Source organism: Vanessa tameamea, chromosome 23, assembly GCF_037043105.1.
Source record: "Vanessa tameamea isolate UH-Manoa-2023 chromosome 23, ilVanTame1 primary haplotype, whole genome shotgun sequence".
Lineage (NCBI taxonomy): Eukaryota > Metazoa > Arthropoda > Insecta > Lepidoptera > Nymphalidae > Vanessa > Vanessa tameamea.
In genome coordinates this window covers 3341380-3413468 of record NC_087331.1, presented here as the reverse complement: position 1 = coordinate 3413468, position 72089 = coordinate 3341380, and the positions used below count along the sequence as shown (strand labels likewise).

At 32.6% G+C, this 72089-nt stretch overlaps 4 non-coding genes across 4 annotated transcripts; 2 read left to right on the top strand and 2 right to left on the bottom strand.

The window, feature by feature from the left end:
- Positions 1-16117: 16117 nt before the first annotated feature.
- Trnal-caa (transfer RNA leucine (anticodon CAA)) lies at positions 16118-16231 on the bottom strand. The gene is made up of 2 exons: positions 16194-16231; positions 16118-16162 (listed from the first exon to the last, which is right to left on the bottom strand). It is a non-coding gene; the product is annotated as a tRNA-Leu (tRNA).
- Positions 16232-37117: 20886 nt separating this feature from the next.
- Trnal-caa (transfer RNA leucine (anticodon CAA)) lies at positions 37118-37231 on the top strand. The gene is made up of 2 exons: positions 37118-37155; positions 37187-37231. It is a non-coding gene; the product is annotated as a tRNA-Leu (tRNA).
- A 2292-nt stretch (positions 37232-39523) lies between these two features.
- Trnal-caa (transfer RNA leucine (anticodon CAA)) lies at positions 39524-39637 on the bottom strand. The gene is made up of 2 exons: positions 39600-39637; positions 39524-39568 (listed from the first exon to the last, which is right to left on the bottom strand). It is a non-coding gene; the product is annotated as a tRNA-Leu (tRNA).
- A 3637-nt stretch (positions 39638-43274) lies between these two features.
- Trnal-caa (transfer RNA leucine (anticodon CAA)) lies at positions 43275-43388 on the top strand. Its single transcript has 2 exons — positions 43275-43312; positions 43344-43388. It is a non-coding gene; the product is annotated as a tRNA-Leu (tRNA).
- The last annotated feature ends 28701 nt before the right edge of the window (positions 43389-72089 follow it).

Below are 72089 nucleotides of genomic sequence, written 5' to 3'. Positions count from 1 at the left end.
CTTGGAGGTACGAGTCATCATCTATTCAACCACCAAACAAAAATAATCAGTGTTATTGTGTTCCGGTTTAAAGGGTGAGTCAGACAGTGTGAGGACAGGCACAAGGACGAATTGTTACGAATGTTTGTGCCGCATTGGTGTTGCTAATAATCCTTACGGTGTCCAATGTCTATGGTGACTTTCTGGTGGTCCATTTGCTTGTCCACCTACCTATTTTATATTTAAAAATAATAACAATTATTCCGGTTATGATTACATATCAAACAAATATTTTAATATCGAAAGCAAGTTTTTACGCTATCATGTGCTATTCATTTAATCATCACGAAATTTTGCAAACGCCTTTTCAATGGTACATAAAATACGGCAGATGTAGACGCGGACGGAAGCTAGTTAAATTTTAAATGTTGTTAGGAAGATAATTAGTAAAACATTGCTGTCTTCTTCTTTTATAAGTCAAATCATTATGACAGAAAGAGAGAAGAGAGTTTATATAAACATAGAAGTCCGTCCGAAACACACAAGTAAGGCCGTTTTTGTTCAGAACTATATGTACATTACACTATTATCCACTTCAATTTGATGTTCAGAAATGTATAATAGTATACAAATGATATATGAGCCGAGATGGCCCAGTGGTTAGAACGGCGCATCTTAACTGGTGATTGCGGGTTCAAACCAAGCACCACTGTGTAATGTGTTTAACTTGTGTTTATAATTCATCTCATACTCAGCGATCAAAGAAAACATCGTGAAGAAACCCACATATATCTAATTTCAATGAAATTCTGCCATATGTATATCCACCAACAAGCATTGCAGATTGGTGAAGTAGGCTCTATATATTCTCCTCAAAAGGGAGAGGCGTTAGCCAAGCTGTGGGGTATAACAGGCTGTTGCTTTACTTTATTTATATGATATACAGACCTAATTTTAATAGTAGTTTAAAAATCATGACCGAATGAAATGGTATGGTCGGTAACAGCCCAGTTGAGTTGCAAGTTTTATTCGTTTGTGCAAACAATGAAGAAACTCTTCCCTAGACTTGAATTCCTTCAATATTACTCTGAAATTTTACATAATGTTATAGTATAAATTAAATGTCTTCATTGAAATGAAGAAGTTGCAGGAAGTAAATACTTTTTGTCTTGTTAAATAAAATAAATAAATAATATATCCGGCAGATGTGAAACATTGATTTTTGAAATATTTTTTATTCGATAAATCCGGTGTTTATGCAATGACATTTTGCAATCAATTCTTTGCTCGGTTACTTCATAAAACGACTAACAAATAACAAACAAACACACTTTCTCATTTATAATATTAGTAAGGATTTTAAACGCAGAAAACCTTGTAAACTTGAGATACAACAATTAAACTTTACGACAGTATTATAAAGGCGAGATTTTGATTAAAACGCAAAGTGAAACGAGAATAAACACAAAAACCACACACAAAGTTTACACCATTATTACAATAAAGGAATTCCGTAAGTCGTAAAACAACACGCTTTGGAGAGGCTTAAATTTTAAAGAAACAATGCAGAAATAAAATTCCAAGCAACGGTTCAGAGCGATGGCGAAATAAATAGACTTTTTGTTGGCAGTCCAACGGCGAGTGGCCGAATACGAAATTTTGTTAGCCCAATGACAGCTGCATACTAACTCGAATGACCTCTACCATGAGTTTCAATCCTCACTCACCTTAATTTGTAACATATTGACACTCTAAAACTAGACGATTACAGAGACTATTACCACGTAATGGTGTACAATTTGTCACACTGTGATTTATCGGAGTGTCTATCGAGTTTGTGGACTCGTGGTAGAGACGTCGAACAAGCGATGTATTTAATGACGCAAACTGCAACGTTTCAGCGTTTTGAAACTACCATACAGATTTTAAAATGCAAGACACAATATCGGTTGAAATGTTTTAACGTTCAACTATCAATCAACTTACAATAAATGCGTAAGATACAATATAATTACAACGATTAGTAATATTGTAATCAGTAATTTGGTCTCTTAACTATGCTGTGACGCACTGGACGCGATTCATTTGGAGACGATAAATCTCCTAAAATGTCTTTGCAAGAAATACTAAGCAAAAAACACAAGAGTAGACGACCAATTCACATGTTTCCTTTTTTAAATCCTTTGACTGGTTGGCCATGCCTAGCTTATAAGACTTCTAACTGGGCTAGAACTTTAACACATTTGTAGTCTAAAAATCTGCCAAATTACGTCCTTTATATTTTTAGACTTATTATCTAAAAACTATTTCAATATATTCACTGTAAAAACTTATTCTATTTTCAAATATATAAAGTTATTCTCAAGATTGCACGCTCCAATAAATTCTTTTACATGGTATTAATAATTTCATAAAACTCATAATCTTTGAACTCCGTCATTATTTGTGACCTACCTTACCGACCTCCTTTATTTTGCATTTAAAACAATAAAACTTTCACTACTCCTTTAAAAATTAGTAAGCACTGCAGTTTTTTAATACCTAATATTTTTTTACTATATGTAATTTGAAGTTGTATATTATGTTGTAATTAAAAGGTACCCTAGTAAGTAAAGGTACTTTACTATATGTTGAACACCACCACCTTACCTTAAAGAACGCTTTAGTTTTTTTGGATGTGACAGCATATACAACCTGCGTTCTAGTGAGGATAACAAATTTGTAACACCTGTAACCAGACACAAACCTGTAGTATAAAACCCGCGCCACCTAGATGTCTTAAAATCCACAACAGCGCGATTTTTAAGACATTTTCTGCCTCGCACAACCACTCTGTGGAACCACCTTTCGCCGGCGGTTTTTCCGAACCGATACGACTTGGAAACCTTCAAAAAAAGAACGTACTCATTCCTTAAAGGCCGGCACCGCACCTGTAAGCTCCCTGCGGTTGAAGATATCCATGGGCGGTGGTAATCACTTTCCATCAGGTGAGCCTCCTGCTCGTTTGCCCCATATAACATTAAAAAAAATTAGTAAGTCTTTTACGGTAAAAACCGTCAAACGTTGGAATGCGTTACCCACCGACTACTAATATCTACTAATACTACTAATGGCAACTATTATCTATCCATCTCAATTATTTAAGTATAAAGTTGTCTAAGCTATGATGTCTTTTAGAAAAAAAAAAAGTATATTTAAAGCAAGTCATTTTATTATAATATGGTTTTTATTAGAGACAGCTAAACTGTCAAACTTTTGTACTTATATTTTAACAATAACTAAAGAGGATGGCTATTTATAGTAAAGGTTTTATATAATTTAACAGCTACCATACATTTCCGACATAGAGTTAATCAACGACTAAATATAGAAAATTATAAATCAATACTCATTCGAAGTAAAATTATCGCATCCATGTAAAATACCAGATTTGCCAGCAAGATTCATAAGCAAAAGTTTTATCGAATTACCAACCGAACTAAAATAATTTCTCGACATTTTAAACTCTCTTATTATAAGGATATCATAATATTAATTTTGATGTATCATTCTAAATTCATCTTGAAAAATCAATAAAACCGACTGAGAGTTTATTTTTGTCTACAAAATAATTTTTCTTTAGCTGACTTACAAAGGCTCTTTGCTGCACTTCTTTGATGGCTGGTAGAAAATGCATTTAGCATCAAGCCCGCCTTTCGTACAATAAATATTTTGTATTGTGCCACAAAATATAAAATAAATATATAATAACTAAGTTAAAGTAAAAGTTGTTTTCATAAAACTTGTATTTTTAAAGAGCTGAGACGACCAAGTTTATAGAACTTGTAGATTTATAAGGAAATACGCCAACAACATTTAATGTTCTTAAAAATCTTATAATGCATACATTATATGACATATCACATACGTGAATTTGCGACTAATGTTCCAATTGTAACCGTTACGGGAATGAAAAAGGAACGCATATCTTAAATAGCCAAAGCATTTCGGCAAAGAATGAAGAAAATGATAGAATAAGACAAAAACTAAATCATAATTTCAACCCGTACCACAGTGAGGGTGAAATAAATACACTTTTTGTTCGCAACAGACGGCTGGTGGCTGAATACGAACGTTGTTAGCGGAATGACAATTGCATACTAACTTGTAGACCGGAGAGCCGCGATGAATTTCATTACCTAATTCCTGTACTATTCGCAATGTGTAAACTCGATTAAGGAAAACTTCTTTAGATGCGATGAAAGCAAATTTTCAAGGTCAACGGACAACATTTGACTCCAAATCGTTTTAATTGTGCAATTGGAGTTGCAAGTGCCTTCATCTTTTTTATTTAAAGTAGATTTTTTTTCTGTGTTTAAATAATAATTAATAAATCTATATATAAAAGTAACCATCTGTAAATGATCCATTCCTGAACTCAGCGTTCCTCTCTTTTAAAGTAAAGGTTTTGATTTTCTGCACCTGTGAAAATTGTTTGACGATACTCGCAGAATTTCATCCGACAAATGCAAGTATTCGCACGGTATTTGCCTTCATCAGCAAGGCCGAATTATAAAAAAAAAATTTAGCACCTGGAAAATTAGTTTATAATCTAGTCTTTACACTGACGAGGAAATTAATGCAGTCTATTTAATCTACTGTTAATTATTTTAATAAATCCTTATATTATAAACGCGAATGTGTTTGTTTGTTATGCTTTAAATTTTTAATTACTTTACCAATCATCATAATGTTCATAGTTTCATAAACGTAATAAATCGCTGACAAAGTGATAGTATACCGCATCCCCCCCCCCCTTCCTTCTCCACGGAAGCAAGTTATTTAAATAAATTCATCTTTCATATCGAGTCGAGGAAGCACACTCATTACATCACTAGAATGACGTCACTTTATACTGGACGATTTTACTAGCACTGGACGTAATGAGTTCACCGCTATACCATCGAAATACCGCAGACTCGTTTGAAGCAGAATACATCATCTTTATCATGAGTAAAGCCAATTATTAAACTTTTCCAATTAATATTTGCAGGGTATTTGGTCTGAAATGGATTGACGCCCACGTCTTCGGACAACATAGTGTAGGAGTGCGTGATTATTGTGAAAATGAGACAGCGTCAAATCAAAATAAGTCACTACATTGAGCGTTGAAAAACGAAGCAGTTTTAGGCAGGTACTGTCGCGGTCAACAGTCACTAAGCAATTGAACTGAAAGCAGGCTGACCACTCGCCACCCAGACTATATAAAGCACCACCTGGTGGCACTAATATTTTGCTTCCACTGGTAAAATATAGAAGACGCCTTTTATTGTCCGTATTAATGACAATACCACATAACATATACCGAACCGGTAGGCAGACCAAAAATCTCGATAGAATCTACATTCCGAAACAATGTTAGATCTACATTTAATATAATTTCGGAAAGTGATTCAGAAGTGCTCGTAAGAGCTTGCTAGGACAATGTATATTTTAATTTTGAAATAAATTCACTTCCAGTACTAATTCGATCTTACCGATGAATTACAGTCACTAAATATTCTACTAACAAACATCAATATTTATTTTTGTGAATCAGATTTAAGAGTGGGTTAGCCAATGTAATAAACAAGGGATAGGATCACAGATTAATTTGTTGGTAGAACTTTGTATAAGGGTACCACCTAGTCATCGTATATTCTACCCCAAGAAGTAATACTTCATAAGTACAGGCACAAGGGACATCTTAGTACTAAGGTCGGCGGTGCATTGGCGTTGTAAGATGATTAATTTTTACTACGCCAATAAATATGGGCAGATTATGGGTGACCAGTGATCACTTATGGTGGCCCATACCTTAGACACCTTTTTTCACTTCATTTCATTACACTGCCAATGTGTGGCAATAGCATTTGATAATAAAAAAAAAACAAACATGTTTTCCACATGACTTGAAAGAATACATAAGATTGTCTATTCAACTGAACAAAGTCTTGAGAATAAAAAATATTAATGATTATTATAACATTATATAAGACCTAGGAAAGATCGTTTTATTTCTAAGTTAAGACCAAGTTCCCACAAACTAAAAAAAAATTATGTGTGACGAGAAAAATAGATTATAAGCCTGAATAAGGCTGTTAAAAAACATAAAAAATGACATTTTAACAAGTGGTTGACCAAATTAAATACAACTCTCAAATGATATGAAAATGTTATGACGATGTTTTAATTAGATTCGTGTTGAATGAACAATGTTCCATCTCTCTTTCTCGTATCATAAAATGCTTTACATGAAAGAGATGAGCGTTTAGCATGACTCATTTAAGGCCTTAAATTATAATTCATTGGCTTAATTAATTTGAATTTTAAATGCAAAAGATTAATTCAAAGGAAGATCCTTTACGAGCCAGCGTGGAATTAAAATTTTATGTGAAATTTAAGGGTCAATGACTTTTGCGATATTTTGATATTACAAAATATTAAAATAAACTTTATGATGGTAGGTTTTCACTGCACAAGATGTTAACTTAACCCATACCAAACGAAAGCAATCGGGTAGATGTAAGTTCTGGAACATTCTGGAGCACCAACAAGGGGTTCAGTTGTAACTTTTGATATTATTATTACTTTTGTTACTATTGTTGAGTGGTATATTGACGTGTGTCCAAAAAGTATTTATGTTAATTTAAATCAATTAAATAAAAAGCGGCACTTATCGTACAGTTTGTTTAATTTTTGTTCAAACATAAAAAAAAAAAAATAGAGAATTTCGTAGATATTTTAGAGACTACAATGATGTTACATATAAACATAATATATATTATATTTTGGTCCTGATAGTAAAACCTATTATATTATGAAAGTATATTATATCTCTATAATATGATGTTCATATTAAGAGTCGAATCAACTCAACTCCGTCGAAACGTCGAGATATATAACAAAGGTATGATCGCGGTTAATCCCCGAGTATACTATATATATATATATATATATATATATGTGTGTGTATATCAGCGTAACAGTTGCGTCAATACATAATTCCATCACGAATATATATATTCTTATTTATTAAGATTCAAACGAAATTACTAAAGACTACGAAAGTAATGTTGTAAAGTAATATGTGCCGACGGATTGTGATTAACAGCAAAAAGTATACAATCGACGCAACAGTCGCACCGTCGCATAAAATGGACATTAATTAGACACTTGGAATCACTACATTTTTTTTTCAACCATTTTCAAAAAAAGAAAGTGCAATTATTTTTCCCGCCTGTACTTTTTGTATATATTAAAATGATACAAATCGGCATATTCTATGAATTTCTTTGAAATCACCTTACCTTTCATGGTGAGAAAAATTTACACACATTAGGAATTCCTTAAAATAGGAGAACGTGCAGAGCTTATACCGACACGCCACTACAATGCACGTCAGTGGTTCAGATGCGTCAGACTTACATGCGATATAGACAGAAATCCTCAAGAGTAAATTAAATTAATGGTAACTTCATATCCTCTAGCCGCTCATAAATCTCGGCTTCATAATAACTAGGAAGAAAATTAATCTACAAATTCAACACAGTTAAAAAAGTACGCGTCTAAATATTTCTACACTATTAGCATTCCTTGCACGAGAAAACTTTGGCTTCTCCGACAATCTCGTTCCTATTTTCGCGCTAGTTTCCCCTACTTTTCTAATACCTTCAGGCTCTAACAATTCCGACTTACTCACAACGCCAGTTTTAACTTACATATGTACAAATTGTATTCCGCCTTCTTTAACGTTCCTCTTGAACTTTATATGAGACGTTTAATATTTTTAATTTACTATTAAGTTTTGAATATTTGAAATTTTTATAACTACTTGAGTTAATTATTTAGTTACCTAAATTATCAAAACACGTCGATTGCAAGCGTGCAATAATTGGAACAATAGAATTATTTATTAAGACTGTCAATCTCAAGTGACAGTGTTTACTTTAAGGTCCGCGTTCAGACTTTCTTCATACCAAATTTCATCAAATTCGGTTCTGTGGTTTGGCGGTGAAAGAGTAACAGACAGACAGGGTTACTTTCACATTTATAGTATTAGTATAGATAAAGATAAAAAGTATAAATCAGGCTAGAGTTTTTTATCCACTAGAACGTGAACTCCATAGCTGTAATGTTTTGTATGTATTTCAACATAAATCACTAATTAAAAATGATTCCAAAATGCGACGCGACGTCTTGTTTTAGAAAACATTCGTATTTTAGGCCGAACCATGACAATGAGAGGAATGGCCACGAACTTTGGGCCGATTAGTAGTTTTATATTTTTACCATTACTAATGACTTCAACCATATACAAACATAACTACCCCAACTTCTGAAGTTGAAAGACATGATGACAAAACGGTATATTACAATGATATAGTTCGTCTTTGTAGTAGTAAAAAAGGTAGTTCTGGAGATGGTACTAGTGAATGATGGGAATGTACGCTACTCTGACGCGAGATTGTGTGTGTGAATATACACACATATAGTAGATTTTCATCCGACACATGTAGATTTTAACACGATGTTTTACTAGAATGAGATGAATGATAAACACAAACGAAGCACATGAAAATTCAGTGGTGCTTGTCTGTGTTTTCTTATCACTGGGCCACGTCCCCCCATTTTTACCTCTGAGAGGAAAATAATACAAACATTGATTTTGGATTATAAATTTATTGAGACTTACGCTTGAATAAGGTATTAGAAATTTAATATTTTATATTAATTTTTCTTGACTCCTTGTCATTTTAAAAGATAGATCCGATATTAATACAAGGGCCGTACCTGAAAATCGGATGAAAGAAAATATTAATAAATTATATATATAATATTAAGAAATTAGTCCAATATTCCTCAAAAGGTCATAGGTTCTGGTTAGGGATTGCAATCCGGCGTAATTTTCAGTCCGGCTGGATCCGCACGGATTCTCGTCGATCCACTCTCATCCGGCCATGAATACATCCGATAGAGTAGGTAACTAGTAAAATTTTAGCGATGTCATTATTATTTGATATCTTATTAGTTTAATCAACTTCGGTAAATAATTATTTTAAGTGAGATTTTAACGGCAATCCAAAATAAGGCGTAATTCTTTACCTGTTTCTTCTGTCACATACTTTTGCTGATACATATCGTTTTTAGTAGACAAACTTTTGAAAAGCATCACAACTTTTCGTACTTTTCGAAGAATATCATTGTATCTAAGAATTACTTCTGCCTTAGAAAGATAAGGATGACGAGGTTACCGTAAATGTAACTCATTGATCTTGATCATCATCATTCGTTGCGTCTTCGTCATCTATACCTGATTCATTTGATATTGTTGGTGTTGTTGCTAGGCGGTCATTTGCCTTCTCTTCATTACATTAGCAGTCTGTTAATTTCCAACTGCCGGGCTAAGGCCTCCTCTCCCTCTGAGGAGAAGGTTTTGGAGCATATTCCACCACGCTGCTCCAATACGAGTTGGTGGAATACACATGTTTTCCTTCACCGCCAAACACGAGATGAATTATAAACATAAATTAAGCACATGAAAATTCAATGGTTCTTGGCTAGGTTTGAACCCGAAATCATCGGTTAAGATGCACGTATAGCCACTGGGTCATCTCGACTTTGTCTTCATTATTTTTATATAAAATATCGATCATAGCTAATCATAGCCCATGTGCATAACAATTCATGAGCTTACCTTGACCATGAGTCTTGCTCATGCCAAGAGTATTAGTTCAGTATCAAAACCGAAGCTTTTTTAAGCGGTGTTTGACTGAAAGTGTTCCGCAGTATATTAACGATGTGATTTAATCAAGCCTAGATTAAAGAGTTTTTAAATATTAAGCACATTTAAAGTATCTACTCATGCAACAGCTCTATTACTTTGTTAAAAATTGCTAGCACCGAATCCGGTATATTGGTACGGGATCCGGTAAACGTATAATGATGCCGGATCCGCTGGATTACCGGATTGCAATCCCTAGTTCTGCGCTCTATGTAATAGAGTATAAGCTGAGGACATGTCATAAAAATATTTGTTTATATTGTATTATAATAATGAGTCGAGCAGATTTTAACAAATAGTAATTACTCATAATTATATTTTGTATTTCAATGTAAGTTGGTGATGTAGTGTATATCATGACGGCCATTTTAAAGGGAGGCCAACTAAATACGCAGGACATATTAAAGTACACTAGCGCAAGCACCGGTGCACTCTCCCGTCTCTCCGGCTCATAACCCGATGGGAAGACCAATCAGACACGACCGGAAAACGTTCAGGCGAACAAACAACGGTTTTACATGCTTTAGTTGTTACTGACAAGTTTTCGAAAAAACAATTTTTATCGGCCCGATCTGGGTTTTAAAACCAGAACCTTGGGATCTGTGACTTTATATCTAGACCAACGAGGCAGTCTTGATACGTAAAGGATATACATATATAAACTAGGCAACAATAGCATACCTTTTTATGAAAACCCAGTCTTTTCTTTTACGATTTAAATTAAGGCAATTCAGTTTACATGCGTTCACATAAGTCTTGTTGTCGGTCCCACACAGGGGTACATAAACTCTCAGGCAGTTTTTGCAGCCAAGATGTTCCAGCACAGGAAAAGTATCTTTCACAGAAAACAATAGTGTTTCGCCAAGAAGCATAGACACTAGTATGTATATGACTAAAATAAAATAAAAATATGTACGACAATTCAAATTAATACAGATTGTGTTTTTTTATATGTAGCAGCACCAAGATACTTTTATAATTAATCTTATAAAAAAAAAAATACTACAACTTTTAAATTATATACATATATTTGAAAGATTATTTAATTATATTTGAAAGTTGACAATTTTTAACGCAAAATTTGTCAAAAGTTGGGCACAAAATTAAACTCATAATTTGAAAATGTACATAGCTTTGCCATCTCTATAATATGTGTACGATTAAAAAGAGATAGCAAGTCTTCAAGTAGTGTAAAATCAAGTAAATGACAAATTTGATTGATATCTATTCTAAATATAGGTACTTTATTCAAGAATGCTATTATAAAGCCTGTCTGGGTAGGTACCACCCACTCATAAGATATTCTACCGCCAGAAATACTTAGTATTGTTGTATTCCGGTTTGTAGGGTGAGTAAGCCAGTGTAACTACAGGCACAAGGGACATAACATCTTAGCTCCCAAGGTTGGTGGCGCATTGGTGTAATGTAAGGAATGGTTATTATTTCTTACATCGTCAAAATCTATCGGCGGTGGTGACCACTTACCATCAGGTGGCCCATTTGCCCGTCCTAACCTAAGCTATTCCATAAAAAAAACCTAGCTGCTACGCGCAATGTTATTCGCATTAAAATTTACTGCCCCGCCCTCGCGGGTCGTATGAGAAGGTATATACTCTAAAACCTTTCACAATAAATGGCTCATCTAATGGAAAAGAAATTTTCAAATCGGACAGGTAGATGTCGCGTTCAAACAAAACAATAAAATAAAACACTTCAGTTTCATACATTGAACCATTACCATATCAAAATTAATTAAAATATTTAAAAGGAAAATTGTGTGAGTCTTATATATTAATAAAGTAAGGCGAATTTTGTCCCAGTGATTATGGGACGATGGCTGCATATAAAAAATTGGTTATAGGCTCATTTGAAGATATCCAGCCGTAGATGCAGAAAATTAAAGAAGTCTCTTGATTGCAATTTACTAAATTGATAGAGGAAAAAAATTACTGGCCGGCTAGAGAGCGGTACTCAAAAAAAATGAAAAACGTAAACAAAATTAAAGTAAATAGTTTTCGACATACTCCAATTCTAACTGAAGTAAAATATACTATTTGATATTAAAAATTTCATTTAACAGAGGTTTCATCATTTTGGCGCCAAATGTAACTGAGTGACTGGCAGTTTACAATGAAACGAATACAAAACCTGTCATAGGTTTTGAAATTCCTAAAAAATCTTTTGAATAAACGCGAAGTTTCGCGGGAGACATATATAAAACTATAAAGGAACTTTTCGTTTCAAACTTCACTAATATGTGGTCTTAAGAGCGTAGTTTTTAAGCGTGGGAATTTATTTTAGAACACACACATAGGTACTTTCCAATAATACAGTTGCATTTAGCAGTGTATCGTACGCATCCCCGGAGACAATTAGTTGCTTGTTTTCGGTGCAACGAATAAATTAAATTTTCATTGCGCGGTCATAACGTAGGATTTATAAAAATACGTTTAATTACGAGTAATGTATTAGCTATAAGGTTGTCACTCGCAAACATAATTATAAATTATTTGTTAGCATAGGGTGCGGTCAGAGTGTATTAAGATGCCTCATAGACATTATGATTTTTATTGATTCTACTGCTCTCCTCTAACTAAATAATTATTATTTTCTGGATATTTTAAGGTTGGTAGGTATACCGAATTAGGGCTTTAAGACACATTAAATAATCACATACTTAAATTTTATAAATAAGAATAATGTAGGTAAGTATTAATCAATTTTTTTTTAATTAACTAAAAACTAAAGACATAAATCTTCTTGGTTAAACAAGTCAATTAAAATTATTTTATATTACACAAAAATCAGGGGGGCGGCCCGTTGACGGTATCTGGTCATGAAAGGTACTAACTAAGTATAGCATCAATACAAAATGGAATGTATATCAACCGTTTTTGCTTAGCACTATGCATTATTTTAATTAAGCATTTAAATAATTAGGAATTAAGCAGACGAACTAAACGAAATGAGTAATGGTATGAGTTGGCGTTTGTTTTAAATTTCTTATTAAGAGAAAAAATAAGCAGGATAGTGCAAAAATTACATTAAATTCAGGTACAATCAGTGTAAGAAAACCTTCGTCAGTTTTCGAATTCATTCCTTTATCAAGTCGTAAACTCTTAGTACCATTTGAATCTAAAGCACTAAACAGACAACTGCATATAAAATTAAACTTACATAGTATGATAACTTGATTCAAAATAGTGTAACATCTTTGGACTACGTCTAGTCTCATTACAAGATTTAAATTAGATATCTTCTACTGAATTGTCAGTCTGTCATTGTCATATATTTGCTTGCAATATCTTGCAATCTTAGAATAAAAACGCTTGTAATATTATTTGGCCGTTATTAAAAATTAACATTTGCATTCCTCGACACTCGCACCCCATCCTTATTCTAACTTGTCTATGTGTGCGTAGACGATTCGCGAAATTATAAGACTCGGCTCGAAATAAAAACTGACGTGCTCCCACCTTGGGCTCTGGGGAGGGACTAAAAATGTATTGACAGTGATGTCGAATAATAAGTCAAAACCGTAAAATTATTTTCTCCATATTAAATAGTATGGACGACGAATACCAAAAAGTAAGCAATATTTAAATAAAAATAATAATAATAGAAATGGAACACGATTGTGTCCCCATTTAACCAAAAATACATGTATAAACTGGCAGCTAAATAGCTTAAAAAATGTTAATAGAAAAGGTCGATTTCAGTGTTTGGAGTGATGTTGACGATGAATTTACTAGGTTATTGATACAAATTTTATAAATATCATGCGGTGAAACTTGAGATGTATCTATTAAGATACTGAATGTTTTTTTTCATTCATAATCAATGCTCCAGTTTTAAGATATTTTTAAAATAGTAAGCGCTATTTACGCGTTCCGCAAAGACTGTCCTCTTAAAATCCTTGATTAATACTTTTATTATTTTCACTAACAAGAATTTTACGAACGAGATTCAATAATAATTGAACACAGATTAAAATATAAATCACAACAGGAATATTAAAGCGAGTTTAATCTTCTCGAAAAATTCAAAGCTTAATGTATTTTGTTGTCCTTGAATAGTTTACTTTATCGCAAGATGAAATACTTTCATATTTTTATGGACTTTGAAATTTTATATAACAATTCAGTATATTATTGATAAATTACTCACCAATCATTGTCATCTAAATTACGTAGTAATTTTGCGACTGATTAATTGAATAGCTTTAATTGAAGTGTATTTCAATAAATGTTATAGTAGTAATTAGCCGCATCATTAACTTTTAATGCTGTGATTTAATGCTGTTAATTTAATGAAAAATTAAATTAATTTTTAAGATTAATTAATTAAATCAAAAAAGTCTATTATTTGTCTTTAACATTTTAGTTTATAGTTTTGTTAATGTTTATCAATTGTCCACTCGGAACTAAGGCTTTGTGCAAGTTCGTCTGAGTGGCTACTATATCAGACATTCTGCCTGAGGAGTAGGACCACACTCTAACTACAGGCACAAGGGACATAGCATCTTAGTTCCTTAGGTTGGTAATGTCTATAGATAATTTATATGGCTGTAGGTATCAGGAGCTTACCAACTAAACCTATCTCATGTTAAAGAAGGTGTACGGATGGTCAGGCTAATAAATGTTTTTGAGTTTGTCCATGGAATTAACAGTAGCAGCGTTCAGTTGAGTTAATGGTTAAGTTATCATTCATATCAATATATCACTTTGTACACACTATAAACAGTTTACGAGATGTTATTTATATTTTTACTTTTTCGTTTAAAACTTTTAAATTTATATTAAAGTAAATCACTCCTAAGTAAATATTATAAAATCCTTCAAGAAAAAGAGAGCTAAAAATGATCCCGAAATTATATAAATTCTTGGCATCTGACGCTGATCCTCAAAAGAACCAGAAAATTAAATAAACACCTCTCGAAGTTTAAAGGGCGCACCTAAACAGAGTAAATGCGATTGTAGATAAGCGACAATGCCGTTTTAGAAACATTGTTAAAATACTAAAGCTATGTTGAATTTCATTTAAACTAAAATTCTTTTTTTTTAAGTTGTTGCTAGTCGTTGCTCTGTATAAAAAATATGTCGGGAACATGTCAGACTCGCGCTCTGAGAGTTCCGGCCACCACGATGATGTAATAATTTCTTGGTTTTCGGATTATTTCCTATACTTGTGCTACAAGATATAGCGAGTAGCCAAATTTTATTATTCTAGGTCAACGGGATGTACCGTATAGTTTTTATTCCCTTTGACAGTGTATCGGAAATGCCATATAACGGCGACATATTTTGAGGTTATACTTAGAGGTTTGTTTTTTTTAAAGATCCAAGGGACCGTAAGTCTGAATATTTAAACAAAAAGAGTCTTGAAGGACAGACAGACATACATATTTACAGACGGCCAACGAAGTGATATGGGTTCCTATTTTTTCCTTTAAAGGTACGGAACCCTACAAATGATTATATTTAACTTTATTTTGTTATTTTCTTTTTTTAGAAACATATAAGTATACTCGATCCGTGTTTGTATCTTTAGTGGAGGTTTTATCAGTGATCTTAGGCTGAGTGTGACAGTAAATTAAATTATTAAATATTTACAAATAGGACAAATATGTGTGCCTTATTCCAAGTCATGTTATGTTATGCCGTTGAAACACTTGACCTTGGAGTAGTAGTGCAAAAAGCTACATTAAAAGTATACCACCTCGCATCATTCCTACTGGTGATAGGAGGGGTGGTTAATTTTTTGCCCAGAGGATTGGAATTGCGTTTCGACCATTCCACGCTGACTTATTCAGTAACCACTTTAATACATATGTAAAAAAAAATATAATCCTTAATTCTAAAATAGTACCTGTGCTATTTAATTATAAATTAATTAGCAACTTCAAGACTAATTCGTTATTTTTATAATAACGAATTATATAATAATTGTTGTGGTAAGCATTGTAAATCAATAGCGTGTAAAGTTTGTAGCGCCATCTATTGTCAACTAGGAAGATATCGCTGATTTTGTTTTCTTCTCACTAATATGGCAATAGATGGCGTTAGTTGTACTTATTTTTAATTTATCTTTTAAAAAAAACAAAAATTAAAATAGTATTTAATTTGACTAAAATTTGTATAGGTACGATATTACTTATGCATTATATGATAATTAAAAAAAAAACTTTTATAATACTTTACTTTTATAATATTTCTTCACACAATTCCGACTAAAATAAACTGAAAAATTTTTAATTCCAAAAAAATACTCATTACTAAGATAATTTTCTACATTTTTATACAACTCAACAAAAAAAATGTAAAAGGAAAAAATATTTGTCAGAAGTGGGATTCGAACCCACGCCCTCATAGAGGACCAGAACAGCTCACACCCGCTTAGCGGGCAAGGAAACCTTGAGTCTGGCGCCTTAGACCGCTCGGCCATCCTGACTGATGACAACATTGACGAATTTATTCACCACATATAATGTATATATATTTTTAACAAAAAAATGTTACAATTTAAAATTGGAACAAATATCAATACATTCTGAGCGTCCTTATCAAATGAACTAAATATAAATAACATACCAATAATATAATTCTCTAATCATGATTTGCATCGCGGAGTTGGATAAAAAGCATTTCAATATGTGGCATTTGATAGTTTATTTCGGTTGAAGTACCCGTTCTTATCAAATAAGGCTAAAAATAAGAAAAAAATACTCATTATGGACAATCATATATCATTTTTAAAATTAAAATAACTGTTAAAATATGGTCAAAAATGGCTACAGCGATCTATCTATTACGAGTATATACTATAACGTCTAAAGTATTATATACGCCGCTGAGTTTCCTTCGCTGTTTCTTCTCAGGTCAGGGTTTTTTCATTGCTGCTGTTAATGCTTCAATTGACAATCAATAAGTGTAATGTTTCGATGTTGAATAAAGGAATTCGATTTGATTTGATTTATATTTATATTTTAAATTTATGACACAGCATTTATCCTTATCAAACTAACTTATATCTAAATATTATATTTCAGCAAAATCTGTTAGACAAACTGGCTGAAATATTTGTTACATTTTAATAACGATTTGACCTACCAATTTTTTTTAACTTATTAAAATATCTTGTCACCATTTTTTTTATAATTTTTTTCAATTTTCTAATCATAAAATGCAACTGAATTTTCAGCCAGTTTGTCTAACCGATTGTAGTGAAATATTTCGAGCTACACTTGGTGCTGGCGAAATTATAATATAGAATATTAAAATGCTATGTCAAGGTAGCCTGCAAAGGAGATCCCGTGGTACTGAGTGATCCGAGGGTACCGCTGGTATTCAGTGGATGTTCCAATGTACTATGGCGCGCTAGGTGACCTAGGCACCGCTGAGTACCATATACGCTCCCACTTCATGAGAAAACGCGTAGCGCGTTAATCCAGCGAGTAAGTTTTAAAAATAATTTAATAAAATAAATACATAATTTTATATGTATCACCTTATTTATGAAACCATAGCGAACACTTAAAAAAGTTGTTCTTCACAATGTTATTTTTCCATATCAATTAAAGAAAGATACTCGTTTGATAGACTAAATAAAAAGCTGACCATTAAGCGCGTGTCAGATTAAGTAAGAAATAAATAAATAATTAGACAATTACAAACAAGGCTTACACTATGTATTGTATGTTTTAATCAATTCTGTAATAATAATAATTTAATTTAAGTTATTTTTGAATTGTTGATAACATTAATATTAAATAAGAGGGTACTTTGACTTTTCTGATCAATATTGTGTCACGTGATTTGTAGTGAGGCTTATATAAGTGATGGAAGCTCTGTACAGAGCACTTTACGTTTACTTTTCACTTTGATCCTGGACCAGCAAGCTGCTGCTAACATTTAAGGTACGATATAATTTGGTGATATAGTATAATTGTTATTGCTTGTTAAATTATTGATGAATATATGAATTGTGTTTTTGCAATTATCAATATACAAAGTTAGTATTATATATACAAAGTTAGTATAATTGTATTTAACTTATTGGATATTGAAAAAGAGTAACTACTGAGTTTCTTGCCGGTTCTTCTCGGTAGAATCTACATTCCGAACCGGTGGTAGCTTTACTTTAAATAATTGGTTAAATGACGATTCAAAAGTGCTTGTAAAAGCCTACTTGAATAAAGTATATTTTGATTAAGGTAATTGGTTTTATTGCAATTATTAATTGATACAATATTACGTTTACTACAGCTGTTATAATGGCAAAATAAATATTTGTGTTTCATAAAAAAAAATCTAACACGGGCGTATTTCGAAAAATTACAGTCACATATTCTACCAACCTCCATTGAACTCCACACCTTCCTCTTAAGATTAACTAAAAGCTTTTCTAACATATCTAATAATTCCCAATATAGCTAAGAATTATAGTCAAAATTAATGTTCAACAAACTCTACACAGGCATTAAGGCTTATCCAAACATACATCAATGTGCTCAATCTTATTCAGTAAGCAACCAAGCTGAGCATAAAATCAGTAACGAATTTCTACACCATTAGACTTCTAAGAACCAAGAGGAATGGTTAGTATTAAATTAATGGTATTTGCACGGATGGATGGCACGAAAGCCTGCGGGAATAATAGTGTTGTGACCCGTCCCGATTTATGTAGGATCCTTTTAGGATTCATGCTGCGAGCGGGACGATGGTATACCTTAATTTAATTCTACATATTTTATAGTTACAGGTTACAAAACATTATCTTGCCATAAAATAATATTATATAATAACAATTAATAATTACTACACGACCTATACCGGTTTTTTTTTTAATTATATAGGTAGGCGGACGAAGAAATGTGTGATTTGGATAGTAACTGATAGCACCTGATAGTAGAGCTACCATGGGAACTAAGATGTTATGTCCATTGTGCCCGGAGCTACACTGGCTCACTCACCCTTCAAACTGAAACACAACAACACTGAGTACTTATGTGTGGCGGTAGAATATATGACAGGTGGGTGATACCTACCCAGACGGGCTTGCACAAAGCTCTAAAAAATCTTGTATCCTTCAGTCTAATTATTCGCGGTGTCTACTCTGGGGCTCATGAGGTCCAACGGCCATCATTCCCTGAACATAAATAGCCATTTCTTCTACTTATTTTGCAAGCTATGTAAGCCATTAAAGAGGTTAGGTTCGTAATAGTACAAATTAATTTACTTTTATTATACGTCCCGATTTAGTCTCGCAAATAATAATTAATAGTCTTTAAATATACTTGACAACACTATTGCTGAAGATTTACTTATTCCACGTATAGTCTTTAAGTAAATAGGTAAAGATCAAAGCCTTCCTTTAATATAGATGAGTGACTAATCCAAGTACCGGACTAATTCAATTATGTATTACTGGTTGACATTAAAAAACCTTTTTGAAAAAAAATAATAGAGACGCCTCTATCTAGAGAATTTACCTACAAATTATGAGGCCTCTCTTTTGGAATGCCTAACGGAAAAAAAATACCAAAGAATTTTTAGTTGTCAATAGCATTAGTATATATGCAAATGGACCACTTGATGGTAAGAGATCACCACCGCCTATATGATGAGTACCCACTATAATATTATAATAAATAAATAAAAACTCTTTAACTAATTAAATTTTAATAATAAATAATTTGTAAAAACGATTTTTTAAAATGAATTCATTTCGTTTTCCGCTGTACTTTAAATCCATTCGAACTTTTGTAAAATTCATGCGACAAGCATTCAATCGAAATGATAGTTTTAATTTGTTCTTTAATTATTACTTTGGTATTTAAATGGTCATAATTTACAGTATTTTTAATAGTTATAATTAATGTAACTTCTGGTACCATGTCAATTTTATTTACTTGGTGGTAGGGCTTTCTGAAAGCCCGTCTGGGTAGCTAGCACATACTCATCATACATTGGCGACGACCTCCGTGGTCGAGTAGTGTGTACACCGGTTTTCATGGGTACGCCACTTCGAGGTCCCGGGTTCGATTCCCGGCCGAGTCGATATAGAAAAAGTTCATTAGTTTTCAATGTTGTCTTGGGTCTCGGTGTTTGTGGTACCGTCGTTACTTCTGATTTTCCATAACACAAGCGCTTTAGCTACTTACATTGGGATCAGAGTAATGTATGTGACGTTGTCCAATATTTATTTATTTATTCTACCACCGTAGCACATACTCATCATACATTCTACCACCGAGCAGAAATACTTCATATTATTGTGTTCCGGTTTGAAGGGCGAGTGATTCAGTGTAACAAGGAACATGATAACTTAGTTCCCAAGGTTGGTGGCTTAATGGAGATGTAAGGAATGACTATCTAACGACGTCAATGTTTATGGGCGGCGGTGACCCCTTACCATCAGATGAGCCATTTGCCCGGCCACTGGTAATAAACAGGTCTTTGTGCAAATACATACGGGTAGGAATCGACCAGTCACGAACTCTACCACCAAAGAGCTATGGCTGTATTTTGTGCCGTTGAAACTGGAACTGTGGATATCACTGGCCGTTGCTGGTGTAACTTATCCATACTTCCAAAAGCACCAGAATATGTTGGCGAATTTATTTAGCATCATAAACCGATTTGCTCGTTCGTCTTCCTGAATTAAGATCATAAATGTCAAACCGATTATTAAGTCTAAGTTCATTTTCTAAGTAGCTTCACAACATTTTGGTCTATTAGATCGGTGTTTGTACTTACTTAGGCGGCACAACTTAATAACATTAGGCATCTTAGACGCGACGTATGTAGGTCACAGCCTAATGTATGAGATGAGATTAACGCCTGCTCCGGCGAATGGGCGAACAGATTTGTCGGGGAAAATATCAAAATCAGCCTTTTTGTTATGAAATAAAAAAGCCGTCTCGGTACGCTGAGATACAAAACAACGAAATTTATTGTTTTTGAAATAATTTATTGAGTTAAATAATATATATTATAGCACTTCTTTTTTATTACTCCTGTTATGTTATTATGTGAGAGGAGAGCAGAAGCAGAAGAGAGCGGAGAGGCATGACGGTATAAGAAAGCACGATATACGAAACGGTCCTAACCCCAAAAGGCACCATTGGTTACGTCACATTAAAATGATTAAGATAAATTAACAGATCACCTGGAACGTGGTCACTGTAAGAACTCAGAATCACTGTACTAGCATTCGTCATTGTCAATGCGTCACCAATCTTGCAGTCTAAGACTTTATTTCCTGTGTTCTGCCAATAACAATGGCTAACTCATCCTACACACCGGAATACCAAGTGTGCAGCTGGGATTGTATAAAGCCTTTAACCTATAAAACATATTGTCACTACAGGGCTGACTCATTTGTCACAACCGAACTGCGATTCAACGTAGTAGTTCAGTTATTACTTTAACAATATCATGAAATTTCTAGTAGTAAATTACTCGTTCGAAGTCAGCAAGCCAGTGATGTAATAAAATGAAAATATATTATTGTATGATAAAAAAAAAAACTTGTACCAAACAAACAATTTGCAGTTCAACATTTTTCATTTTAATGTTTGAAGATGTTAGGAAAAATAAAACCTCTTTGAAAACAACAATAACCGAGGAAAAGATAAAGAAATATTTTTCTATTGTAGAATAAAATCATATAATAAAATCTTAGTAGAAAAGTCTTAACTGTAAGATGACACAAATACTCTATAACTTAAAGGCTTAGTATCTCGGCTGTTTTGTCGAAAGAGATGCAATATAGTCCAAAATACGATACTTCCAGTGGTTAAAAAGAGACAGAGTATCATGGTTCAAGTCGTAAAGATTCGATAGAGATACGAAAGCTTTTAAAATCAAGTAATTGAAGGGATGTGTTATATTAAAGCTTTTAATACACTTGTTTTAATGTACCTATTTGGAAGTCATGACAAATTTTCCACGAAAGTATTAAGGCCCCCAAGTAGGAGGTAGGAGATAACACATTCATATATACTTTGAGATAACATTTTACTTGACAGTTTGGATTTCTACAAGTCTATCTGTGTGGGTACAATCCACTCATCACTTCATGTATTGTCGACAAGCAGTAACACTTCGTATCGGGCACATTGGCGATGTAAATGATTATTATTTTTAGAGACAGTGTTTACTGATGGTAAGGTGTTACAAAATTTGAAATGCGACATTGACATTTTCTGCCTCGCACAAACACTCTGTGGAACCAGCTTTCGCCGGCGGTTTTTCCGAACCTATACGACTTGGGAACCTTCAAGAAAAGAGCGTACTCATTCCTTAAATGCCGGCAACGCACCTGCAAGCCCCCCGGTGTTGCAGGTGTCCATGGGCGGTGGTAATCACTTTCCATCAGGTGAGCCTCCTGCTCGTTTGCCCCCTATAAAATAAAAAAAATACTATAATCATTAAAAAAATTATACGACACACGTATCAAAATGGCATATCACCGTAAGTCGATAGCCGACATTTCGAGCGAGATTCGCCAGTTTGTAAAACAATTAAAAATACAATAAAAATTCACATCAATAGACTTTCTTTTTCTTGTATATCTATGCTTGTATGATTGCATGTGTACAATATATTTATAACAACAACAACAAATTTAATTCAATTTTACATTTAAATACCCATCGCCTTCTTCGAAACTAAACATGTTGGATATTAGTAAAACCAAATCATTTACATAACAACGTATGACAATCTTCCATTAAGAGGTATTAACAAATATATCAAACTAATCTTCTAATATAATAAGCTGGTGGTTACATTCCGATTTCTTATAAAAACAAATAAAAATGGCTCCCTCGCTACCACAGGCGCGATACTGCGCTAGAAAGCCAAACAAGATACACACAGACGGCCTTGCACAAAGCCTAGTGGGATATAGAAGCATTATACTTACTTGTTGATTATAAAATTAAAAACGATCACATTAAAATTAAAACATGAACATCGATATATATGCCTCCGTTATAAATAAAACACTAACGTTGCTGTGTTTTCCGATGAGACATCCCATTAGTAGACTATTCCGTAAAGAAAGCTTCAATTTCACCGCAAAACACAAGCTTTAAATGTCAGAATGTAATATACAACATTACATTAACACTAAGAGCCTGTAAATTTCCCACTGCTGAGCTAAGCCCTCCTCTCCCTTTTGAGAAGGTTTGGAGCATATTCGACCACGCTGCTCCAATGCGGGTTGTGAGATACACATGTGGCAGAATTTCGTTGAAATTAGACACATGCAGGTTTCCTCACGATGTTTTCCTTCACCGCCGAGCACGAGGTGAATTATAAACACAAATTAAGCATATGAAAATTCAGTGGTGCTTGCCTGGGTTTGAAACTGAAATCATCGGTTAAGATGAGTCACTGTCACTGGGCCATCTCGGCTCTCGGAATCTTCGGCATTGATTAAAATAATTATAAAAATCTATGGGGCGTATTATTTTGATATGTATACGTATCACTGTAAGTCGGCTGTCAATATTTCACGAGTGAATTCTTACAGAATTCTCGCCACAGCTTCACGCCGTAGTTTATAATATAAATGTGTTTTGTCATTATATTGGAAGACAGCAGAGCTATTGACAATAAAATTGTTTCTGAACATCGCCGCGATTATAGTTTCCATTATAAAAACTCATTCAACGTTTTCGAGCGCTTAAGAAACTTTGCCTTCAATATTACTGTGCAAAGATTTAAAGAATAATATTAATAAGTAACGCTACGAAATACAATTTTTGTACAAATTTTTTTCTCATACGTTCATTTTGCCAAGGAAAATTTTGAGACCCTATCCAACAAATATTATTAAAAAGTGTTTTTATAAATATTACTTACGTATATACTTATAAAATTGTTTAACTATAAGCGCACAATCTGAATTAATAAAGCTGAAAATTGTAACATAGATTTATTTTGTTACGTAACCGAAAATTTTTACAAATCTTGCTATATTGCAAATCCAAGTTCCGTCGTTATATTCAAATCAAATCTACAACTTTAATAGACACCTATTTCCTCTAATATCTGAAACGTGTCGTTGTTGCATATGCACGGAATGCTACAGTGTGCATACTAATTTGTCTCTCTATTGCGACAGTCGTAAGACGCGTGACTTTTAAAAAAAGTCTTGCTGATTCTCCGTAGAATTTATAGTCTGAACTGTTATAGGTTGAAATTAAACTCAATCTTGTAACGTGACTATTAAAAACGCCAACTTGAATACTAAATATCCTCTCTCCTGATTAATTATTTGAAAGGGAAATTCAAATTTCTGTGTGATAAAATCACAATCGTCAACTAAGTTCTAAGGATTCTTACCTTCTTTCTGTTCCTAGTGATACTTCCGGTTTCGTCTCTAATTCCTACTCCGTTCAAGCTGTCCGATTATGGAACAAAGTACGCGGACTTATTATAAAAACTACTTCTAAATATACTTTTAATACTCGTCTACGTGAGCACATATTGTCAGAAAGCCCCTAGTTCTCATGACTTCTATTAGGCAGTATTATTAAATGTTTTTAATATAGATAGTATGGTTAAAAAAATATTTTGTAGATACTATATGTGTATGTATATTTATGTTTTTTTTTTATAGTTTTATATATAAGTATGTATATTGTTATATATTGTCAATTATTAATTACTTTGTGGTGGTCAATAAAGTATTTAAATTAATTAATTAATTAATATATATATATATATATATAAATTCCAAAACTTATCAAAACTATTATATATATATATATATTAACTAGGATATTGCATTGTGTGGCAAAATTTATAAAAATGTAATAATTAAATTTAAAAAAAAAATTAAATAAAAAAGTATATTTTCACAAAAGTATTGTTTCGTGCCATTAATTTATATTCCTATTACTTTGACTGATTATAATAATTCAAGATGGCCGCCATTTATTTTTTTCCAGACAGAATCACAATTTTAAGATTTTTAGCGTTTCAGTTTATTTATATGTGTAATATTCCTGTTTATATATTTACTTTATTCGTGTACACTTTTGAGAGAAAGACAATGAAATGATTGCTGCAACAAAAAGCCATTAAATCGTTCGAAAGAAGAAACTTAAGTCTTTCATATCAATTAAAATATCAAGTAATTTTCATATTTAAATTATCAATTGGACTAATTTATCAAAGAGAAACTAAATTAAATTAAATGTCAGTCAAATTGGCAAAACGAACATTAAAATGTCCTTTACATGCTAATTTCATATGAAATCTTTATTGATCTTAATAATACCAATTTTGAAAAAATTGCTTTTACAATGCTCTGATTTGGACGATTAAATACAACTAACTACATGATTTTAATTACAAGTGTGTTTAATGATTAGCTATTATTGTTTTTGTCGTTGATAACGTGACCGCTAATAACCGGCATAACGATACATTTGCTTTCAATTGATGTTTTGCGGTTACAGAAACATCGAGTGAATGAAAAAAGTTAAAACATCCCAAAAGTGTTTGTTTTTAAATACAATTTTAATGAATTTGTTCTCTGATATTAGTACTTTTTACTTAAAACCTAAATTAAATACAGATGGAAAAGAATGTTTAATAGTTCATTTTACTACATCGGATAAATGTTTCTATTCTCATCCTTATAATGGCAATGCGTGGCAAATATAATTTTAATGGATTGAGAATAAGTTGATTCACTCCGGTTAAGATTTTCATGTTCTATCTCCTTTTTTTAAGCAACGGAAACCTTCGGTAAGGTACTTGGGCTCCTGGAGGGAAACCCCGCTTATGTGGGATTCCACGCCACGGGATCGCTTGGCCATACAACCGTGACGATGTTATCTCTCTTTTTTTTTTTACGAGGAGGACATGCATTTACGCATGCCGCCCGGTCCGGGACCGGGACGGGACTATGTGGGCCTCAACCGGGGCCTAATACCCCGTGCCAGGGCACGCTAATGCCGTGTCTTACCCACTAAAACCATCCTCGGGTTTCCATCATACCGCCGAGTGGTGAAGCAACGGTATCGCCAATGGCATGCAACCGCGGCCCCACCAGCGACAGCCGCCGTAAGGCGTCTGAATACATGGAACGCGCCCCTAGTGCGCGCATTTCCCCTCATCCTCCATGTCGGAATGTGATGAACTCCCCCGAGTCCGCCACTGGAGCATGGGCGTCAACGAAGCTGACGCCTTGCGGCGGATAAGATGGTTGGCTCCGCCGCTGACCGCCGGTGTAAAACACCTGGGAGACTCGAGTAGCGAGCATTCCCACTCCCTCCTAACCAACGATGCCACTCACATGGTCCGCCCTGCGCTACCAGAGACGTACCAGGAGCGGCCCCGCGGCATCCCTCCGCGCCAGTCTTAGCCGTGGCCGACGACCGAGCTCAAGCCGGCCCCCTTGCCCAGAGTACACCACGAGGATTGACATGTATCCCGATGTTATCTCTCCTAGCCCAACGTAGCACAAGACAGTAGTATTATAGTCTACAACAGTCGGCTGTCGCAACAGTGAAACCAAATCGAATACGAAATGATATTACGAACTAGACAATGCTTTTCCAATAGTGTTGTGCACACAAGTTCTCTAAGCATCGATTGATCGTATCGTTAATTTTATAGTTATGTACGTGTACACAAAGATTTACATGAATATGAAATTGTCAATTTGTGGCCAATGTTTAATGCATACTAAATCTTATGCCTGACAAAGGCGCTTCCGTAAAGAAAGTAATTTTACAATGTACCTACATAATTATATATTTATGAAGTACTCGTGCATGGATGGAATATGTCTGTTCTTTCTATATTATTCATTAATCGAATGCTTTTTCACAAATTCAGATATATTGTGATTTATTTCATTGAATAGTTACTGTAGCGTTTTATTTAGTCAAGTGTATTTAAGTAAAAAACTTTAATTCATTAGAATTGGTTGTTTTCGTAACGACATAATTTGTTAAAATTAAAACCACATTAAGTCTGTTTAATTTTTTCTTCATATGGATCGTAAGTACTTAGATAGCTCTGTTGATCTAGTAGTTATAAAGTCATATATCCATATAAGTATTAAAACCCCATGTCGGGCTATTTAAAAGTTATAGAAGGTTTATCGGTCGATAAATTGTCAGACAACTTGCCAGTACTTATAACCCAGGAAGGCACGTAAAGCTAGTTCGGTCCAGTCATGTTGGATTGCCGTCCCATAAGATTATGAGAGTGATCAGGGTTATACTTGTGCACAACAATATCATATCCTACACAAATGGCTAGTCTCACTTGAGAACTTAGTCGACGCATTTGATGATAACTCCTTGAATGGTTTTACATTCAAGGAGTTATCATCAAATGTGTAAAATATTACTTATACAGGCTTCACTTATAATTTCGACGCGTGATCATCTTTATTATAACGTTCTTTAATTAAAATCTTAAGTGACACATAAATATATCCAGAAAGAATAACTTTATTCAAAATAGCTTTTAAGGTACAAATTCAGTAAACTAGGATTTATTTATAGTTTATTTTATTGTATGAAAAAGAAAAGCAAGAAACAGGGCGATCTTATGATATAATACTCTCATATACTGTCATATAAACCAACTATGTTTTGTTATATATTACAACGCTTGACAAATGCGTGCTCTGCCTTCGGGCAGTTTTTTCATTGTCTCCTAGAAATATTACAGTATAAGATTGAATCGCTAACCTCATATCGAGTTTATTTATTTCAAAGATTTTTTACACAGGCATGGCTTTATATAACCGACAGCATAGCAGCATAAGGAAGATACTATGTTCGACGCGAATATTTTTGTATCATCATGTTGTCATCTGTTTCTGTTAAACAGCTCCAGGTACCTGAGTATTAATTGTGTTCTTTGTCGAAAAAGGTTTCGGGAAATTGAAAAAAAAAAATGTTCGATTTTTATGGATTTTATTTATTCATTTTTAATTTTTTTATGTTTTTCTATTAATTTACAACATTCCTTGCATGTATTTTTACAATTTAAGAATAAAGGACATGACTGTGTCATGACATGGGCTTGATTTGTATTCTTTAAATATCCCAATGCTGGACTAAGTCCTCTGTTTGAGGAGAAGGTTAGTTGCCAATTCCACCTGTTGCTCTAAAAGTGGATATATATGTGGCAGATTTTAATCTAGGACATGCAACAGTGTTTTCATTTACAGCCGAGACCAAGATAAATTATACAAAATTTTAAAAAGTGTTCATGAAAAATTTAGTGATCTTGTCTTTAAGCTCGCGATCATCGGTTAAGATTTAGGTATTCTAACCTCTGGACCATCTCGGTTCTTTTTTTGTATAATACAATACTTATAATATCAGACTATGTGTGTACATGTTGTTCCCATTCTGAACGGCCGAGAGAATTTTCTAATCCTAGAGGGTATGTTATGTTGCATATGAACTAAACTAAAATTAATAATGACTATACGTAGTGCTTTGTAGGTAGATATCAAAGACGTGAAGACCGCATGCATTATTTGATGAGTCGGGGCTTACATGAAGAATATCTATTTTCGTAATTTGATCCCAATACATCTGGAAATTCTGCTTTTATGCAGTCATATGTAATGCAAATAGTCGATACGGGACAAAAACTCAGTTGCGTTATTTACAGTATCTTGTAGATTTGGGCTATCACCATAAGTAGGATGTTGTAGAACTAAGATGGTCGGTGAGCATAATTCGTTAACCTAAACCAAAAATTGGGAGTTCGAATCCAGTACCGATTTTTTTTAGCTGAATAAACTGCTACCTTCTCCTTAAATTAATAAAAAAAAAATATTGCTCGTATTTACACACATCTTACTTGCTTACTTTTACAATAAACCAGAACATAACAATAGTAAGTTTTGCTGTTTGGCAGTAGAATATATGGTCAGTGGGCGGGAAATGTCCCGGAATATATTCTGGAATGGCCCCGCACAAGGGCTTGCACAAGGCCCTACTACCAAGTGAAATGAATATGGAAGGAAGATTCTCAATTCAATAATACGACTTAAAAATAGTAAATAATGTATTAAGCCGTAACTGGTGTAGGAATTAATTAATTTTCCAAAGAACTGTTAATTATATTTCGAAAACTACGGAAACGTTTGAAAAGGAACTGTACGTCGTCAACCGACGCCTGTTAGCGTCGTTAGCAACGCTGTCGATGTTAATTATTTTTGCATTATATTAAAGTATGGACTAAAATAAACACTCTCAGGCGACATGTATTAAATATAGAATTATTATTTAATGATGCTCGGAAAATTCTTATTTTAAAAAAGACAGAGTGTTAAACTTTAAATAAAGTGAGTAGAAAAAAAAAACACCTTTAGGTATTTATATCATTACATTAATTATGAACTTCCTTTTAATATGTGTACTTACTTCTAATTTCAAAAATAATAATTATTATTAATTTTCTGTAATATAGTTTCATAGTTAATTGGGTTAACAATAAAGTTCATGTAATTGTTTTTCTGACAGTACACATATTTAACTGTCATATAAGATATTTTCGACAGGTATTATGCTAACAGTATTGATAAAAATAAAGCATGTATTTACTCTATATCTAGTAAAAGTTTTATTACGTAATTGTCAAATATATTTTTTCATCATTATAAGTATGAAATTTAATTCTGGCCGTTAATACGTTTGGTTAGATCAAAATAAAAATATATTTTATTTATTACATAAGCATTAATATGATATTTTAGTTCCGTTGCTATTTTTACACGGCAAACAAAGGCTTATCGAATTTTATACCTTGTTTAGTGAACCACGAGTTATGAGGTTTCCTAGTTTATGACTTGCAAACACTATCCGATACTGATTTACGATCGTGTACATACAACAATGAAGACATTTTTATACGTATTTAAAATTTTGTGACAATTAAAAATATATTATATAATTAATAATTATAAATACTTACCATAATAAGATCGCTTGCGCTTACTTGAGCAAACTCATTTGCGTCCCATCGCACATCGTACATGTTCGATTTTTTTTTTTTTATGAAACACAAATATTTATTTAACCATTATAATAGCTGTAGTAATCGTGATATTGTTTTTGATTAATATTTAAATTAACTCAAACTACCTTAATACTAAATTTGTATTTTGATATTGCAAAAAGACAATTCATATATCATCAATAATTTAACAAGCAATAACAATTATACGAAATTATATCATACCTTAAATGTTAACCTTGCTGCCCCAGGAGAAAGTAGACTAAAGTGTTCCGTACGGAGCTTCCATCAATTATATTTAAGCCTCACTACAAATCACATAATTCACAATATTGAACAGAAAAGTCAAAGTACCCTCTTATTTAATATCAATGTTATCAATACAATTAAACAAAAATTAAATTTAATTATTATTGTTACAGAATTGATTAAAACATACAATACATAATGAAGCCTTTTTTGTAATCATCTAATTATTTAATATTTTTTTTACTTAATCTGTCACAGGCATCAACATAGTTAACACAAGTGCCCACTTTTTGTACACAAAACAAATATTTCATATCATTGCCAATGAGCAAGATTCTATTTTTAAAATAATTTTATTTCATAAAAAGAATATTCGAAGTCGTTGCGTGTTGACGAACCATAATAAATAAAACGCAAGATACATTATTCAAATTTTATTTCTATCCAATGAATGAATGACTGAATGAAATATCCTTTAGAACATAAAAACGAACGTAAAGGTTGCTTTATTCTGCCAGAGTTTATGTATTTCTTTCATTCTGTGTAGAGTAAACCATGGAAGATTATAAAATTATATTTTAGGTAGGTTCAATTAATTCATAACTATTAATATATGACGAGATAGATATTATATAACTATTGACAAATATAACAAAATAAGTTCGTTTTCGTATAGAAGTCTTAGGATGGTCACAAGTTTAAACAACGATATTCTTCCAAATTCATTTATTAACACTATTTTCACATTTATTTTACCCACTAACCCGTGTTTCACAGTACATCCCATATTTATATCCAAATCTGGCCTTTAAAAATAATTAGAATTATAACAAAACACTGCCGCCGCGTTCGGTTTCTTGAAATTTATTTTTACCGGCCAGTATCAGACATTCGGCCAGTATTAATCGTGAAAAATTAAAATATTACATTACAGCATATTCTAAAAATAGTCAATCGACGTATTATTAATTAAATTATTCTAATAAATTATAGTTATACAATGTGTAAAAAAATAACAATAACAGAAGTGATCTCAGCTTTAGCGTCACAATCTTTTATTTTAAACGTATTTATATAGGTATATAAGTTCAATAAAAAAAATTGATCATGCCTTTTAGTGCGGTTTTGCCCTTAAAAATATTATAGTGCACAAGATTTTTCGCAAATACAAAAGAACACTTGCTATTCTTACTTTTAAAGTCATATTTAATGACTAACCGATTCCACCAGAGAGAGCAGGTACAGGATCAATGAGTTTACGTTCTCACAGGCACGGACTTGTTTCTAGACATAATACCTTATAAATATGACTCAACAATACTAGATAAGAAACCATAATTTCAAGATCTAAAGCCACATGACGAGATCGACGAGGCAACAATGACTTTTATTTTTAGTAGCAAGTAAGTACAGACACCGAATACTTCCGTAAACATCTCTATCTAAATACGAAATTCAATTAAGATATCCCTTTGCCTCATTTTCTTTATGCAAATGTAATTTACATAACAAGGTAACAGGCTAACCAGACGAATGGTTGAAAAAACTGAAACAAAAACTATACGATAATTTATTTATTTATACTAACTCTGCGCGGTTAATTATGGTCTTTCTTGGTGGTTTGTTCAAGCCTGACTGGGTAGCTACCACTTTCTACCCACTCATCATTTATTCTACTTCGTATTTTTGTGTTACAATTTGAAGGGTTACTGAGTCAGTGTAACTACTTTTGAGCCGAGGTGGCCCAGTGGTTAGAACGCGTGCATCTTAACCGATGATTTCGGGTTCAAACCCAGGCAGGCACCACTGAATTTTTATGTGCTTAATTTGTGTTTATAATTCATCTCGTGCTCGGCGGTGAAGGAAAACATCGTGAGGAAACCTGCATTTGTCTAATTTCAACGAAATTGTGCCACATGTGTATTCCACCAACCCGCATTGGAGCAGCGTGGTGGAATATGCTCCAAGCCTTCTCCTCAAACGGAAAGGAGGCATTGGCCCAGGAGTAGGAAATTTACAGACTGCTAATGTAACTTTTAAAAGGAAATTATTAGCTAGTTCCCAAGGTTGGTAGTATATTGATGATATAAGGGAATGTTTAATTTAAATAAAAATTTGGTTTATTTTTACTCAATTGTTGAGGTAAAAGCCTATATTCAAAGCCTGTAATGCATCCATTTAGCTACACTTATAGAAATATTTCATATAATCTTACAGATGAGTGATGATCCAATGCTTAGAACACGTATGTACATCTTAACCGAAGATTCCAGGTTCAAACTAGGACACAACAGATCTTTTATTTACTTCATTTTGTAATTTATTCTCAAGATCCCTCCGAGCAGGAAACGTCGTGAGGAAATCCGCATGTGCCTTATTTCAAAGAAATTCTTCCACACGAAGGAATAAAATTTTGTATAAGTTTGTGTTGGACATGATCGTATTATTCATGAAAACTTCCCTCTTTCATATCCAATCAAATCAAATAATACTTTATTCGAGTAGGCTTTTACAAGCACTTTTGAATCGTCATTTAACAAACTATTTAAAGTAAAGCTACCACCGCTTCGGAATGTAGATTCTTCCGAGAAGAACCGGCAAGAAACTCAGTAGTTACTCTTTTTCAACATATAAAAATACAGTAATGTTAGTTAAATACATTTTTTAATTATATACGTATGTTATGTCTCCGGCCTGGAAATCAACAAGCATTAACTCCACGCTTTTTTATCATCAATATAATCTTATATCGAATAATATGCCCTCTTTACCAATGTAATTTTTACAATTGACTTGAATCTATGAAACGGGCATATAACATATTGTAAGATATTTAATAATATTATAAATACTTAAGTTTAGAAATGTTGTTTATTTGTTTGTTACGCTTTTACGACTTCAATTACCAAGTAATCATCATGAAAGGACGGTCGGTATATATACACAGTCTCACACATAGACAGAAAGTAGTTTATAATACGTTTGTGTGTTGTATTTTGTTCTACGTAGGAAAATAAGGTCGTCCATGCTTTATACGGGCTGTCTTTGACACTCCCAGTCCGATCCTGGTCGAATATAAAAGTATATTACATTACATTTACATACATTTGAGGAGAAGGTATGAAGCATATTCCACCACGCTGCTCCAATGCGGGTTGGTGGAAAACACATGTGGCAGAATTTCGTTGAAATAAGGCACATGCGGATTTCCTCACGACGTTTCCTGCTCGGAGGGATCTTGAGAATGAATTACAAAATGAAGTAAATAAAAGATCTGTTGTGTCCTAGTTTGAACCTGGAATCTTCGGTTAAGATGTACATACGTGTTCTAAGCATTGGATCATCACTCATCTGTAAGATTATATGAAATATTTCTATAAGTGTAGCTAAATGGATGCATTACAGGCTTTGAATATAGGCTTTTACCTCAACAATTGAGTAAAAATAAACCTAATTTTTATTTAAATTAAACATTCCCTTATATCATCGATATACTACCAACCTTGGGAACTAGCTAATAATTTCCTTTTAAAAGTTACATTAGCAGCCTGTAAATTTCCTACCCCTGGGCCAATGCCTCCTTTCCTTTTGAGGAGAAGGCTTGGAGCATATTCCACCACGCTGCTCCAATGCGGGTTGGTGGAATACACATGTGGCAGAATTGCGTTGAAATTAGACACATGCAGGTTTCCTCACGATGTTTTCCTTCACCGCCGAGCTCGAGATGAATTATAAACACAAATTAAGCACATGAAAATTCAGTGGTGCCTGCCTGGGTTTGCACCCGAAATCATCGGTTAAGATGCACGCGTTCGAACCTCATCTCGGTCCATTTCGGCTCTTAAAAGTATATAATAGTAATAAAATGCACGACCAGCTCAAGATGCCTAGATAGTTAAGGCCGGCCCTGTGATGGTAGTCGGTGCAGTCGTATATTTTAATAATCGTAGAAACTGCCTAACAAAGTAATGTTTTATTAACGCCCAAAGCGCTGTTTGTTTTTACATCCAAAGATGTCTCTAAATTTTCAGAAACATTTAATTATTTACTGGCAATACTATCCGGTGCATGATTTGCACCTATTTTATATTTATTGAAATATTCCTAAAGATTATTATTAAGTCTAGAGAGGCTGTATATAAAATTTCATAGTTCATATTTAATATAATAGAGTATTATAAATAATAAAAGTCTTAACAAAATAATAATTTCTATATAGATCAAATTAAAAAACAAAACATACTTTATCATACACAACAAACTATTTTAAATCATCATTTTGTAGAATTTAATTTCATTTAAGCCTATCACTGTTTCGCAGAAGGACCGACAAGAAACCCTAAGTATTTACTCCTTTCCATTAATTTAATAAAATACTTTAAGAACCTTTTTATATATATTATATATATTCTGCCTGAAATATCAACAACTAATTAAATGCTGAGTTTAATAAATACAATATCAAAAATAATCTTGTCCATACTGATTTAATAGAAAATAGACCCCTTTTTTCGTCAGAGTTTATTTAATTTTCCTTAAATTGTAATGTAGTCATTATTATTTTACTTTAATGAAAGGATACCCTTATAAATAGTAAAAAACTAGTTACAAGTGTATCTTGCACTATATTTAATGAATACTTAATATTATCTATATAATTTGTATAACTATTAAGTAATACGCCTTATCCCTTAACTTACGTAAGAGCTTAAAATATCTAAATGTCTTATACACTTAAAACTAAAGTCAAGCGCAATAAATTATTAGTAATAAAGTTTAGTTACCGTTAATTCCCACTCAAACAAATTATGAGAAAAAAACAGATAAATACTTTTTAGTATCGTTTATATTCGATATGATTATGTAAGTTAGAATGTCGTATCCATATCACAATGTGTAAAACCCCACAATGTAGTTAGTTAAACAAATGTTCCAATTTCCACTGGATGTTGTACGTCACCGACAGATGGCCGTCAAAGCTTTGCTCATTTCCTCCAGGAAACTGGTCGTGAGCTTCGTTTCCAAGGTTGGATATACGCAAGAGTTGAGTTTTGTTACGGATCGCTATATGCGAAATTTATATCGATTGCATGTATGTTTGGTTTTATGTTGATAAAACTACTGTATGTTGATAAAAGTTGTTATGAAAACTGCTTTATATAGTATATGTTAAGCTACGACGGAAATTTAGAAAAAAAAAGAACATTAGATTCAATATTTCGAACAGAAAGAAACAAAAGCAAACACAGGAGACAGTGCTATATCGTAAACTGTAGACTTTACAATAAAATAAATAAAGTTCTAAGTATATATTATACTGTTAATAAATTCAAAATTAAAAAAAACATTTAATGGAATGGCCACTTACACAATAACACGGTGAAACTGAAATGCTACTCAAAATTTTAATTTAATAATGTTGATATAAAATACGAATATTTACATTCAATAAGTAAATAATAAACATTACACAATAATAAATATGAATAAGCCCATTACATTCACACATGCATAAAACACACACAAACACACACACACACACTCACCCACGCACAAATATACACCAACACTTACCATAGTAAAGAATATAAGTAAAAGCCAAATTTAAATATAATATGTATTGAATTTAAGTAAAAACAATAAGTGCATTAATAAATTCTCATTTTTGTTAATTAGAAAAAAAAAATCTTACTATAATGTATTTAGTTGATAGAATATTTCAAGTGTTTTTAGGAGAAAACTGTCGCTCAAAGTACATGTTTTTAAATGACTCAGGGACAGTAGGTTTGAAATTACAAGCTGAACCTGCGGCTTTGCCCGCGCGAAATTTATCAAACTTTACCTATAGCATACAAACCGTCACCCCTATTTACCCCCCGTCGGATGATTTAAACAAAGTAGCCTATGATTTTTCCGTGACTTAAGCTATCTCCAGACTAAATTTCATCTAAATCGGTTCAGCAATTTATTCGTGAAGAGGTAACAGAGTTACTTACTGATGATGTATCTTTCTCTCGTAACATCCATCCCCTTATTAGAACTCTAAAAAAATATAATTTTCTAAAATTTAATTTAAAATAATTGTAGAGAATTTTAGTTTCAAATAAAATTTTATTTTATTTAATTTGGAGGAAACCTATATCTATAAAGTGGACACATGCAGGATTCCTCCACCATCGAGCGCGGAGTGAACTAGAAATACAAATTACGCACATGCAAATTAGATGGTACTTGTCCGGATATAAATCTGCGACGCTAAATGAATCTGCGCGATATATATAGACGTGTTCTAACCACTACGCCATCTCCGACTGACTTCAGGTAAACCGATTTTACCCTAGGTTGGTTTGGCAAATATAGCTAGGAATGCTGGCCGATTGTATCGAACTTTCCGGGTTGTGATGTCAATCATTGATTCCGAATACGTTTTTATCAGTAGTAATTGCGTCAAAAGTCACGCGTAAAAATGTATTAGTCTTACATTAAAGTTTATCAATAATTTACTGGTTGCACACGGGAAAAAAGATTACATTTCTTCAAAAACAATTATGCAAGGTAATGACAACTTTAATACAAAGTAGTAAGTATCATTATTAAGTGTCGAAAATATTAAAATAATTCTATATTGATAATAAAATTATCAACATATATTTTACTGTGTATGTACTATGTAAACTAAAAATTTATTAAGAAGCGTCAAGTTCTATGAAATAAAACCCAATCAAATTACATTTTTTTTTTATATATCAAATATATCTATCTCACTCTAAAATAAGATCTTTAAAGATTACAAAATGTAATTCTTCTGTATTAATTTATTCATTTACGATGGCGCGCCCCTCCACGTAACATTAACGTCGGCGTGCATTAGTACGAGTAAGTGACGTACGTGCTTCGAAGACGTGTGCGTGAGACGACTACGAGTAATGACAGCAAAAATCCTAACGTTACGTTCCTAGATCCAGAAATAACTAAAATAAAAGATAAATGCTCGGTTTTTATGCCAGATAATTATAGATTATTGATATATTCAAATATAACATGAGTAATTTCGTCAACGTTGTCATCAGTCAGGATGGCCGAGCGGTCTAAGGCGCCAGACTCAAGGTTTCCTTGCTCGCTAAGCGAGTGTGAGCTGTTCTGGTCCTCTATGAGGGCGTGGGTTCGAATCCCACTTCTGACAAATATTTTTTTCCTTTTAAATTTTATTGCTGGATTAAACAAATATAAAAATAATATAGTTGTAAATATTTTGTTTGCAATTTCAATATTTTTCATTTTTTTTATTGAGTTACACTATATTTACTTGTTGTTAGGGCTTTATGCAAGATCGTATGCTATCCAGAGTTCCACCTCATCATATTATACTCTCATATAAATATTACCGCCTTCTCATCCTACATTCTACAAACAAGCAGAAATATGTTTGTATTGTATTGTTTATTTGTTCCAGTTTGAAATGTGAGTGAGCCAGCAACTACTGGTGATATACCATCGAAGCTCCAAAAGTCAGTGGCCTATTGATACATAATCCATGAAAAAAAAAATCATACTTTGCCTATGTCTTGGCTGACACTGGTACTAGCACTAAGCACACCAACTTTTATGTGGCCCATTCGTCGGTACAATGCCTATCTTCCAAGAACCTTAACAAAAAAAAACGTGTTGAGGGACACTCGGTTTGTATGAAGTTTTTTTTTTTTTTATTAAGGACAACTTACAAAACGTACACCATTTATAGGTTAAAAATAAAGGTAATTACATATTTAGCTAAGTGTTGTTTCAATTAAAAGTTATCACGGCATGGAAAATAATATTCATAATATTATGTTTATTTTATGTATTAAACAACAGACACAATGATATAAATTAATATAGTTTGAGAATAATAATTAACAGACCATAAATAAAATTGTTTCCATATGTTTCCCATATGTATTAAAACAATAACATAAAAAAAGTAAACAAATAAGAGAAAAGGGCATAACTATTATTCCTTACGTGACGATGTCCGCCAGTTCACTCTACTGTAAGTCGCGAAAAAGAACTTCTTTCCAAAATTATCTGAAAATTCAGCAAAATTTAGTGTACCAAGACGGATAGACGTTGGCGGAAGATTGTAGCGCCGTTGCATTGAGAAAAAATTAGGCCCTACGAGTAACTTGGTGGTAGGACTTTGTGAAAGTCTGGGTAGGTACCACCCACTCATCAGATATTCTACCGGCAAACAGCAGTACTCAGTATTATTGTGTTCCGGTTTGAAGGGTGAGTGAGCCAGTGTAACTACAGGCACAAGGGACGTAACATCTTAGTTCCCAAGGTTGGTGACGCATTGATTGGCAACGCCATTGTCTACCACCATCAAGTGGCCCATTTACTCGACCTCCTACCGATATCATAAAAAAAAACTATTTATACATCCTTTTTATTAAAACTATTTAATAAAATATTGCATGCTAAAAATTGGGTAAGTCCAGTCATCATTTGGTGACTAAGACCTTCTCACCTTTTTCGGGCACCGCACGGCTTTATTCTCCATAAGATCTAATGGAACGTAAAACGTGTTTTGACCCCATGTTATAAATTTCCAAAAGCATGCACTCCCCCCTAACTCTTCTCGACCTTACTGAAAACCCTAGAGATTCGAAGTCACAAAATCCATTTAACTTTCTAATTAACTAATTTTACATTTTCACCGACCACTGTTTACCACGAAGCAAGGCGGAACATATTATATCGAGTCCCAGAGGCATTGACGTCATAAAAACGCTTCTCTTTTGCTGTCTGTAAGCTAAAATATTGTAAAAATGTATTGATTATTTATTTTTGCATAATTACACACATACATACATTAACAGCCTGTAAATTTCCCGCTGCAGGGCTCAGGCCTCCTCTCCCTTTGAGGAGAAGGTTTGGAGCATATTTCACCACGCTGCTCCAATGCGGGTTGATGGATACACATGTGACAGAATTTCGTTGAAATTAGACACATGCAGGTTTCCTCACGATGTTTTCCTTCACCGCGGAGCACGAGATGAATTATAAACACAAATTAAGCACATGAAAATTCAGCGGTGTCTGCCTGGGTTTGAACCCGTAATCATCGGTTAAAGTGCACGCGTTCTAACCACTGGGCCATTTTTGCATCGTTGTTATCTAATTGGTAACATATGGTATATACTATATTAAATATTTTAATATATATGTATTATAATATAACAGGGAATCGATTTAGTTTAAGCGAATGCTTTAATTCTCAATTTACTTATAATTTTTTACACTTCTGTATGTTTATCAAATGTTAAATACACAAATAAATAAAGAACACAAGTTGTAGTAAGGTGAGTGTATTTCAAATAAATCGATAATAATTATTGGTATTTTTTATACTCTATACGTATACATAGAAATTAGAAAATGATACGTTTATGAAACAAATTAATTTAATTTTGTAGATAAAATTAAAAAAATATTTTGTCAGAAGTGGGATTCGAACCCACGCCCTCAGAGAGGACCAGAACAGCTCACACTCGCTTAGCGAGCAAGGAAACCTTGAGTCTGGCGCCTTAGACCGCTCGGCCATCCTGACTGATGTCTACTGATGCAAAATTATTAGTAACTAAACAAAATGTATTACGAATTAAAACCATATGTGCATTAAGGATATCATACTTATTATCGTCTCTATTAAGTCCAGCTTAAGCACTAGAACGCAAGATATAGAACTTTACGCTGCCTTTAATACAGCATTACAACATCGATTCAACGACACTAGGACAGAATAACTGACACGTATGAAACTTGTATGGAAACTTTCAATCTTTCCTTACACGGCTTTATTATTTTGACGGGACATAAAAAAACGTTAATTATAAATTTTATATTATATTATACACATATTATTATACATATTAGCGATGTATAAAGTCGCAGGATCGATGGAAGGACTGTGATCGTCGTCACTCCAATTGCAAAAAAAAAAAATGTTAATCTATGTAATGTGTATGAAAAGAGGTTACCATTTTAAATATATATGTACATATTCCTATTGATATATCAAAAATAATATACGAATATATATTTGGTCATAATAACTGAGTATAATATATTTAATTCTGATAGATTAATTGCGATATATTCGTTACCAATCTAAAATAACAATTATAATTTAGCCACATATATTTTCAAGAATAACAGAATCCAAAAGGGAATTTATCTACCTAAAAATTAATACCTGACTAGATAAGTTATGAGTACTGTCGCCCACGGAAACTGTTCTATTTTTAAATAAAATAAATATATAATTTATTTACAGAACCTTCTACAATAACAGTTGAAAAGGTATCCTTTTTAGTACAAGAGAAGTTAAACAAAAGTACGAGTTAACACATTTAAATAAATTATAAGGAGTGGAAGGAAAAATATAAATAGAAAAAAGTACTTGTGTGTATGGTTGTGTGTGTGAGTGTGTAACGTATGGGTGAATGATGGATTCAATAAAGATTCCATTCACGCTTGATGTTCTAAATTCAAAAAAATTCAAATCCTGAAAATCCAATACCATGGATTTTTCTCTCCGAGCATAGACCATACCAATTTTATCTAACTACACCAAAAATTCGTCAATCAGCGCTTGACCGGCAGACCGTTGACAAATTAATGTAATAAAAATTGATAGAAACGCTATTTTCATTTTTCAATATGAACGTATTTTAAACTTTGAAATAGTGTTTTTGGAAAAGCATCAACTTTATAAACAATTTTTTAAAAAATCGTTACTAATATTTTTTGTTGTATATTTTTTATTTGAAATTTAACATATTATATAAACTTTTTTGTTTGATAATAATTTAATAGCTATAAATGTGTTCAATAAGAACTTTACAGCTCTACCTACGATTGCATCAATATTTAAAAAAATAAATTCCAATTATTCTAATTTTAAAATTAAACATCTGAATTAAAACGTAGACTAAATTATTCCATCATTAAAAACTATTTTGTTAAAATACATTACAAAAAAAAACTTACAGAAACAATCTAAAGCAAAATCACTTAAATTTTCCTTCTCAACATTTTCTGGGACAGTCGAGATTTGTATCGTTATAATTTCAAGTTCTTACTCTCCTTTACCTACCAAAACTTTATTTTATGAATTCTAATCCTAGAAAAAAAGAAAAATCTTCTGATCACTTCTATGAAACATTTGAATTTTAGTTTGTTACAAAAATAAAAATAAAACGCCTTTTTATTTACTAGCTATAAGAGTGTACTTTATTTACATTACTTTAAGCTATCTATAACAACTTGTAGAGTTGATCAAATACATGCAAAAATATAGTTTTTATAGCAAACGGCCTTGTGGTGCCCGTTTGGTAAGGTTAGGTTAGGTTAGCTACCCAATCATCATTTGTTATACGCAACATAAATTAGGTTTGTTTCGATTTAATAAATTCGTAAAGTTAACAATGCTATAGAAAAATACCTCGCGCTATCGTGTTCTGAGGTAAATTCATTCAATTGCCTATTTATATACTCGTATAGACGAAATTGTAACGAAAATTATGACGGCCATACTGCTATTTTCCTAAAATTTCGACTCAGAGCACGAATATGATAATTAGAAATGGCAAACATTTCATTTTCAAGGTCAAATCTGAGAATAAAACTTTATCCACGTTTATTGTAATAACATTAATCTCAGAGGAAATGTTTCCAATAAAAGTTTTCGGTCATGAGAAGCGGTTTGGGCTTTTCGGATTGACGTCACACTTTCTTAACAACGGTGAGAACAAAATCATAATAGATTCCAAAAAAGGGAATACTATTAATGTAACAAGGTTTGATAAATCAATGTATGTATATATTATTTTTATCAATTATAATAAATTGCTGACTAAACCATTGCTGTTTATTCTCATACCTTAAATAGATGAGCCGATATAATTACAGTATTAAAATAAAAACATCGAAAAGCAAATCACTAAACTAAAGTTGGATCAGCATAGTCATATGATATCTTCCTCAAAATTATATGAATAACTAATTTCGACTAACGCGTCACACTTGCATGGTAATATTCGACGTGTAGTTCCCACTTCAACACCACATCATATAGGCGTAACATTCAACAATAATACTTGTAATAATTTAATGGAGAAGGCACAAATAAATAGTAAAAATCATAAAAAAAAGTAAAGCAACAGCTTGTTAATCTCTCAATGCTCGATGCCCAATATTTTTGAGGAGAAGGTTGGGAGCCTACTCCATTACGCTGGTCCAATGTGTGAAGGATACGCTAATGGCAGAATTTCATTGAAATTAGACACATGCAGCATTCCTCACGATGTTTTCCTTCACCGCTGAGCACGAGATGAGTTATAAACACACATTATCCATCCATGATGTATTTTATTTTAAGAAAACACTGATTACAATTTGAGCATAAAGGGGCATTCTAGTAAAGTAAATACCTGTCTCATACCTTACTTATAAGGCTTCAAATCCCCAGAACATAAGGTCAAAATCTTGGTCAAAACTTAGATAATAAAAAAAGGTAATGACTTTTTCTGTCAAGAGACTCTCATAATACATATAATTCGCAGCTGTTATCAAATTGGCACTGTTTAAATCTCGTGCCCTGTATCCTGATCTTGTGACAGATTGCTGTCTCGTTGGACTATGAGAGTGCAAAGATACTCTGGTTTTATCACATTCAATTTATCTTTATATATCCTTTGTTTTAAGCATATACTAAGCATTTGGCTAGTCTCCATTGAGAATAGCCGCTGTGGCCAAATCGATCAGTAGATCATTAAGGATGTTAATAAAGATTATTTAGTAACTTAAATGATACATATCGCATCTACTTTATGCTATTTTAGGTCTTAACGTATAATCAATTAAAACTATAATTTTATAATTATTTAGCAAAAATATTTCGTTTAGTTAGTAATTATTTTTTTTTATTGCTGAGTGTTGTTTGTGACTACACAAAAGCGCCTGATTCAAGGTTTCCTCTTCTGTTGAGAGACATTCTTAATCCCAATTCGACTAACTATTAAACTGTTTGTCTTCGCACAAATTGTGCATGAAGAAACTATTCAGAATAAAATTATATTTTTTACTTTGTATATTATCAGCAAACAAATTCTCGAAACCGTACTAATTGTGTTCTTGAACAATATTTTGTATAAATACTAGTTATTTCGCATCAGTCGTCATCAGTCAGGATGGCCGAGCGGTCTAAGGCGCCAGACTCAAGGTTTCCTTGCCTGCTAAGCGGGTGTGAGCTGTTCTGGTCCTCTCTGAGGGCGTGGGTTCGAATCCCACTTCTGACAAAACGTTTTTTGAAGTGTTTTCTGGCATTATATTATTGTTAAATACTTCGCAAACAATTGTAGCCATCACAGAATGATATTACTTTGTAATTAAATTCATTATTAAAGGTCCGTAAATATGACAATGACCGTTTTATTAATTCAGGACTATATTCTTAAAATGCATTTTATATTATAAACTGTAGTGTATGTTTTTGTATTAGGAAAGATTATTTTGCATACACTATCTATGTCAGAGATTAAAAATATTGGAGTAGGTAATATTAATTATGCTGATCGCATGATTTTCTAAGTAGCTTAAATACTTCTTCATTTAACATAATATTTACCTACTATTTTATTTTGTTATTCATTTAAATAGTTTTAAAGTAAAGGGAATCAAACTGATTGGTTTTAATCTTTTCATTTTTATTTTCAACACGTTTTGTTATTTGAAATACCTGGTATAAAATGCTATGCAAATAATCTTTTAATCTGAATATATATTTAAATTTAATATTTTAACTGAAATAAAATATTTCTAATCATTTTAATTTGATATAAGGAAATAAATAAGGGCAATGCAAATAAAATAGAGATACGATTTTTTATACTCTCGTGGCTTGAAAAAGATTTCAAACCTTTGACTTGTGCTTCCGGTCCGGTCGAGTCAAATTTACCATCCTATGCTATGATTAACGACGCACTGTCTTTTTGCTAGCGCTTGTGCAATATAGAAAGTCCAGAGTTTAATCGTATTAATTACCACTAAGCATATTAACCGTGCGAGGTTGTGAGATATAGTACAAATATTCATTTATTATCCATGTTAAGCCGTAAAAATGAAAAACTTATTTTTGTAAAGACATTTTGTTTAAAAAAAAACCGTTTTCTGAATCACGCTTACGTTTGGTTAGCCCTGTCCATCAATATATAATAGGATAGATAGATACTTTGAAAAGATAGAATTGACATTTTGGTACGTTTTGTTTTATTGCAATCTTGTAACCGTAACATATTTCAACCGGAACTACGGAAGTGTTTTTACGTACGACAAATAAAGTGCACATGTATCGGTATGTAATCCACTACACCACAATATCTCCCCTGTAACAATTTATTTTACAAGGCTATGTCTAATCTGCACAAAAAAATAATGGAAACAGGGAGATCACCAATCGCCATCCAACTGAAATTATAAGCTTATTTTTTGTAGATACCCAACGAATTAAATATACCGTATCCTTTTTTAAAAGCATTTACACTTCATGATGTATTTTCGACTTGCATCTTATTTGACAAAGATACTCTGGACTTGCTTAGTCCATTGCAATGCAATTCCAGATAGAATCTAACTCAATGAGACACTATCGAAATATATATATATATATATATATATATATATATATATTTTTTATTTGTAACTTTAAAATATAATGTGTTTTTAATGAAGATTTAATAAGTATAGGATCCTGACTGACTGAACTAAAAGCCATTTCAAGGGATGGATGAATGGATGAATGGGTTCAAGCCTCGAGAATTACCTCCTTGCCCGTAATTCTCCACTCGGGTAGTCGCGGCTACCGCTTCAACCATTTTGGCCTGAGCCAGGACCAGACTTGACCCAGTGGCTATAATAATACCGTTTTTACTAGTATATGTTACTCTACAAAAAAATGGAACAGGGCCTTTTCTGTTAAATCTTAATTGTACTTAATTGAGACACTCTTTAAACAAATAGTAATTTTCCTATGTTAGGAAATCTATTAAAGTTAAATAAACATGCCTTTAAATTATTTTCATATCATTTTATCTTTACTTATTTACAAATAAACAAAGTTATAAATAAGTAAATAAATTTGAACCGAAAATACTTAGTGGATAGATCACTTAAATTTCAATTTTAAAATAAGAATTGCGGGCAAGTACCTCTGAGTTCTATAGTTAGTTATGATAATAACTCATCTCGTCCCAAGCGGTGAAAGGGAAACATTATCAGCACGTAATCAGCATATTTCGGATGAAATTTGCCTCCGTCATCAACTGATTGTTACTCCACTTCTAAATAAATATATGTTATCGAGTAAATAAAACATGCCGTATCCACCTTTACAAACATTTCCACTTCTCGTGTAGTTTCGACATGGCGCGAGTGACATAGATACGTCAGGTGTGGCCTGTCCGGACTCCGCCGACCGTGTAATTCTATGTGAAGGGATATCAGCAAGCCTTTGCAAGTGGCAAATATATTCATAGGTGTTGTTCGGAAAACGAAATTTATGTAAAGGTTTTGGTTTAACGAATATATTTGTACGTCGGAAATGATGAATGTTTTAATGTCGTTCGTTTTTTTTTTTTTTGGAACTGTTAAGTTTTTTTGGGTATAGGTAACATCCAGTAAGTAATTTCTCTTTAAATGACATTATAATGTATATTTATTTTACTGCCTGCTTTTAGTATCTGCTATAACATACGGTACCGAAACGTGAACTGGACTTTAAATTAGTTTATTGTGCTATAGAGTTATGCTTGAAATATATTTGAAGGCCAAAATCAGATAAGAGATTATCTGGAGAAGATCCGGCAGAGCTTGCAAAATTAACAGACTGAAGTGGCACTGAGCAGATCACGTGCGGAGAAAATGGCCATTGGAGCGGAGGAGTCCTAGGTTGTAGATCACAGTTCAAGAAACAAAGTGCTCCCTTCCAAGTTTCTCCTCCAACCAGGTGGACCAATGACCAGAAGAAAAGGCATGATCTAACTGAATGAAGACTATGTCTAGTAGTGGAGTATGATTGGCTGAATGATGATATATTGTAGTGTTTAGAAGTACTAAGTAATTTAGTATTGTGTTCACAACATTTCCCATTATTTACTAAATTAATTAGTTATTAAAATGAAGATAAAAATTTAAGTATTAATTTTAATCTGGTACAGAAACAATCGACAAGAAACAAATATATGTTCAACATTTTGAAGAACAAAACTGTCAATTTATTAGTAATCTTATGAAAGAAATTGAATTCAGCTAAATTTTCTTTAGTAGGGACGTAAAAGGGATAAAAACACAATGAAATAAGTTTACAAGTTTGAAAGACGCATCATTATTCAAATAACTTTTTCGTGAAGTGCGTAAAACGTGACTTTACTAAGAATATTCAGATAGGAACCACACTTGTCCGACGTTAGACATATAAATGTATGAGCCATAAATATCCCACTGCTGGACTAAAACCTCCTCTCGTGTTGTGCCGAAGTTTTGGAGCTTATCCCAACACACTGCTCCAACACGTATTAGTGGATACACGTTTGATAAAATTATCCGCCACATGCAGGTTTTCTTCCACTATCAATCACAAGGATAATGATGAGATTATAACGTATTAAAAAATTATTTCATATTACATATACTTAGTACAATTTAAAATATATTTTCGCAGTTCTATTTTGTAAACACTTTTCAGTTCACTCGTGAAAATTTGATAATCGAGGAATGATGATACGCTAGTTTGAATGATTTAAATGTTATCATTATTATTATTATCAATATCGCATATAACTTTCTCACATCTTACAATTAATTTGAAGGCAGGGTTTGTGCACGCTCGTCTGATATCACCCACTCATCAGATATTCTACCGCCAAACAGTAAAGTTCAGTACCATTGTGTTCCAATTTGAAGAGTTACTGATCCAGTGTAACTACAGGCACGAGGAACGTAATAGCTTAGCTCCCAAGGTTGGTTTGATACGTAGAGGCTAATATTTCTTACGTCATCAGCCTACCTCTTACATAAAAATTGTGTATAGGTTAGCACTCTATAATTCTGTTAAATATGTATATTATCCCCTTTTTATCTATCTCCTTTAATCATAAAATAAAGTGTATTCATAAAAATATTTAATATTATAAAACTTAATATAGATATAACAAAAACTATCTGATATAGAAATATACGATATATAAAGATCTATCATAAATTAAACTAAGCTGTTTATTTGATTAAACAATTTCAAAAACAATAGTATTCTGTTAATATAAAATTAGAAAAAAAAAAAAATATTTTTTTTAATTTAGATTCAAATTATTCTAAGAATAGACCAATTAGGGATAAAATAAATTAACACCTTTCGAAAGTTTTGTAACGGATTTTGTTCATGAAATTTTTTAGAAACTTTATCTAACAATATTACAATGCTCAAAAACCTTCACGAACAGACGACAATATTCTAGAAAATGCGATCTGTTGAATTATACTTACTATTTACAGAATAAAATTGAATTCCGTGATTATGATAATGATTCATTTCGCTAAAACATTGATAGTACAAAAGAAGAAATCTTTAGACAAGTTCCTAAAACAATATTATACAACAAATTAACTTAATTAGATGAAAGATGCATCTAGACGAGATATGTTAGGAAAAATAAACGCTATTGAATGTTCTTCCTTGGGATTTACGTTTGCTTTATAGCAAATTTCATCAAATGAGGTTCAGTAGCTAAACCAGGAAAGCGTAACGTACAGACGTCTTACTTTCGCCTTTATAATATTAGTATAGAATAACTAAAAATCCTAAATATTTGCACGCAGTTTTTTTTTTTAAATAATCATATAACCGTATACAAGTGTTTGTATTAAAAAAGGAGATTTTGGTTCAGCATTAGATTTTTTTTTCTTGCTTGAAAATAACGCAATCGACGTTACATAATTTCATTTATATTTTTGCCCGTATTTTCTTTATTAATACAAAAATAAATTCAAGTTAACATAACCATCGGGATTTTATTAACACAAAATAGACTACACTAAAGACCCAAATGTATGTATTTCAAAAACGTATGCACATATACGAGGAAATCTTTAGATCGTCCCTTAGATTATGACAATAAAAAGGGTTCCAATCGACATATTTCACAGTTCGTTTAGAAAGTTTGAGAACCGAAAGATATTACAGTATTTCACGGTTACTTGAAATAAACCAGTTGTTACTTTTTATATTTATTAATTCACAATATTGGAAAGAAGATCATGAGAAGATATAGAGATTTACTATCTTAAGAGAAGTATGGATTTCAATTGAAAGGTTTTTAATACTATAGAATTATTTTTATTTGGTTTTGGGCTTGTCGACGGAAGACTGGGTCGGACCGGATCTATCGGGAACATGCGGATTAACAGAAAAATCCAGGGTAAATCTGGGCACAATAAATCTAAAAATAAATGTGACCAACGTTCTTTTACTCCACTCATGTATCTTTATCATTCAGTACTCCATTTATTTCCAAAAGCATCTTCCGATCTCGATTTCTTAACAGGTCGGTTTTAATTATCTCACGATTGCAATACGAAGAGAGTTCTTCCAAAATATCACAATCACATACGTTTAATCTTACTACTGATTCCAACAAAAGAAATGCTGATGGCAAGGGACTTAGTAATTCCCCTACACCGATATCCCTACCCTCGACCTCGCCCTCTTTAATAAAACCCACAGATGCACAATAACAGTGTCCCTTCATTAAATCACGAATGCGTAATATGCCATGTAATTGTATGATTCACTTTTGAGGGGTTGAAAATTAAATCTGCGACAAATGGTGGAGAATTTGAACACGAGGGTGTATCTGTTTACATTCTTTAACAGACATAAAACCTTATATATACTAGCGACCCGCCCCGGCTTCGCACGGTTTAAATTCGTTAATAAAGACAATAGTATAATATAAATATAATTTATATCTATAGCCATTAGGAATGGTGTAGCTTTCTACCAGTGAAATTTCTTTAAGAATAAGAATATTCATTTGGGAGATTACCCGCAACACACAAACAAACAATTTTTACCTCTTTATAATATTAGTAAAGATAAATGGATGGTGATGTATCTGTTTGCGATCATTATTGTTAAATTAATTCATTTAAAAAAAACTTTAATGTAAAAAACGGTTATGAACAATATAGCTTTATCTCCTGAACTAATTTACAGTGTTTCTGGAACCAGTTCCTTCTCTTAAGTTACTACAAGTCTTTGGCAAATTACAAAAAAATAACAAATAATATTAAAAATACATGCATGCGTAAACATGTGTGTTATTTTCATGTGTATGTTTGGCTTTTTGTATTTAAAACTAAAACGGGGTGGTCATCATTTTCACTATACTTCTTTCAGACAAGTCATTAAAACGTCTTTAATATAGTGGTTGAAAAGATTTTAACATTGTGTTAGTCATTAAATTTACTGTCAACTCGAGAAGCGATTGTGTCGTAGTGCTTTTGTTTATTGGTAAGTGGTAAAGTGGTCTTCGATTACATAGATAAACATCCACACGTATTGATAAATTAGTACGATATTTGGTATCGTTTTAGATAAAGCAAATATATTTAGTTTAAGGTTATATTGTTTATTGATCGAAAGTAAATTATCCTCCATCCTCCAGCTAAGCTGTTATGGTGGACATGACCATCTCATACCCATTTAAGTATATGTACACTCACCCAGGATTTACTATGAAATATTATAACAATGTCATGCATGTATATCTGTATATCTGCACCACATAGTATTACATAGGTCGTTGATATATATGAGAAACACTGTTGGTCCAATCATACTTCCCTGAGGTACCCCATATGAAACAAAATCCACGTTACTAACATTGGCATTGACAGACCGTTATCGTTTAATTAAATAGATTTCAAACCACAAAACAGCATTCCCCCTATATTTTTTACTATAGGAATCGATACGGTATCGAATGTTTTTTGCAGATCTAAGAATACAGCAAGAAATTTGTGACCTTCGTCAAAATAGTTATTTACTACAGTTGAAAGTTTTAACACAGCGCCTTCCGTAGACCTCTCAGCTCTGAAACTATATTGGTTTTAACTTAATATATTATTTCTTTTGAGTTATTGAATAGTAGATAATTCATTTTGAGAATTTGGTCTGTAATTTGCGAAAACAACTTTTTACCAGGACATACCAAAGTGTTTTTTTTTTTCATTAAAAAACATCCTATGTAATATTACATTTATTAAATATTGTTCGACTGTCTTTAAAATTGGTAATAGATAAATAAATTGTTTAATTCGTTATGTAAATTTAAATTTGAATGGACTTCCACATCGTTATACTGTGCAAAGACAGCACATATTATTACAAGTATTTTTATGTCGAAGATTTAATACAATCCACTTTTTTGTAACTCGCCACTACGAGTAGGTGGCATTCTAACACATCAACTTTAAAACCAACATAAATTATTTTAAACAGCAATACGTAGTAATGTAGTCTTCCGGTTCAACGTAGAGTCAGCCAGTGTAACTACACAAGGGAGATAACATCTATGTTTCCAAGGTTGGTTGCACATTGATGATATGGGTAATGATTAATATTTCTTAGAGTAACAATATCTATCAACCTATCAATGTCTAATGGGAGTGATGACCCCTCATCATCAGGAGGCATATTATATGAATTTTATAAGTATAAAACCAAATACCCACCCAACACAGAATAATTGGTTTTTCTGACAATGCAATCTCATTAGCAGCCTGGAATTGTTGATTCTCCTTTGCCTTAGAAAGCAACTAAAGGTATCGGTCTTTCTCCTGAACTTCACCTGTATCGGATCCTCATCCCAACGTATTATAAGAGTAGAGACAGCACCTGTGTTTCCGCACATATTTGTGCACTATAATATCTCCTGTGAAATCGGTTATTATCACAGGATCGAGACCGAAATCGATCAGAGCAGATTCGTTAAGAGATAAATTTAAAGAAATTAAAATAATGACTGTCGCTTCTCAATTTGTTTTTGATAATGTTATGTATGTACGCAAAAACATAAACGATTTTCCCAGAAATTGTGACGTACATTCTATTAACACTAGGAACAAGAATAAACTTGTTACTCCAAGTACCCGATTACACAGGGTTAGTAATTCTTTTTTGGGGCAATGTATACGTTTTTACAACAGGATCCCAGAAAACGTTCAAAATTATTCAATTATAAAATTCAAAAGAATCGTTAAAGAGCGTTTGTGTGCTAAAGGATATTACAACACTAATGACTTTTTAGTTGACTGCACACCTTGGGAATGAAATGATCGCCTCCAGGCTGTTTCAAATAACTAAAATATAATAATTATTGTACATGCAAAATGAAAAAAAAAAAAAAAAAAAAGAAAAAAAAAATATCCCGCTGAGTTTCTTTCGCCGGTTCTTCTCAGGTCCGAGGTGCTAAATTCCGAACCGGTGGTAGATTTTTGACAATCAATAAGCAAGTGTAAACACTTCTATATTGAATAAAGATTTTTGATTTGATTTGATTTGCACTATTATAGAGATCCTTCTTAAAATAACAGACTTGATACCTAAGGTCTATAAAACGTAATTGTCAAAAAAGTTATCAGATATCTGACATATTACAATACTTACATCAACCAATATCATAAACACAAAAGTTATAGATATTGGATAGATGAGTGCCTGGCATCGAGATCTGATCTGGATCTGAATGGAATTTGGCAGCGAGACAGACTGTAGTCTGGAATAGCAATTAGATTAGTTTTCATTCTGCAAAAATATCCCCCTCCCCCGTAAAACATGGGCGAGGCTACAGTCAGAAACTAGTAAATAATATATAAATATAATTTAAAAAAATAACATAACTAACTCCAACCGATTCTGATAAGACCGTTTACAGTCTTACGATATAAATTACTTAGGCTTTTGTAATTAATAGCTTGGAATATTAGTGAGTGAATTGGCTGCGTAACCTCAACAATTAGCTGGGGCTCTTACTGAACACTACATTACACAGAATTTACTGTTTTATAAAGCTTGGAACATACTCACTACGTAACTAATTATATATATTTCAAATAATATTTGTTTTGTTCTTAGAAATAATCATTGTAACACCTTAAATGACTTAACTATACTAATAATAATATTACATTTTACATTACATTAACAGCCTTTAAATTTCCCACTGCTGGGCTAAGGCCTCTTCTCCCTTTGAGGAGAAGGTTTGGAGCATATTCCACCATGCTGCTCCAATGCGGGTTGGTGGAATACACATGTGGCAGAATTTCATTGATATTAGCACATGTAGGTTTCCTCACGATTTTTTCCTTCACTGCCGAGCACGAGATAAATTATAAACACAAATTAAGCACATGAAAATTCAGTGTTGCTTGCCTGGGTTTGAACCCGAAATCATCGGTTAAGATGTGCGCGTTCTAACCACGGGGCCATCTCGGCTCTATATAATATAATAATAATATATTTTATCCAATTAGAATCTTCCAAGCACATATTTTTTTTATTGCCAATGTGTATAAATAATATGAATGGTTCCACTATATCTACTTTATTCAAGTAGGCTTTTACAAGCATTTTTGAATCGTCATTTAACAAACTATTTAAAGTAAAGCTACCACTGTAACTACTTCAAATTAAGTAAATAGAGTAAACGTTACTAAAACGTTTTTTAAATTCTATTTTATATAATATGTTTGCAATGTGTACGGAGCCTTATATTAAACGCGCTCGTGTGTCTGTTATCGCGGTTCACACTTGGCGACGCACACTTGCTCGAACGCGCGAGTATGCGAATTAAAGTGCAAAGCCGTATATTTTAAATAAAAGCTGACTCCATAACTATTTTAATATCATCGCATCAATTTTGACTTTAAATTGTATTTTTTTTTTATTATTATATACATTTATCGTTTGAATAAATCCATCATGACTTGTATTGATCAAATATTAATATAAAAATTATGAACTACTAGTAATACTTATACTTACGAATATATAAATATGAAAGTTGTCTTGTCGGTAAGTTTGTCATGCTTTTATTAAGCAACGAAACCATAAAATGTTTTGATTTTTTGTATTGTACCTTTATAACCGAAATATTCACCTGATTATAACTGTGGGTAAAATATTGTTAACTATATAAAACCTGTATTTACAAGTATAAAATAATCTGTAAACAACTACATAGTTATACATATATAAAAGTAACTGGTACTGTAAAATTTAAAATTTTCAATAAAATTTTGATTTAGTATTTTTTTTTTGCTAACTGTACCTTTAAAACCAATTCAAAAGAAAAAGATTCGAAGGTGACAGAATAAAAATATCACCGCAAATAAAAATGTGGTGACCCAGATCTGTGTGAAATAAAATACTTTTACCGAATCACATAATATTTTAACTTCATTTTACGGTTACATTAAATCTTTATGGCCCATGCGATTATGGCAATTCGGTAATAAAAACTCACTTTCGTTTTACTAGTATTATTAAAGGAATGCAATTTTAAATAAATAACGGAATATTTCTCACATTCACACTTCGCAAGACAAACGATTACGATTTTATAACACATTGTGTTTTGGTTCAAGAAGGCAATTTTTTTTTCTATCTCTATCTCAGAACCTTGCTTAGCGAAGAAATGCTTGTAAAGTTCTCGTGATGTTTAATTTTGAGCTGATATACCCTTACAGCCGAGATGGCCCAGTGGTTAGAACGCGTGCATCTTAACCGATGATTTCGGGTTCAAACCCAGGCAATCACCACTGAACTTTTCATGTGCTTAATTTGTGTTTATAATTCATTTCGTGTTCGGCGGTGAAGGAAAACATCGTGAGGAAACCTGCATGTGTTTAATTTCAACGAAATTCTGCCACATGTGTATTCCACCAACCCGTATTGGAGCAGCGTGGTGGAAAATGCTCCAGCAACCTTCTCCTCAAAGGGAGAGGTCTTAGCCCAGCAGTAAGAAATTTACAGGCTGCTAATGTAAAAAAAAAATACCCTTACAGATAGATTATTTGAAACCCTGCGTAACCGATGGTAGAGTTACAAGCAGAATTGGTACCTATACATCAATTATTCCGTTGCTAAACGTCAGTATTCTGTATTGCTTTATTACAGTTTGAAGGATGAGTGAGTTAGTATAATTACAGACTACAAGGGATATCATCTTAGATCTCAAGTTTAGTAAGCATTAATCCCGTAAGATCTGCTTTAAAATTCTCATAATATATGTATGAGCAAAGGTATTAACTATGACGTCACTATGCTCGTCTCATTTCCTGTAATACCTGCCACCTGATGGTAAGTGATAACCACCGCCCATAGATAGTGGTACTGTAAGATATATTAACTATTTCTTCGCCACCAATTCCGGGAATATAGATGTTTCTTGTATGTGGCTTTCTCACCCTTCAAACCAGAACACAGCAATACTAAGTATTTTGGTGGTGGAATATTTGACAAAGATATGATGCTACCACCCAGTGAATATTATTTTATTAAGCTACTTACATTTTTGTATGAAACAACTTTTTTATATATCCTTAGTTAAAGTTTGCATTAACCAAATTGCCATTGTAAACAAGACTTGATTTCCCAACAATTTTAAAGGGTCCTTTTATTAAGTTTGTTGGGCAGGTATTGCGACAAAGTTTTTACGACGTGGCATTATGTTGTCATATCAAAACAAGACGTTCAGTTTGTTTTATTTTTAATTGTCCTAAACTTCAAGATTTTAATACGAAAATCTTTTCTCCGAAGTTTAACGTGAAATGAGTGTCCTTGTCCTGAATTACAGCTTTTGGTTACCACTATAACATAATTATTACGATTAGAATTGCTTTTATTACCTTAGTTGGATAATTAATTAATAATTAATATTGATGAGCAATATAATTGGCGTAAACACACCAGAAATAAAAATTAGCTTATTATAACCAACGCCAACCAATACCATAATAAAATGTATTTATTTTTATATATCTTAATAGGAAGACACAAGTTAAGAATTAAAAATATATATATATTTTAAAAAATATTCTCTAAAATTATAGGTCTATTCACTCAAAATGGCTCGCCCCTTTCGCGTTTAATTAGTATCGGATTGTATTGGTATGAGTCAGTGACGCTTCTGCTCATAAGATTTCGTAGTGTGCGTGAGACGACTAAGAGTATATTTGATAAATTTATTATATTAAAATGCTAAAATTTAACAGCTCAGGTTGCACTTTCTTGTGTGAATAGCTCTTTAATGTGATCAATCCTAACTTTGTATGCATTTGATGATGAATAAAAAAAAGTCTACTACAAAAAAAATTCACAAAAACACCAGATCTAATTTTATAATATTTTTAGTGGAAGATAAAGTCCAACTCTAGAGAATGATGTTCGAAGACGATTTCCTTACAAGCCATTAGAACGTTAGTTCCACAACTAACACGAGTCGAATGCTGAGTCGGCATGTTCTCCTGATTTACTCGAAAGACCCCGTTAGGCTGGCTTCCTTCTGAAATATAGCCTAGCATTTTGTGATAGTACTAAGAGAAAAATACTAAAACTAACCGTAATTTAACCTTTTAATGTGAGATTTATATAATTTCATTCTTTTTTTAAATAAATAATGCTCAATAAATTCAACAGGAAAATTCTCTTCTATGATATTAAGCAACGTTTGATGTACATAGAAGGCTTCTAATCAAGATTATATATTTTTTTAATTTGTTGCAAGACAACTAACTGGCAAATAAATAACCTCTCACTTAGCCTATAGATATTGCAGGAAATTTAAAGTATATCTTACACCATCAACTCACCACCAAATATGCGATCGAATCCAACTGGCTTGATTATACTTGCATACAAATAAGGTGTATTGAAATAAGGCGACAGGATAACTGACGGACTCATCTGCTGTACGTATTCCAAACGAAAGAAACATACACAGAAAAACATACCAAGCACACATACAAAGAACATAGAGAGTCCTCCTTCTAAAACCCAAAATGATTGAAGGTTTGAAATTCTCTATAGTATCAGATATATACACTATTACGATATCTACTAACGTAATATCATTCTTTTTTGAATGACCACCTCTTTATTACACTTTCATTCATTACGTTCTTTACAAACAAATGGAACGAGGTGGCCCAGTGGTCTTAGAGTGCAATCCATAATAATAATAAGCGTTTAATTTGTGTTTATAATGAACAAAATTGCGTCTGATTTCTGTGAGATTTTGCCACATTTGTACACATCAAACCGCATTGGAGCAATATAGTTCAAAATTTCTCCTCAAAGGAAAAAGAGATCTTAGTAATTGATCATTTGCAGACTTTAAACAAACAAACTCTTCGGCTTTGTAAAATAATTTTGATATATATTATAGTTTATAACTTCTGTCTTGGGCTATTTATAAAAAGTACAGATAGCATAATAAATATAATTCACGTAGCATAAAAAACAATCAGCTGAACGATCACCCTAACCTAAGCGCTCTATAAGATTAGACGAATTGTCGAAAGCTATTACGTTGCAATATTCCTTCGATGTAGACGCAACTTTAACAAGCAATTCGCTTACGATGCAACTTAAACACGATTAGTCACGAAAATGCTTTTGAGAAAATTAAAAAATGCATTATTTCCGTACAAACTAATGTTATCGTAATGATTTTGGCATAAAAAAATTAATTCTTTTTTTAATTTTTTTTTTTATGAAAAATTCCAGGATCGCAGTGGATCCGGTCTATATCAGCCCAGAGACCGACTACCCAATACATAGAATTTCATCATAATTGGTCAACCTGTTAGGTTAGGAGTAGTTCAGAGAGATTCACACATACAGAAGAATTAAGTATTTTATAAATGTAATAGTTTTATAACGGGTTTTATTAATAATATAAATCTATAGAAATACTACCTTTAAACATACCTCATAACGCCAATGCGCCGCCAACCTTGGAAACTATGTTGCTATGTCCCTTGTGCCTGTTACGCTGGGTCATTCATCCTTCAAACCGTAACACAGCCGTACTAAGTATTGCTGTTTGGCGGTAGAATATCTGATGTGTGGGCATATGCTCACATAATCTAATCCTAACTAATAAATACGAAAGTTTGTTTATTCGTTTGTTTGTTTCGTTTTCACGTCTTAAATGGAGTACGATCAAGGGAACTTAACACTTCTCCTCTTCTTCCACGCTGGCAGAAACTAGCAAAGAAACATTTTGTTTTATGCTCTCTGTATTATAAAAATCTTGTAAATAACCATTGCACTGATATTTGCAATTAATATATAAAATTCATAAACATTTCACAATTGTTACAAATACAAAATTCTGAATTTATCACTGAACTGCGATGTTCTGATTCTTGGCCGTTATTTTGCCGAGTGATACCATTGTTGGTGAATTTTAAAGAAAAACTTGCGATTGCGGAACGTTTCAGACAATTTTCTTGTCTAAGTTTCGACTTACAGCGGTATTGCTTTCAAATAAATATCAAGGTGACTACGGAATTTCCTATGTTCGATAGCATATAATGTATTGAAATACAATATATATATATATAAGTATTACGTTATTTTTTTACTATTCAGCATGACTTGTTGTAGTAGTCTCCACTGCCCATAGAAATTGGTATCGAAATAAATAGTAACCATTCCTTGCATCAACAATGCGCCACCAACCTGGTGTATTTGTGCATGTAGTTACACTAGCTAACTCACCCTTTAAACCAGACTACAAATATACTAAGTATTGTTGTTTCGCGGTAGAAAATGTGATAATGGATATGTAAATGAAGAGTGGACTATAGGTAACCAACCAGAATACCACAAACTGCACGCAACTCGACTAAATACTCACGAAATCGTTTCCACAATATTTAAATACTTATCCATTCAATAAAAATGATTAAATCCCATGTTACAATTGGCGAAAATATATATTTATAATTTAATATGACGTGATATTTTACGAGTATTTATATTATATATGTGATGATTCCGTGGTTTTCACATCTAAGCTTATTTTTTTCTATAAATTGACACGGAGTCAATAAATTCTGGTTAGAATATTACATACAAACAAAAAATATATTATACCCAGCCGATAATTTTTAGAAGTCAATTAAATCACCCTAGATTCGTTTTATTTGTTAATAATTATTCTACAAAAAAAAATAGCGAAAAAAAATGAGCGAGTTCCATTAACCTAAAACCGGCATAAATCGTGAACCCTCACGGTTTCTATATCGTGATTAAAAAATAGACTTTTTTTAAAAAACATTGACGTTGCACGATCGCTTGGAAGTGTGTAAGAGACAGTTTTTGGCTATTTTTTAAAACCAACGACAAGTGACGTTATGATATTCTCGTTAAGGACACATAGTTTCAAGTAATAGACACATAAATAAATATTACTTCATTGAAATTAGGCCAAGAAAAATTTAATTCATTGAAAATGAAGGTACAAAAGTTATGGCTTTAGTAATGATACTTATCAAAATAAAATAATAAAATTGATAAATTAATGATACTTTGATACTTGTCACAAGAGACGAAAACAAAAAAAACATTAATGATAAAACAAGAACCTTATATTTAATTTAATTAAAATTAATCTACAAGTTTGATTTTAAAAGAAGCATTACAGTAAGATAATAATTAATAATTCGATACCGTTATAAAAAGATACGCAAATCGTGGCTAACATGTAAATTAAATAATTTAATGCTTCAGACCAAATACAATAGACCTTTACAAGAATGTTTCGTACGGGTGCTGTCTGATTGTAGTTTACGCTTTACGTTAGAAATAGAAAAAAATCCTTTCAAAACCTAACGAGAGACTGTGGTGAAAAATACGAGATTACTATCGGTTCTCGATACGTAAAATATGTAAAAAAATACACACACTTCGATCTATCCAAACCATCCTTATTTGTTACTTACATTTTCGTTCAAACCAGGTGAGTAACTATATTTGTGTCGCTATATGTTCTGGCTTAGAATATGAGTTGACTATTGTTACAGTCACAAAATATACAACATCGTTTTAGTGGTTTTTGACTCAGCAGCTATGTAGTGCCGAATAATATAATTGATGGTGACATTTCGCAGTCAAGACACGAAATCAAAACGATCTATCGTATGATTTACTTCAGAATTTTAAAACTATATGTAGTTAACACTGCAGTATATATTATCATTTCATTCAAATACAAATTAAAGACACAATAATTTTTCACAAAAAAATTCTACTGATAAAAAAAGTCGAATAATAAATCTACCAAACTCACTTATATAAAATATATATTTAAAAATTTAGTTCGTTAACTTAGTAAAGTATTGAAATTGAAAATATTTTATAGAATCAATAAACGAAACAAATAGTAGGGGTGTCGAAAGAGCGCCACAACTTGAATTCTGGCGGTCGCCATCAAAACAGTGAACTGTCGGTGCGGAAAACGAAGTGGTAGAAAATTCTGCCCACTCGTATATCTAAACTTGAGTCTGATTCATATTTCACGGTACGAGTATTTCAGCCGCACTTTTATATTTAAATAATTTTCTGATATACGGCAAGCTATTTACGATTTTTCATATTCTAACGAAATCGATTTATAATCCGAACAATCGAACTAAATATTCGATCATTAAATTAATTCGTTGTAGCCGCATTTACGTCATTAATTCTTCGAATTAAATAAAATAAAAAGTTAAACTTATTTAATTCCAATTTTAAATTACTAAATCTAATCTCTTAGGTTCGAAGTATTACCAAAAAATAAGACATATTCACTTCAAACTAACGATTTACAAATGGAATAAATTTATTATTAAACGGTTTTATTTAGCTTGCCGTTTGTTTTATGGGTCAAATTTACAAATTGAAATTTTACCCCCTTTCTGATTTGACACACCTTTACGCTGACAATACAATTCGATATATTATTCAGTATCATTATAAATCCAAGACGGCCGCCGCCTCAAACTAGCGGATTACAAATTACAGAGAAAAATAAAATATATGTACGTAGTACAATCTGAGTAAATATACGAAAATTTAATTTTTGTGTGTCTGATCGATGCCCAAAATTGATTAAAAGAGTGATGACGACTTGTACCGCGGACCTACCTAACTATTTTTTAGCCTACGTTGTATACGTCATTATTATCTTTCTTTTCAATAAAGCCGTTTAATTTAAATCTTTTGTTTTCTCTATTTTATTTAAATATTATAAATTTGCGTATTAAATTAATATTATAAAACTGTCATCAACAAGTCATTGCTTTTGTATTAAATTAATTACAGTTCGGGATATAAAATTATCATTAAAAAATATTAACCATTCCTTACATCACCAATGCGCCACCAACCTCGGGAACTGAGATGTTATGTCCTTTGTGCCTGTAGTTACACTGGCTCACTCACCCTTCAAACCTGAACACAACAGTACTGAGTACTGCTGTTTGGCGGTAGAATATCTGATGAGTGGGTGGTACCTACCCAGACGGGCTTGCACAAAGGCCTACCACCAAGTAAATTTTCGCATTTATCTTAATGATTATATGCGTGTCCTTTACAAATATTATTACACACTATACTGCCCAGAGGAAAGTCTCCCTTAATTAATTATAATACACCAAGACAGGTGTAATTAATACGGATTGATTTCAAAAAACCTTTTGCAAATTGATAGTATTTCCAGTCACGTGGGAGTACTGAGAATCAGGACCTTAATTACGAATCGACTGCCGACGATTGAAATTTGACAATGATCATTATTTTTAATAAATATTTTGTATTAATTTAATTTAATTATTGAAATATTTTTATTTCTGTAACGTGTCGAGCGTTTCCCGATAAATAAGAAATTGAAACATTTAATATCAGTGTTATCAAAATTACTGTACATTTAGAAGTAAAATATGTTATTATTTAAAGTATACGTATGTATAAGTAGACAAATGGCTAGAGATATGGGGCTTTTTCCCAAGGGGGAAAGTATATAGAGTATATTAAAGTATATAAAAGTATATATTTATTTTATTTGCACGTTAAATGAAATTGAAATAAAAAAGTCGAGTACACTGTATTGTACTCGTGTTGTCGCAATGCCGACCTTAACAACATCATTACAGCCAACACTCAACTACAAATTTTCACGTTATGATATATAAATAATAAATAAATATTAGACAACATCACACACATTACTCTGATCCCAATGTAGGTAGCTATGGCACTTGTGTTATGGAAAATCGGAAGTAACAACGGTACCACAAACACCCAGACCCAAGACAACATAGAAAACGAATGAACTTTTTCTACATCGGCTCGGCCTACTTTCACAATCAACATAAGAATTGTGTGCATTAATGACTTACCTGAATACATTCAGATCAAAATTTATAATAGCTACTGCACAAATCATTTCTGCGCGGAAAATTAACAATTTTACTAGCAACATTTCCCGTTGAATCGCAATTCCGGTTCTGTAAGCTGTAAATGAACCAACAATCCCATTACCAGTCGAGTCAATGCAATTTATATTTCAGCGACGTTTGTAAGAGTTCTATCTTAAATATGTGTAGCTTCACCAAAGCAAGAAGCTCCAAGAGCACACCTCGTTTTCGAATTAAACATACCTTTGTGAAGTCTATATATCATACAAATACAGATCGTACCGTGGTACTGGGGAGCTCTCGCCTAGATATGAGAGCAATACTCCATTTGAGACCGAATTTGTGTCTTGTAGGTGATGAGCCGACGTCAAGTTATATTTCTCAATTAAACATAAGAACATATATTTACATATCACGAAAAAAATAACGAACCTCTAATAGGAAAGTAAACGAATCATTCTTTATTAAAACAGTCTAAGCAACGCGTAATTCTCGTCCCAAGTATGCACTCGCGTGTGTTCTCCCACGATGCAACATCTCATTTTGCGCTGAATAGGCGTGTAATTACCAAGAAACATTATAATGAAGCTATGCAGACTAAAGTCGTTAGCAGCCATATTCTAGGTATGCGTTTCCACAACTACGAGACGAGGAATACACGAACACATAAGAAATATATATATGTTAGAGATAATCAATTTACACGGGTATACGACTTCATTTATTAGAATGACAATACACACAACGTGATTATATAACGGTTTATTGGTTGTCGGTTGAGAGACGTCAATTGTAAAAAATATAAGTCGAGCATGTTATTTTGTTACACAGCCGACTGATGGAAATGTAAAGATTTAATGGTGTATCTGTCAGTGTGTGTTCCTTGGTTGACACCGCCTATGCCAGACGTGCGTACTGACTAAATTAATAAAGTAATAATGACAATAGTGATCATTTAGATATGTAAGGTTTTCTAATAATTATCCTAAATTTTAAGTAGCTTTACCGAGTAAATGATTTTTTTATCAACTGGGCACACTAGTGGCCGCTGAAACAGTGTAAAATATTACATTACATTACATCGATGCAAAAATAAATCCCCTTTATATCACTGCACGTGTCGACGAAGGTTATAATTAAACTCAAATATTGAACTGACAACTATTTCTTGAAATACAATTAGGTAACTTCAAAATGTCCGCACGCTTCCCGCGCTTGGTCCCCAACTGCCGTTTTGAATGCTGCGCCCCACCGAGCGGCCACCAGTGTGCCCAGTTGATAAAAATATCATTTACCCGGTAAGGCTACTTTAAATTTAGAATAATTATTAGAAAACCTTACAGATAGCTAATATATATTCATTTATTATATAAAAATGAATTAACTATAAACGTGCCTAAAGTCTGGGAGTAATAAGATTAGTTTTGCTCAACTTAAAAAACAACATCACTAACTCTTCAAATAGGGTTGCCAGGTGTCCGGTTTTAGCCGGCTTATCGCGGTTGTTTCCAGTCAAATATTTACGTGTCTGGTCTGTCCGGCTTTTCTTAAGCTTGTGATTAATATATTACAGTGAGCGTAACGTTGTCTTATCCAGAGATTCAAAATGAATTTCCCGATTTTAAAATAGATCAGCTATTAAAATATCCCGCTTAATTTAATTTCGAGTTAGACTTTGTTATATTGGAACCTGGAAAGTCCATCCTATGTAATAAGTTATAAAAGTAGATATGTGTGAATATTCAAGTTAAGTTCTAAAACAACGCGTCGGGCTATTAGGAAAGAATGACATGTATCTGTATTTAGTATTGCTTATGTATCAGTTTTGGCTGAGGATTGATAATCTAAAATGTGTTTTATAATTCTTAAAGTATATTTAAAGGCGAAAGCATTAATTATACCTTCTCTATCCTCGTCTTATTTCCTGTAGTAAATAAAAAAAACAACTCGAACCACTGACCTAAAATTATTTTTAATTTTCTTGCCTATTTTTTTATTGACGACTGAAATAAGGAATTTTCCTTTTTTTATGATGTCGTTAAGCAAGTGGACAAATGTGCCACATTATAGTAAGTAAAATCATAGACATTGACGCTCTAAGAAATATTAACCATATATATGTATATGTAACCTTTTTATGTAAAGCCTGTCTCACATTCAATATACCAACTAAACGGAACTCCCTCGGATCTATATTAATATTATAAAAAAGTAAATTTGTTTGTTTGTATGAAGTGGTTAATCTCCGGAACTAACGATAAAATTCTAAAAAAAACACTATTCATAAGTTATATTATTGCTGAGTATATCTTATATTAATAATCATTTTCATTATTAATAAATTGCACCCCTGCGGAGCCGGGGGGGTCGGATCGTATTTTATTCAATTAAGCACCCCTCCATAAAATAATAAAACAGGATATATCTATAAATAATTCTGACAAAATAATCAATTCATATATTTTACAGTGTAGAGTCTCATCACTTTAAATAGTCTTTTGAAAAACATTTAAATTTTTTTCAAAAGATAATTTAATTATTTGTCTAAATTCCTTACAAAACACGCCGTTTCGTCTTCACAACAAGGGACAAATCTACCAAGCAGTGCGACATTAATCTAAGGCTAACAATGAAAACAGTTTCTAACACAGTATAAGCACTGCTTTAATTAGACTTGCTAACACAGTTTAAGATTCAAGCCGATATGGTAATTATATGAAAGAACAATGATTAATTTTATGGTCGAATGCATTAAGATGTTAATTTAATGATAATCTTTATGATATATTTCGTTTGTCATCAACAGACAATCAGCTTTTCCTCAATTAAATTCCATATTAATTTAATACGTCTCTTAAATAAACACTTTAATGAATCTCCAAATAATACTTCTCATATAATTTAAGTGGTTTTATATATTATTTTTTTATTAACATAATTGAAACATAGAATAAAATATAGTAACTAAAGTAGTATTATAATCATTAGTATTATAAATAGAAATTACCTTAATAGAAATTTATAATCATGGAAAACATGTCAATTAAATGAAAAATAACGAGAAATGACAGTAAGGCTAATGTGTAACAAGAAATTCGAAACTCACCGCAGAACACGCTTGAGATATAAGAATGTGATATTCTATTTTGACTATAATATTTACACAATTTATAGGACAAACGTATCAAAATGGCGTATCAGTCTAAGTCGCTTGTCGATAATTCACGAGTGAGATACGAAATGTTAAATTACTTACAGAATCGCACTGCTGTAAAAATATTAACAATATCCCATCTAATAATAATATATAATTAATAATATTAGAAAACAAACCTATTTAAATATTGGGCTTGTTTTTAATTACGTCAGTACAGACAGCAAAATAAATAATAGAAATTTATCGAATTAAATTTTTTTATAATATTATGTTAGTGATTTACAAGCAGCATATATAAATGTAATTGTATATTATTAAGACATACGTTATTTAATTGGTAGAAATGAGTCCGGTCCATAATTTTGGTTTCATACTTTTAGTACTGGTGACACTACAATTAAGTATATCAAATTTTATTCGTTTTAGTACATGGCTTAAATGGACGCTAAATGTATTTTTTCAATTAAGAATATTAATTTATATATTTTTTAGTATTTGTTTTTTTTATTATTATTAAATTAAACGTCTGTCAAGAATTCAAGATGTTATATTACGAGTATGTTAGTTCTTCAGACGGTACTAACTTCAGTAGTTTCGTTGAAGTTTAATGATTCCGCTAGTTTAACAATGGTTACTTGATGCTCGAGTACGTCGTTTGCATTTATATTAAACATCATTAGAGGCGATATTGTTAATTTAATAAAAATATAAGTACTCTTTATCACTTAACAGTTTCAACTTTAAATGGGTGCTGATAAGATTTCAATTTCATTGAACAGGTAATTCAGTTATTTCACGTTTAGTATTTAAACATCAATAACTTCTAAATAGAAAGTAGATTGTGTAAATTTTTTTGCAATATCACGTGATAGTGGATATACTTTTTTTCTCGCTGGAAAGACGCTCGAAATGACGTAATTGTCGTGAAGTGAAAGAATACGCCTCGATTGTGAGATTTTCCGGTGCCGAGAACGCTTAGTTCACCTTGGCTTACCGGAATACTAAAAAATCAGCGGTAACCACACCGTGTCTGCAGGGGGACATTATGGGAACGCTTGCGCTTGCTACCGTGATGGTTGGCCCTTTGCGGGCCTCCAAGCTAGACGAGGTCCCGGGGACAAGTGGAGATCTATTTTAAACACAAAATAAGCACATTGAAATTCAGTGATGTGCAGTATTGAACAACGTATTCTATAAGTTACTTGACAGCTGGTATCATTAATATTTGTCACGCATATCACGTCAATAGTCTTAAAATAAAGGGGATGAAATTGCGAAGCGCAGCTACTAATATTGTAATATTATTGAAGTTGTACTTCTCTTGGCGCGTTATAATAAAGTGATAAGATTGAATTTTTATGATGCGCGCACAGGATGACAACTTGTCTACATGATAAAGTTAAGTTCACCGCCGATTAAGGGCCAAGTCGCTCAAAATAAACTACTTCACAGTTTATCCTATTTAACGATGCATATTACAGATTTAAATATTCTAAATTTTGAGTGAAGAAATTGCTTTTATTATAATAATTATTATCGTTTTATTGTAATTAATATTTTTTATGGAATTCAAAACTATTTTAAATACGCCGAAGAAGTAAAACTTCTCACGCGCATACATAAGTACACACAACAAACACACTGCGTCTTCTGTTATAAATGTTAGGTTACCTATTAACAGTCAAGCGTTACAAAAAAAAACATATATACCGACTAATTTATTTTTATACCTGCGTTATAAATACTTCTATGCCTAGCATTTTTTAATAAAGAATTTTTCATTACAAAAATTTTAAAAAATCTATTTTATGAAACCCATATTCGCCAGTATAATATTCAGTTACTATTTAGATTAAAAAAGCGTGTGTCATTTAATACACGTGACAGGAAATAAAACCTTTTTACCTTTCCAAATGTAGCATTGAATTTACATTTGAACGTGTTACAGCAATGAATATTATAAAAGTATTTGAAAATCTTTATATATATAGCACGAATACTAGTATCTGACTGGCAAAAGAGCCACCTCATAGAAGTCAACACCGCCCATAGACACTAGAACTGGATGAAATATTAACAACCGATTACATTGCCAATGCACCACCAACCTCGGGAACTAAGATGTTATGTCCCCTGTACCTCTGTAACAAAAACAGAATACAACCATACTATAAATGTAGATAGATATTGAGTGGTACCTAACCGAAATTTGACGGGCTTGCACAATACCCTACCATCAAATGAATTATTACAATGTATTAAAGTTCTAGCCAGTTTTAAAACTGGAAACAAAAACGAACTTAATTAATTAAACAACTGTTCTTTTTAAAAATTGTTAAAGAACGCTTATGTACGAAAGTTCATTATAAAATTAGTGAGTTCATGATTGGTGGCACACCTTGGGAATTAAAAAATCGCCTCCTGGCTATATACAAAAGAGTTTCTCCCGCTGAGTTTCTTTCGCGGGTTCTTATCAGGTCAGGGTATTTTCTTTTCCGAACCGGTGGTAGTGTTTTGTTTCAAAATCAATAAGTAAGTGTAATGCTTCTATATCGAATCAAATAATTTGATTTGATATATACGAGTAAATTTTGTTATTTTTAGTATGACTTAAATATTTCATAGTAATCTAATCTCAATATCTTTTAAAAACAAAGTTTTTTGAACTGAAATTTAACCAGCTCACCTATTATTAGTAGAGATAATAAGGCGAGGTGATATACTTTTGTTTCAGTGATAATTCCATATTACGTAAGCATTACATCAATATACATCTTAACCCTGATATCTATAATAATATTAATCTTTATAAAACTTTTATTGTGCATAGAAAATGGAAGAGAAAAAAGAACAGTTTTAGAACGTGTAATGAACACAGAAAATTCTGGATTATTTCCGAACGCGTACTTTTGTTCTGGAGCGTTCTTCAAAAAACATAGGAGTTCTCATATTTTTTGTTTAGAAAACAACAACCTCGTATCAAAAGCTTTAACGCGTCTCACTGCAATTACAGAGCTTTCCACGCCCCTCATACAACACCTCGAATGTAAGATGCCTTTAGAAGGGCTGGCTTTGTTTAGGACTACAATTTAAAATAACAATATTTTACCTTAAATATTTTAAAAAAAACATGCCTCGAATGAACTAATGAATTGTTTTACCTTCGGAGGCATAGAAGTATACATATTTCCAACTTCCAGACACCGGGCTGTTACTGACCTGCTGTTTGAACGCTTGGGATTCGTGGCCTTATATCTAGCCACTAAACCAACGAGGCAGTAAAATCGATAATATTACTAAGCATATAAAGTCAAAGACAAAATGCCAATAATTAAAACTGGCCTATCTAAGATTGATCAAAGTGAAAGATGCAGTACCTTTTTAATTTGACCCTTATAGAATTTTGCTACGAGTCAAATTAACCAACCCATATTGGAGCAGCATGGTGGAATAAACTCCAAACCTTCTCAATGTGAAAGGAAGCCATAGCCTAGCAGTGGGAAATTTAAGTTTTCCCTTAAATTCAAGTTTTCACTTAAAGTAAATGGTATTACTAATTATTGAGTAACTATTACAACTAAATACTAGTAACTAAGTATTAGTAGTAACTAACTAAATACTAGTATTAAGTACTTAATTTAAAAAGAAAAAATTCATAAAAATCGTGTACATTACATTTATAGTTTTTATATGCCAATAAGTGGTACGCTATATCTAGCCACAAGGCCAACGAGGCAGCCAAACGCTTGTAATAAAGCATTTATCAACAACAAAAGAAAAAAATATGTATATTCAAGTTCCATTAAGGTAGTCTACAACGGTCTTCGCAGTGAGAAATCATCTTTAAACACATAAAAAACCTTTTAGGGATGTTATAAATTATTTATTTTGTCATTTCAATTGATGCTCAGTTCTTAGGGTTTTGAATGTCCGTAAAAAAGTTTTTGTGACTGAGCAATAAACGGGCCTTTGGAAATTAGGTATAACTATACCTTTTTTTTTTTCGATGGAAAAACGCGTTACCGTATGTGGGACTCGCCGGTGCCCAAGATGTTGAGCGGTACATCGGGATACCCACTAAAAAACCGGCGGTCCCTCTCCGTCTCATCGGCGGGCGCCACGGGATCGCTTTCGCATGCTACCGTGACTCCCTGACGGTCGGCCCGCCTATGCGGGCCTCCAACTCCTAGAAGGGATTCCCAGGGTACTGAGAGCCCCCCTAGTCCCTGAGGCGCCTATTGAGGCGGGAGGAGAAGGTGCGCATAACGCTTTTTCATCCTCCCCGGTCGTCTTCGGCGGAGCGGGTCTGCAGCGGCATCCTCTTCCCGCTCCCGCTCCGCGGCTTCCTTCTGCGACATGACGCTTTCGCAGAAGGAGCGCATCTCCGACCAGCACGTCTCGCTACCGAGCATTTCGTTGACAATACTCGGCAGCGAGAGGTGTCCGCCCATAGTTGCCGCCAGGGAATACTTCTGGGGCCCCCACGCAGCACACTCACTCAAGGTACGCCATGTCCACCGGTACGCCACTTTTCTACCGCAAAGCAACAATACTTTGTATTGTTGTGTTCCGATGAGTGAGCCACTACAGGAGCAAGGGACTGAAAAACTTATATTCATAAGTTGGTGGCGCAATAGAGATGTAAGGAATGGTTTAAATTTCTTACGGCATCAATGACTATGGGCGGTGATAAGCATTGGCCCGTCCGCCTACTTATTTCATAAATATAAAAAATTAATAAAATTTATTTGTAATAGCGCCTACTAAATCTAAGAACCATACAGGTGACCCCTTTATTACATAAAATAATTCAACAAAATAAGTTAAGTCTAAGAAAAGTAATTAACAAAATAAACGTACACCAGAATTTTACAATTGAAAACCTCTTTCAAAGCGGTTTGAAGTCTCCCAAATTACCAACCACCGGTGAATTCGCCCAAAAAAAAAGTATAAAAGTCACATAAAGTAAACATTACAACGTACATTGAATGGCAAACCATTATTACCGTACCGATACCAAAGTGTCCGTAATGTGGACGAATAAATACAGACCGAAATGATAAACCCGCCCTGTAATTCGTCGGTCCAACGAAGCAGAACTCGTAATAAATACGTTTCATTTTATATCCAGTTTCGTATACGACCTCTTTTTAAACTTTTTTACGATATACAAAGTTTATAGACTCAGGTTATGAGAATGGGTGGCTAATACCGAACTTTGGCTATGGAATTTTTTGAAAAGGAACAGCATTTTATCTACGTTTTTATGGTTTATACGTTAGATTTTCGACTTTAAAATGCACATCCCACATCTCTTAAAGCTACTTTCATACGATTTGAAACGTTTAAACACATTTAATCAAATTAACGCTTTTAAATATTCTATGGTTTGTTGGTCGCTTAAAATCATTGTTAATAGTATAACTATATCCAGTATATAACTATATAACAGGATCCAGGGCCCTAATTGGGTTTGTTTTTGTTAAATCTCAAAATAATTATCGAAATTATTTGAAGAAATATTTGTCCTACAAAATATCTGGTTTGATCAAAGAGTCTCATTAGAGAGTCAATCAAGTGCAAAAATTAACCTTGGATACTGGAGTATAAATGTTACAGATCCTCACAATTTTTCCTTTCAACGCAGAGGACGAGACTACTTACAAACACGAACACAAAAGTTGTACTTGCCAGCTACATTCTTAGCTTAAAATTCAGGCTTTCTATTAATATAAAGACCACATAGCAACAATATTACAATCATATCGTAACTAATATAATAATATGTGCTGACATATCGACGGGTTGCGAGCGATGCAAACTGACCGTCTCGACCCCATTATTATAACCAGTTTGTGACGCGCAAAAAACGGCGGAGATAAATATTATAATATCAAAAAAAAAATTGTTACATTTTCAAGTTGTAAATACACAACCAATCATCATAAAATTTACAGACATAGGATACCTAACACCCCCCTCCCCTTATCCAGGAACAAGCAAATTCTGAAATCAAGCAGATCTAATTCATCCGTTGAATCGCAATGACCCATTATACAATACATTAACCCGACAACCTTGCGTTAATCAATGCACAGTCACTGATACGCGTTATCTAATGTTAGCAATTTCAATTGTCAGTCTGATAGACGGCAGGCGTTACCGCAGACCGATAGATTCTATCTTTATGGTACCGGGTTTTAAACTATGGGCTTTTATGCTATGTTGGTAGTGGTTAGCTTTATGCAGCTCATTCGCTGTGAAGCGATATGGTTTTCTTTTATTTGATTAAACGTTAACTTATTTTCATAATTTTGACTACTTATTATATGAAGTCTCAGAAATCTTATGATATTTTAATATATACAACACTGAGCTAAGCTAAGGTAACAACTATTTATTAAAATGGTTTTATTAAAATACATTCTTATACATGAAGAATTTGAATGCTTGTACGTAAAAGAGAGAAGATTCTTCTTAATGGTAGGTCTTTGTGCAACGCTGTCTGAGTAGTTACCACCCACTCATCATATATTCAACCGCCGAACAGAAATACTTAGTATTGTTGAAGGGTAAGTAAGCCAGTGTAACTACAGTCACAAGGGACATAACATTTTAGTTCCCAAGGACAGTGGTTATGTAAAGAATGCTTAATATTTCTTAGAGTACCAATGATGGTAGTACCACATTTGATAATCGTCCAAAAGGATTTCAAAAATTTACTACACTACGGATTTATATGGACTATAATTGGTCTATACCCCGGTATAGCTATCATTTAACCTAACTGTTTATTTTGTAATGTAGGCTCCGCTTGGAAAGGAATTCTAAAAATTTCTACTTCGAGGGTCAAATGGAACTAACTTTGCAAGAATTTGTTCTTTGAATCATGAAAATTCAGCAGGCGGCTAGTTTTAAATATAATTAACTTTTCACTTTGGTATATCAATATGTGCAAATAAGAACGAACGAGAAAAAAAAAACAAGGTGTAAAACCTTTTTAATTTCCTCTTTTCGAATATAGAAACAAAATATTTTTAATAGTGATGTTTATTTGTAACCACTGCGCCATGACAGAGAGTCGTGAATCTTAACCGACGATTTTGATTTCAAACCCACAAGTACCACTGAATTAATGTGCTTATAATTCATTTCGAGAATTGCGGTGAAGGACAACATCGTGAGGAACCTGGACGATTCTAGGGAATGAGAAGCTGCAGACCTTACCCCAAAAGGAAAAGAAGGGGTTGGTCCAGCAGTGGCACATTAACAGTTAGACTATTAATTAAGTGAATATTTCAATTTAATTGCTTTCCAA